The following is a 51,649-nucleotide window of genomic DNA, read 5'->3' as shown; positions in this document are numbered from 1 at the left end:
ATTGCGTTCTTTTCCTTAGGCAAAGGCACTAACTCCAATGTTGCATTTGCATCCAATGTTACCATCTCCTCATCCATGGCATCTTCCCATTTCTTATTTCCAATTGCTTGCTCAAAGCAAGTGGGATCAACCTCTTGTATTGCTTTTACCGTGTAAGCATAATGATAGGCTGTATATCCATCATATCTTAACCTATCACAACAGGGTATCTAACCCTTGTAGATCTGTGTACACCTGGATCACTGCCAGCTGTCTCCTCAAAACAGCCCTGGTTTTCCTTACACCAGGAGCAACCATAGACAAAATGCCAAGCTCCTCATCAAGGCTCTACTCAGAGCCACTAGAGTCACTATCCACATATGAGTGACCTGCTGATAGATCAGCCACAAAAGGTTGATCTACCTTTTTCTTCCCTTTTCGTGATACATGTGTACCTGCATCATTCCTCAACTTGCCTGACCATGGGCTAACATTGGATCCACTGCTCGAGGACTCCCTAGGTCCACTTAGCACTTGTAATTACTGCTCTACATGTGGTGCAACATCGGTACTTCTTATATTTGCATCTTCTGTTGCCTTCACTACTGGTGCATACCAGCTACTCATCTCATCGAAGACAACATCTCTGCTTACTCACATCTCACGAGTGGTAGGGTTATAGCATCTATAACATTTTTGCTCCATAGCATAACCAATGAAGATGCATTTCTCTGCCTTTGGATCCAACTTTGTTCTCACTTCATCAGGAACATGTACATATGCAATACACCCAAACACTTTCAAGTGAGACACATTCGGTCTTATGCTTGTAAACTTCTGTTCATGAGTCATAACATGAACACCTGTAGTGGGTGTCCTGTTCATAATGTACACAGCAGTTGCTACTGCTTCTGCCCAAAAGTAATGTGGCATATTCTTTTCAACTATCAAGGCACGTGCCACTTCTGCAATGTGCATGTTTTTCCTTTTCGCAACACCATTTTGTTACGGAGTGTCCCTGCACGTAAATTGCCTCTTGATTCCCTGCTTTCTCAGGAAATCGCTGAACTCATTGGAGAAATATTCTCCCCACCATCTGATCTTAGACATTTTATTTGCTTTCCTTTTTCCTTCTCGACCAAGGCTTTAAATCTCTGAAAGTGAGCAAACACCTCACTTTTCTCCTTCATGAAATAAACCCACACTTTCCTAGTGTGGTCATCAATGAATGTAACGTAGTACTACCTGCAACCTGGAATTGTTACAGTCTTGGTCAGTCCCCATACATCTGAATGTATGACATCCAATGGCGTTGCACTGACATGCTTTTCATGTGGGAAAGCATGTTTGGCATGCTTACCAAGTTGGCATGCTTCACATACCTTATGCATACTGTCAACCTTAAACTTTGGCAAACCTGCAACAATATTTTGGGCCTGCATAGACTTCAGTCATTGTACATTCACATGACCAATGTGCTTGTGCCATATGTCAATATCTGCAATGACACCTGTTCCATGCGCAAACATGGCTGCCTTTATCTCAGGCATGTTCACTCCCATAAAATATCCTTGAGGATTAAACCTCACTTGCAGACCCTGCTCAACCATCTGTCCAAGAGAAACCAGGTTCTTTGTAATATTCAGAACATCAGCCAAGTACATCAGCCAAGTACTTCATTTTGCCATCCTGCATAGATAATGGCACTTTACCAACATGCGCGATGGGATGCATAGTATCATCACCTGTTTCTACATAACCTGGTTTTTCCATTTTTTGTATATCTCTAAACCACTCAGCATGACTAGTCATGTGGTTAGAGGTGCCAGAATCCACATACCATATATCTTGAGATCTTGACACATCTCCTGTTATGGAACTAAGCATGTACTATATCACAAACAGCTGCTCACTTCTGTCCATCACCTCCATGTTTGCTAGATGATGCATAGTTGCCTTGTTTTGCAACTTCCCACTTTTAATGTCATTTTACTTTTTGTAGCAGTCCTTTGCCATGTGTCTTGGTTTGCCACAATAATAGCACTCTATTCTATTTGCATTTTGATTTCTTTGCCAACCACCTTGGCCTCTTTGGCTCCCCCTGGCTGCCTCTAGACCGACCTCTTCCACCTATGTATGATTGTTGCTGTGAATCATTGGAATGTTGTTGTCTAGAATTTTGATTTCCTTGTCGGCCACCACCACCTTGGCCCCTTGATCACAACCTCTATCTCTGCCTATACTTGAATTAGAGTAGAAGGCCTGTTCTGATGTGTTCTTGCTTTGTGAAGAAGAATCCTCACCTAAAGCCTTTTCTTCTATGATCAGCATAGATATCAAGTCCCGAAAGTTAGGAATATTCTCCCTAACTGTAATGGAGGTCTTGAATGGCTTGTACTCTTTGCCAAGCCCATTCAGATAGACACTCACCAAATCATCATCCTTCACTGATACATTGATAGACCAAAGGGATTTAACAATGCCCTTGATCTTTAAGGCATATTCATTGATGGACATGCTTTTCTTTTCTACAGTATGCAACTTTTACTTTAATTGTTGCAACTTCCTTGCCTTTGTGTTAGTCTGGAACATCTGAACCAGATTCTGCCACATGCAACTGCTAGAGTGTTTGCATCTTGTATGTGTCCTATCATAGTGTATGTGACACTAATTGAAAGCCAGTACATGACTTTACTTACACCCTGATTCCAATCCTTGAATGCCTTTATATCTACAGGAGTGGCATTCTCCTCAGATAACTCTGGAGGCTCCTCATTGTCTCCTTCTACAAAATCCTTTACCCATTAGGAAATTGGTCATTCTGAACTTTCAGGCATGGAAGTTATTCACTAATAATCTAATTAATTCCGTCAGACGTGTTTTCCTACAGCAATCAAATAACCTGCAAACAGATAACTTTTTTATGTAACCTGTAATACAGCAGTATCTCCTGTAAAAACTGCTGTAGAGTAGCAGTGGTATTTAGCACAGCTTGTGTCACCAAATGTGACCAGAGTACATGTACATACACCTAGTATCAACAATACATGTGAAAACCTTGTCTGCACTTCCAAAATGCACTGATGCGTTGCAATAACCAGATTTCGAGCAGAAACAATTCATGAAGACTGGCTCTTAAGGCATTCCCAAATTTATCTTTTTGTTCTTCTTCTTTTTCCCATTCTCAATCAACTTTTTTCTCCTATTGTCCTTCTTCTTCTTAGACTCTATTATCGAGGCCACATATTGTTGTTCGAGAACATGTTAGTTTTGAGCTTGTAGCCGGGTGATAGCATTCGAAGGTGTGGGATCTAGATTCTCCATACCATATTAAGACAACATGTCCAATGCATACTGCCTTTGTGACATCCATATGCCCTTGGCTATCCTAATAACCTCAATGCCAAGGAAGTACCTCAACTCACCCAAATCCTAACTCACCCAAATCCTTCACGTCAAACTTCTGCTTGAGGGGCATTTCACACTCTCAACTTCCTCTCCACTGTCACCTCCAACAATCAAGTCATCCACATAGATTGTGATGACCACAAGGCCCTTATCACTCTTCCGCACATAGAGTGGATGATCAGCATCTACTACATGAAAACCAATGGTGATAAGATATTGTGCTATCTCATTATGCCATGCTCTAGGTGCTTGTTTCAAGCCATATAAGGCTTTACACAACTTACATACAAAATTAGGGTGACCCACATCTTCATAACCTGGTGGCTGATCCATATACACCTCTTCTTGCAAATCACCATACAAGAACACATTCTTAACATCCTTTTGATGCAGCCACTGCAATAATAGCTCTCACGGTTTCCATCTTGGCAACAGGGTTGAACGTCTCCTCGTAATCAATACCATAATTTTGAGCATAACCTTTGGCAACCAATCTTGCTTTATACCTCCTAATACTTCCATATGAGTTGTGCTTTATTTTGTACACCCACTTGCATCCAATAGCCTTCTTGTCCTCGAGCAATGGCACCAAGTCCCAAGTCTAATTTGTATCCAATGCAGCCATTTCTTCATCCATGGCTTCCTCCCAATCTAAATGTGGGTTCAACATCTTGCACAACTTTAGACACATATCCATCATATGTCAAACTATCAAGTTTTCTGAATCTCCCTGACCTGCGGTTGCCATCTTGGCAATAGGGCTCTCATGGTTGCAACAGGGCTGAACGTCTCCTCATAATCAATACCATAAGTTTGAGCATAACCTTTGGCAACCAATCTTGCTTTATACCTCCTAACACTTCCATCTGAGTTATGCTTTATTTTGTACACCCACTTGCATCCAATAGCCTTCTTGTCCTCGAGCAATGGCACCAAGTCCCAAGTCTGATTTGCTGATTTGTATCCAATGCAGCCATTTCTTCATCCATGGCTTTCTCCCAATCTGAATTCACAACAGCTTCTTCAAAACATGTGGGTTCAACATCTTGCACAACTTTAGCCACGTATCCATCATATGTCAAACTATCAACATGTTTTCTGAATCTCCCTGACTGCGTTGTCCATGATCCATCATATGTCAAACTATCAACATGTTTTCTGAATCTCCCTGACTGCGTTGTTCATGATCATTGCCTGAAATTTTGGTATCTTCTCTTGCCTTTCTTACACCAAGTGTTCTAATAGCTGGAATCCTAAGCTCATCATATAAAGGCTCTGCTCCAAGCCACTAGACTCTCCATCAACATAAGAATGCCTTGTAGAAATGTCAGGCATACCAAGAGGCTCACCAACCTTCTCTTTGCCTTTTCATGATGTACCAACTACATTTTTAGGACTGGTATTTTGACGCAGCCTGCCACTCTATGGTCCATCAATAGATCCAACACAAGAGGACTCTCCAGGTCTACTCACAATGACTGTGATTGCTAACTTGCATTTTGTGCAATCAAATTTCCAGTTACATCAACCCCAACAATGGCATCTTTCTCAACAGCATACCGGCTACTCATTTCATCAAACACAACATCTCTACTTACCCTCAACTCACGTGCAATAGGGTTATAGCATCTACATCCCTTTTTCTCAAGGGAATATCCAATAAGCACACATTTCTTTTACCTTTGGATCCAACTTCATATGTAACTCATATGGCACATGCACATATGCAATACATCCAAAAAATTTCAAGTGAGACAAATCAGGCTTCTTTCCACTGAATTTCTCCTCTTGTGTTACATCATGTATGGCTACAATAGGGGTCCTATTCATGATATAAACTACTATGGAAATAGCTTCAGCCCAATAGCTATGGAGCATATTCTTCTTTGTCATCATCATCAATGCTTGTGCTATCTCTGTAATGTACTTGTTTTTCCACTCAATAACTTCATTTTTTGCAGAGTGTATCTATATATAAATTGTCTTTGAATTCCATTCTTTTGCAAGAAATCAGAGAACTCATTGGATAAGGACTCTCCCCCTCCATCCAACCTTAGGCACTTCACATGCTTTCCTATCTGCTTTTCAACCCATCAATCTGAAATTCAAAAAATGAGTGAAAGCTTCACTCTTCTCCTTCATGAAATACACTTGCCTCGTGTAATCATCAATGAATGTTACATAATACTTGGTGTGCAGCCACACATAGACATAGTTTTTATAGGACCCCATACATATGAATGCACCACATCTAGTACATTCTTGCTCACATTTCTATCATGTAGAAAAGCATGCTTTGAATGCTTTCCAAATTGGCATGCTTCACACATACTTTCTGTATACCATCAACCTTAAACTTAGGCAGCCCTATCACAATTTCTTTAGTCTTCATAGACTTCATTCTTTGCACATTTACATGCCCAATTCTCTTATGCCAAATGTATGTATCTGCAACAACTCCTGAATCCTACTACACAAACATTGTAGCTTTCACTTCTTCAGGCATATTTACATCTAGTGTAAACATTCTACCCACTCTATTGCCAATTGCAACCAACCTATACTTGTCTTTAAAGTCTTAACATAACAACCATTAGGGTTAAAGCACACTGCAAACCCTGCTCAATCATCTGGCCAACTAAACTAGATTCTTTGTAATATTTGGAACGTGAAGTACATCTGCAAAATACTTCACCTTACCATTCTGCATCATAGACAATGGCACATTTCCAACATGGCAATTGGATGAGTAGTATCGTCTCTTCTCTTGACAAAACCTAGCTTTTCAAGATTTTTCATATCCTTGAACCACTCGCCATGGTCATATGGTTCGAAGCACCTGAATCCACATACCATACATCATCATTGCATGCGGATATATCATTTTTTGACATAGCATCAAGCACATGTCGCATAACAAATAAACTTTCAATTGTCCTCATTACTTCGGCTAGAGAACGCATAATTATTTTGCTACACTTTTCCACTTCTCATGTCATTTTGCTTCTTTTAGCAATCTGCCTGCACATCCCCATATTTGCCACAATAAACACAACCTAACATGTTGATAGAAAAGGATTGCCAAAAAAGTGGTTTGATAACAATCTCAAGGATAAGGACATCAATGAGGGAGATCTTGTACTTATGTACGGAGTCTGTATAGCCAGCAAGAAAACGAAACTGAAGTATACCAAAAAAGGACCATTTCGAGTCTGTAACACCTCAAGATACCATGTGTGTTGAGACCCTTGATGGGGTTGAAATCATAGGAGGCTTTCTTAATGGCAGTAAATTCAAAAAGTATTATGATCCTCTTACTGCTGAGAAAGCCTTGCAAGCTTGACATAATAAGAAAGCAGGCAAGGAAAATGCAAAATTAAAGAAATCTCAAGCTCAACAAAAGCTAAAGAAAGGTAACAATAATGAGAAGCTATCCTTGGATCCGCACAATCCTTTCTTGGAGAAGTTGAAGGAGAAAAAGATGAGTACATAGCACCTCTATGAACATCCACTCAATTTCCTAGCCCTTATGGTAAAGTGCTTTGACACCGGGGCTAGTCACAATTTAATTTCCTTTAATGCATGGAGCTAGTTGGGAAAACCTTAACTTGTCATCTCTTTGAATGTGAAAGGTATCAATGGTGGTAGGAACACCAAGGTTCTTGGGCTACTACAAATTGAAACATTTGTGATAAACAAGAACCTACTATTGCTGGTGGGAGACTTCCTGGTCATACCTGCAACAACATTACTTGAACCAGTAATGCTTGGTTGCACATGGATGAAGGTTATAGGATGTATGATTGACTAGTCAACAAGTCGTGAACATTCTACTCATAACCCCTTGTCACCTTATTAGAAGTCGCAAAATGAGGAGAAAGCTTTAACATCAAACCAAATCTAAAGGAAACCCCTCCACTTAATTGTCTACTATTCAAAGAACTCTTGATTCTTTTCCCTCCAGATGGCTAACACCTCCATGTCAACAGGACCAGCCGATACAATAGGCTAAAAAAGGCAACCCAAATCTACCCTAAAATGGGTTCCCAAGATTTTGATGTCTGTACCACCTCAACCAACCAAGGGAAGGAGGCCTCAATGAAATAATTGGCACAAAAAGTCCAAACTACAGGCTACCCCAAAATGGATACCTAAATTCTTATTAGAAGGTCAAGGCTACTACAAGGGTAACTATTGTATTTGGATCCTAACACAAAAATTACCAGTAATCTTATTGCCACCATCCACTTACCAATTCCCAAGTCTCCTTACTTGATGAACAAAAGCTTCATAGGCTCAAATTCAAAAAAAGGGAAGACTTGTAGATGAACCTTCACCACCAACACCCAAACAAGTGTGGATCCCTAAGAGAAACCCTATCTCAAGAGGCAGGGTGATTGATGGGGAAGCTTCTACTTAATAAGATGTTAGAAAACCCTTGTTGGTTATGCAATCCCAAACCCCATTGGTTTCCCTAGAGCGACCCACTATGCAATTAGAAATTTCCAAGGCACAAGTGTCATCTCCAATGCTCATATGTAAGGAAGAACCCATAAGATCCATCCAATCTTTTGAAAGCCCCTTACTACCCTTGATCAATATCATACAAAAAAAGCAACAAAGGGTGCTCCTAATTAACAAACACTGATGGAATTTTTTTTAAAAATATGGTTACATAAAACATTCAATACCTTCCACAAAGTCAAGGTATGGAAGGGGGGGGGTTATGCTAATATCATACTTTTACCCCACGTTTCGCTCCTTGATAAATTTATGTCCATATCAAGAGGAAGCTTGTTAGGAAAAGCTAGTCCCATGACAATATAGCTTGCACCAACATGTACAGCAATATAGCACATATACACATGCCAAAAAAGATGATGAGAAAGAGCACATGCCAAAAAGAGAGAATGAATATATGTCTCTATTGTTAGTACATGCCTGAATGTATGTCTCTATTGTTACTATAGGCCTTAAGCATAGACTTTTTGTGGAATGATATGAGTGACCCTATCTTCGACTCAGATTGTCTAGACTGGTACTATCAAGGGGAGCTAAGTATTCCTCCTTTCCAAACCCACTCACAATATTTTTATGCATCATTATTAGGAGAGCAATATTGTGGAGCCACCTTTGTGGACCTATTTTGCTTATAGTTTCATCCCCTTACACCATGTTTTAACTATGAGTGATGAATGTTAACTATAGTGTCCTACTTATGCTAGCACTATAGAACTTATTTTAGGTGCTATGGGAAAAGACTCCTACAGTCCATGGTTGGAGGGACCCACAATGTCTGAGACAGGAAAAGTGTACTTTACCCAGTGGAAGGACACCCACAATGTGAGTGTACTTTACCCAGTGGGAGGACCCTGTCAAGTAAGGAATGCACATGAAGAGATTATAGAGCAAGGGAGGAGGGAGAGAGCTTACATACTTACACCATCAATTTATGAAATAATGTTACCAACTTCTTGTCCCTTTTAGAGCATGGTGGGTCATTTCCTCGTGCACGTGAGGGGCAAGAGTTTCAAGATCGAGGTGAAGGCAATGACAAGCTTTCAAGTCAACAAGAAGATGGAGATCAACATCTTAGCTAGTAGTAGATACTTAGCTCACTTGCATGTAGTACCCATGTCATATCATATTAAGGATGCACTCAGACCGTTGTCCTCATACACTAGAGGAGGCATATATTTTAGAATTAAACCGGATGATGATGAGCTTAGTGACACTGGAGTCCGACCCATCATATGAGTTATGGCTATCTGATGACAAATTGTTGCGATGTTTTTGAAGATTTTTTTTAAAAGGTTCAACAGGAATCAACAAAAATGGAAAGGAATTAACATTGCAAGTACAAATCTATAAGACCAACTTCCCAACCATATAACTAATCAGGTGTATTCTAAACACATCCTCAAATTTTGCTATTGTTTTCAATCTTTTTAATAAATTTTCAATTCAATGTTTTCTTGAGTGCTTGCTTGTGTTTCTTTTAAGACTGGTGTAACTTACTTGGATGACCATTAAGGCTAAATCCTTCCTTTGTAATTGGTCCTAATTCAATCTTTACTTAGATCGAGCTTTAAAGTATGCTACAAGAGTATGCCAAGTACTCCAAATTCCTTAGTGTGCCCTCTTTAGTTAGAGTAGAGCCTTCTAAGTGAATTGTGAAAGTGAAGTAGCAAAAAAAAAATAAAACCAAAAAAAGAGACCAAGAAGATAACCATTGCCATATAAGATCTAAGTATGACTTTTGGCTCTTGGTGATAGAGCCTTAGAACCGTAGCCTTGATCTTCATGGGATGGGACCTTATGGCTAAAAATATATCAATAAAGGGCTAAAAAACCGTTAGCGGTTCTTAGATACTCTTGAAGGAGGTCTCTGGGCCATTACTTGGGTCTCTGTAGGGTGGTGCCCTACTCTTACTTTTTTATCTTTGAATTTAAAACTATAATTTTGTATATATTTAAAAAAAAGAAAAATAGCTTGTAAATACATCACTTAGTAGTTTCATTTATGAGCCTAGATGATAGCTAAGATGGTTTCACAAAAGTGAGTGTGTGTGTGTGTAGAGACTCGGTTTTGGTTTAGATAGAATTTTGACCAACCTTAATATTACCCTTGTAATAACTTAGAAAATTTGACCAATCATAATAATAAAAAATCACTACTTGATTAGGTGTTTGCATTATGCTTAAAGTTCAATTCTTTTCGACTGGAACAACTTACTGGTTATACCACGTTACCTTGCAAATCTTATAGACCAACATTTCCACAAGCTTCTTCAACACTAACACGCAAAAAAAAATACCCATCCAGAATACAACCTCGACGCATCTACATCAACATAGCTATGGCTCTCCGAAGCTTGAGAGTGGAGTCCTAGCATTTTGTGGCTGTGAAGCCCTCCAGTCTCCTTTGTTTTCAAAGAAGGCAAATTATTCTTGTTACATGTGATGACTTGTATTGCTGTCTTTTTTTTTCAATTTAAAGAAAATTCTTCTGCTCTCTGTAGAACCATTAAAAAACTTCAAGTAAATTGTTTGATCTATTCCTTCCTCCTCCATGGCTTATATATCTAAAAAATGCAGTACATGCTTGGTAATGAGACTTCTTCATGCCTTGTGTGGACCAAATGAATAGAATTCCATACTTATTGATAAAGTAAGGAAGATGGTTGTATATGATATGCTACAAAAACACAAAAAGAAGAGTTAGAAAAATGTGATTTACAAGGAAGAAAGAAAATAGAATAGAAATGATATTACTATGTAATATGTTAAATGTTGATCTATCCACACATCCTTTTTTGAATTGTTAAAAGTCTTGCTTATTCCACTTCTTTTTGTTGCAATATCCAAATATGTATGGTTCTTTCCAAACATTTGCTTTATCATTTCTAGCCTTTTCATCATCTGTGTCATCCTTAACTACATTATGAAGATTCTTCCATAATTCATATCTAATTCGATGGCCTCTTTGGTCTTGGTCTATTCAATGGCCTCTTTTCTTTTCTCTTTCGTTCCTCACGATGATGAAATAATAGAAACCTTCTAGATTTTACTTCACCACCAACATGCACATTGCCACCATGAAGTCCCATATCAGATAGTACTTTACCATTTTGATAGCTTTCACCCCTTCTTTCTTTGGTCTCAAGTGAACCATGCAAATCCTATATAGAGATACACAATCTTTTCTATGATTCTACATAGAGCATGTAGGATGTAAATGTGGACCCTTTTAAGAGAAATGTTAAGATCCTTAAGGTGTCTAACAAGAGCCTTATTCCAAGACTTCTTATCCATGACTCTAGAAGCTTCTATACAAAAATATAAGCATGGAGATTTTGCATTACCTCCTTTAGACACATTGTACATGCATTTGAGTGTTTTCAGATCTCCTTCCATGTGCTCCACATTGAATTCTCCTATCCCATCTATATAAAGTTTTTTACCATTTGTTTGGTTTGATATTATAGTGGGGATATAAATATGATGAAAAATCCAGTATTAGATATCAAAGTCTTCATTGTCCACTATCAAAGAAAATACTTTTAGGATAAGACTTCAATATTCATTATGTTAGATAATCTTAATGATAAACACAAAACTTAAATTTAAAGAAATGTTTTACATACCTCAAATGTTGCTAACTAAATGCTCTTCTCTCATTGCACACTAAAATAATTGTTAGTATAGAGGGATCAAGAGTCCTATTCATAAGTGTCACTGAAACATGCTCTTCTTTCTTTTCTTTGATGATTTCACATTCTTCAAGCTTGATCACAAATTTAAGCACACCTTTGACTTCTTCATGAGTAATATCAAAATATTCAACCATTGAAATCCGAATTACCATAAGAGTGAAGACAATATTATTGGATTTATTGAAAATTAGATCTTTCTTCTTTCCATGAAAAGATATCCTTTGTAAAGGCTGTCCAAGATATTGCATCAGTTCACTATTCATTGTATGACGTTCTTATCTTACAAATGTAGATTTTGGTAGAATATTTGCTCTTTGATATTGTTGTCTCTTAGTTTGCCTTGTAATGTTCTGTAAACTTGAGAATATTCATGACGGCTTATACCCACTTTATTAAGTGTTGCTTGAATTACATTCATGTCTATAGTATTTCTTTGTCAAAACTCTTCAAATGAATCAATAAGCTTATTATATCCATCAAAATATAGCTTTGCATGGATCAATGTTTACTTTATCTGGATGAATTATTTTCTTGTAATACAAATTATAGCTTATTTAAAGAGAATATAAATAAATCTGGATGAATTATTTTCTTGTAATACAAATTATAGCTTATTTAAAGAGAATATAAATAAATCTAAAGACAAAATAACAAATAGTTAGTATCGAAGAATACCTGGCTGCTTAAACTCTTTTGTAAAGGCTTCCACCACTTGATAGTTTCTCTTGAACAAATGCTAATTGCAATATTCTTTCTCCTTGCTTCAATAAGATTCTTTTCTAATGTGGCCATTGTTTTTGTATTTCAGTTTAGCTTTTGTATAATCTTCTCATTCTCTTCCAATAATCTCTGGCATTCTGATATACTGAGATGTTTCTCGAACTTTAGGACTTCATTTTCAGTAGAAAGATGCATTGTATACCCATAGAGGCCATTTATTCCATCACCTCTAAATCGAAGAAGACTTGTGACACTTGAGAATGGAGGTGTAAAATTTATAATAGAATCCTGTGGATAAATCCTTCCATCTATCCACCATTGATCCATGTTCTTCTTTCCTTGTATTCTCATATTGGTTTGTTGGCTTTTAAGCTATGGTGGATCAAAGGTAATTAGGACCATTGGATTAGCATGAGAATTAAGATAATAAACAAGATTAACACTTAATCACATGGGCTAGATCATAAGCATAATTAAAAGAGAAATGATGGTTGTATTCATTGATATGAGAGCCTTGATATATAGGCTTGAAGTACATTGTTTGTGACATAATTGATGATGTCACAACATCCCTAGATTCTCTTAATCATCCCATGTGACCAAAGTTAACATTATAGGTTGCATTCAATACTTGGCATCTTCTTCTCGATAACTCCTAGGCTTTTACACTTTGACCTTTGCTAAAGGCCTTTACCCCAAGGCTATTGGACATACAAACATGGGTACACACACATATGGCGGGACACATACAAACACGAGGTGGACACACACACATGAGACTCCGAAATACCTAACAAACCCCTTCTTGGAGCGAAGGTGGAGATGCTCAAAGGGCACACATAACAATCTCTCCCTCAATTTGATGACCCTCATCCCTAGTAATAGTACCATGGGAAGCTACATAGCTTGGTCACACATGTACTAACTCCCATGTACCCACCGCCCCCAGTTACATTGGTAGTAGCATATCCTATAGGCATTGTAGCCCTAGCAAGACCTCACTCCAAATTTGGACTATCTAGTTTATAAATGAGACATAAGTGATAACCTACATTGATTTACCAAGATAAATTCCCTCTCAACCTAAACAGAGATCAGCAAATAATGAGTCGTGGGAGCCCATGATGAAAAAATCGATGTAGAAGCTCGTCCTCTCGATGTAGATGCCTCTCCCTACCAAATGCATCACAAAAGCATTTGGTGAAGCACAATAAATTAAAAATCATAAGGTTTATCTTAGGCTTTTAAAAATATATATCTTCTTCTTCACGTTTGTGACGGCGGGGAGGAAAAAAAAATTTTAAAGGTGCGAAACCCTAATACTCAACTAAACCCTAAAATGAACTCATTAAAACTTAGCTATGATACCAATGTTCACTTTTAAGCTATGGTGTAGAACCCTCATACTCAGCTAAACCTTGAAATGGGTTCATTAAAACTTAGCTCTAATACCATCGTTGGCTTTTAAGCTATGGTGTCTCTGAATAGGGTGAAGGTTGCTGATGGTGAGGTTGCCTACAGAGGAATCCACGATAGAGCGGACATTGATGATGGTGAAAAGAAACGCACAACAATAGTGAAAAAAAACTTTAAAGGTGCAAAACCTTAATACTCAACTAAAGCCTACAATGAACTCATTATTAAAACTTAGCTCTATTACCACTATTGGGCTTTTTAAGCTATGGTGGATCGAAGGTAATTAAGACCATTTGATTAGCATGAGGATTAAGATAATGAATAAGATTAATACTTAATCACATGGGCTAGATCATAAGCATAATGACAAGAGAAATGATGGTTGTATTCATTGATATGAGAGCCTCAATATATAGGCTTGAAGTACATTTCTTGTGACATAATCAATGACATCACAACATTCCTAGATTCTCTCAATCATCCCATCTAATCAAAGTTAGCATTATGGGCTTCATTTAATACCTGGCATCTTTTTATCCCACTTGCGTTTTGTGGAGATTCTCAGTAACTCCTAGGTTTTAACACTTTGACCTTTTCTAATGGTACACACACATATGGTGGGACACATACAAACACGAGGTAGAAATGCACACACGAGACTCTGAAGTACCTAACATGGTTGCCTCTAATGGAGTCAAAGTACTCACCTTGTTCTGTTTCTTAAGTGGCTCATATTCTTTATCAATCTCTATATGATAATCATATAAATCTTGTCTACTACTCACCATAGTTTCTATGTTTCTACTTTTCAAATGAAACTTAGTTATTATGTATAAAATACAAAGAAGATTGGCACAAAAGTTTATACTTTGCTCCACCATAGTTTTTATGTTTCACATGGAGAATGAATGAGGTAGCTACAGCCTTAGTATTCCCTAAGGACTCAGAGAGTAGCCCAAGCAAGAGATAGGATGCTCCATTTAGAGACAAAACACATGGAAAAGCCCAAGCAAGAGATAAGATGCTCCATTGGGTGATAACAGAGAATGAGGAAGAGGGTAATGGATAAGCCATGACAAGGAAAACTAGAGTTGTATTGCAAAGAAAGCATTCAAAAACAAAAAATACATACAAAATAGACACTATAAGCTTGATTGGAGAAATAAAGTTTTGTCAATTTATCTAATAAATCTAGGGGATCAAAGAGGTCAAAATCAAGCCATTGAGCTTTAACCCAAGCCAACCATTGAGAAAAATAGGTATCTCAAGATGTGAGAATATATCTTCAAGGATTTAAACCTAGATACGCATGGATGTGGGAGGTTTCAAGAAAGGGGTGGGTGGTGCAACCATCCCAAGTGTATTTGATCAAGAGTAATTGGCAATTCCCACAAACAAACATACTCACCTTGAGAAATAGAATAAGAGCATCACCCCTTTCTCTTACTCGACCTTTTGTCCATGAATATTTCCTTGGAAATTTTGTTAAGGCTATGGAGGTTATTGAAGCAATGGATAGAGATACATTCTCCTAGGAGGAGTCTCATGAGTGATGACATTCTCTAGAGATCTAGAAGCCAGTGCTCTTCATCATGACCAAAAGGCATAGGAGAATGCATGCAACTTTTTTAGTGAGGTGCAAGAAATTTCTAAGGATATTATGATGACCAAAGTCTTGTAAATGAAAAAGGGGCAACGAGCTCTTCAAAGAACAAGCTTTATCTTTAAGCTTGCCAACCAAGAAAGAACAAAACTTATGAGTTTGATGATGGATGTCTATGTGAGACATAGATTCACAATCCACATATTTATTCTTCTTAAGTCCAAGTTGTCATGAAACTTTGATGTAATCTTGGATGGGCCTTTGCTTAGAACAATAGCAGCTTAGAATAATAATGGTATTGAAAAGGGTACAAGGTTCAAAATATAAAGTTTCTTAGATGGGCTCCCTGCATATATTCAACTCCTCAAATACCCTAGCGGCTTATATAGTGATGCCTTTTGGACTTTGGAATGCCCTTATAACCTTTCAAAGATTGATATGCACAACATTCAAGAAGTGATTGTAATTTACCTCAATCTCCTAAAGTGCTTATTCATTGTCATACATAAAGTGGCATTGGGACACATGGTTTCAATGCATGGCATCACAATAGATGAGGCAATTAGGCCACATGGATTATCTTGGAATATGAAACCATAGCGAGGCCAGTTCACAAGTTGCTTGTGAAATCCATGTGGACCAAGGAGTGTGAAAAGATTTTTAACAAATTAAAGAAGGCCTTGGCCAATGAGTTTCTCAGATAAGGTAGTTGGGATGTGATATTCCATATGCACATTGATGCATCTAGTTTGCCATTGGGTGCCTACTTACTTAGATCATTCAATTTACTTAGCATAGGGAGCATAACCTAATCATTAGCATAGGAGCATAACCCACTTCAATTCAATTTACTTCTTCTTAAGCCAATTATGCAACCATCACAACAGATAGAGTTTGGCATTGTGATATTATTCCTTTTTTATTTGCCAATAACCATGTTTTTTGTTGATCATTGAGTACCTTTATACTTTAGGTATGATTACATGATAGTGGTTTAGGAAGTAGGAAGGGAGAGCAATACTACATGGCTAGCCACCTTTTAAGGATCACAATAGGAAAACTAGAAACATGAGTCAATGATTAGCTTGCAAGTGCTCCATTATTCATAACAATGAGAAAGAAACGACACAAGGACCTTATTTGTAGAAAGCATATTGTGTATCAAGCATATTGTGTATCAAGCATATTGTGAATCACAATGTGTGTATGTATATATATACATATACATATACATATATGTATATGTATATGCATATGCATATGCATATGTATATGTATATGTATATGTATGTGTATGCATATATATATATATATATATATGTATATATATATGTATGTATGTATATATATATGCATGTATGTATGTATGTATGTATGTATGTATACATACATACATACATATATGTATGTATGTATGTATACATATATGTATATACACACATACATGCATACATACGTACATACATACATACATATATATGTGTGTGTGTATGTATGTATGTATATGTACACACACATATATATACAACTATGTCCAGGGAATCTGCACACCTATATCTTCCGCCTCCTTTGACTGGACTGCAAACAAGTGTGCATCAGGAAATTCATCTTCCACTCCTATTGACAATTCTCCATTATCCAGTCTGGATAAATAATCGACTATAACATGCTGACTACCTGGTCGATGCACCATAGTATACTTAAATTCCTGCAACACTAGTACCCATCATGCTAATCTGCCCGTCAGATTCTGCTACTTCACCAAGTACAGCAATGCAGAATGATCCACATGAAAAATGAACGGACGTCCCAGCAAATAATGCTTGAATTTCTTCACAGAATAAATCAACCCAAGACACTCTCGTTTCTCACTGAATAATTCTTTTCAGCATTGCATAGCCCGTGATAGAACACAGGCCGAAACCACCCATCCACATTCTTTTGCATCAGAACACTGCCTATTTGTGGTATCCGAGGCATCCACAAAAACATGAAAATACATAAACACACACACACACACACATATATATATATGCATGTATGTATACATATATATACACATATGTATACATCTCTATATACATATATATATATATATGTGTATACATACATATATATGGACATATATATATGTATATATGTGTGTACATATACATACATACATACTGTATATATATATATATATATATATATGTATGTATGTATGTATGTATGTATGTAATATATATATATATATATATATATATATATATATATATGTACACACACACACACACACACACACACACACACACACACACACACATATATGTATATATATACATATATATATATATATGCACGTATGTAATAGTATATATATATATATATGTATGTGTATATATATATGTATATATGTATGCATGTAATATATATATGTATATATGTATATATGTATGTATGTATGTATGTATATATATATATATGTATATATGTATATATATGTATGTATGTATGTATATATATATATGTATATATGTATGTATGTATGTATATGTATATATATATATGTATGTATGTATATACATATACATACATATACATACATATATACATATATATGTATATATGTATGTATATGTAGATATGTATGTATATGTATGTATATGTATATACATACATATATATATATATATACATATACATACATACATACATATATACATATATATATATACATACATACATATACATACATATATATATATGTATATATATATGTACATATGTATATATATATATATATTACATGCATACATATATACATATATACATATATGTACATATATGTATATATGTACATATATATATATGTACATATATATACATATGTGTATATATGTATATATGTATATATATATACATGTACATATGTACATATGTACATATATGTACATATATGTACATATATACATATATACATATATGTACATATGTACATATATACATATATTATATACATACATATATATATATATGTACATATGTACATATGTACATATATACATATGTATATGTACATACATACATATACATATGTATATGTACATACATACATACATACATACATACATATATATATATATACATACATACATACATACATACATACATATATGTATATATATATATATGTATGCATGTATGTATGTATGTATACACATGTATGTATGTATGTATGTATGTATGTATGTATGTATATATATATATGTATGTATGTATGTATGTATGTATGTATGTATACATACATACATACATACATACGTATATATATGTATGTATGTATGTATGTATGTATATACATACATACATACATATATGTATGTATGTATACATACATACATACATACATATATATACGTATGTATACACATACATACATACATACATATATGTGTGTACATACATACATACATACACACACATATATATATATATTACACATGTATGGGACCACCAAATGGAGCTAAATTGATCAAGAGGACAAGTCCATTCAAATGTTTGAAGGATGGAATCCATAGGTGGTGTCAAAGATGAAAAGAAAGTGCTATTGTTAGTGACCACTCATGAGAGTAGTGCTAAACAACACTTTAAAACAAATATTACAATCAAGAAAGTGATGCAAGTATACACCTTATTCATAGATATGATAAAAGCATTGCAAAAATTTTGGATGCTAACAAGAAAATCATTCAGTGGACACAAATTGAGAGCATAAAATACATTTGGCACACGACAACCAAGAATAAGCATCATTTAGATTGACTTCTCGATTGGAGGCAATTTTGCCAATAGAGTTCATGGTGCCTAACATAAGGGTATGAACGGAGGAAATACATGAATGCATGAATTGTGAAAAGATTGGAGGACCTAAAAAGGATAGACAAAGTTTGCATCATGGCAACCCACGCTATGATGAAGGAAAAAGAAGACACAAGGCTTGGTCTAATACAAATACTCCTTGTATGAATTTATGAAAAGGAGACATGGACTACTTTATAGGTCTTACAAATCCAAGGGCATATTAAAATACACAAGCTTAGGTCCATACAGATTGAAGCATATTACCCCAAATTGCACAATCAAATTAATAATTCTAAATGGTGATTAGTTGTCAACCTACGTCAAAGAACATTGGACTTGGATGGCTCTAGATGGAATCTAATCATGGTGGGGCTAGAACACCCCACACAAAACACATATGCATGCACGTTATTTGTTTTAGTGCATGCATTTGTTTTTGCGCAAACCTACTACATGCATACACATCTTGAATACATACAATATTCATAAAAATACACAAGCTTAAGTCCATACAAAAAAGTGACACACATTGGCCCAGTTAGCACAATCAAATTCAAACTCTAGATTGCCAACTTTTATCAAAGGACTTAGATGACCCTAGATTGGATTTAATCATAGTGGGGATAGATCACCGCACTACGAATGCATGCATGTGTGAGAAAGTGTGCATGTGTATACAAAGCCTACTACTACTACTACTACACACACACACACACAAACACAACACCCCCACCCCCTTTTCCTCTTCTTGCATGCACATATCAAGCTATCCCTTGAGATTTTTTTAAATATAATTTATGAACAATTATAAGAATACAGTAAAACTATTAGCATAAGTGATGTGATTAAAACTATGCAATTATTATTATAAGCAATGGAATATGAAGAAGAAAAAATGTATTATAATTACTTTTCAAAGAATGTGCCCGTGCACGGTATTTGCATTTGGTAAAACATAATCATATTTTTTAAGTTTTAATTGTGATAAATTAAGTGTGTAAGCGTTTATATTCAAAGACATTTATACACCTATTATATGAATTATAGGATTAGTGCTAAGAGTCACTCCTAATAAATTATGAAGGCAATTGTTTAAAGTGAATAAAGAAGTCGCTGCTACATAGTAATCTTCTTTAAAGCAATAGAAAGAAATGTAGCTACCAACAAAAACAAAGCAAGTATGCTCACCATTTTAATTGTATTCCACGCTATTCCAATAAATTCATTATTAAGCAGGTGTGGACATGACTGATGTCCTTTACTTTGAAGTTTTTTATGAACTTGGATTACAATAACAGTCTTACACAGCATGTTCTTGGGCAGGTAAATGAAAAGATGGACAGGGCAGACTCCCACAGATATCACCTGCCAACCCCCGCTCATCAAAGGACGTGTCACCTTTTGGGAGATGGCATCTAGGGATCCTAAGGGTTTATATTTATAAGCTTTTGCAACTGGCATCTAACAAAGAACACCATTTAAAAAAAAATCACATGAGAGATTCAGATGCCCATTTGGTCACATTTTAGACAGAGAAAGTAGGGCATTCTGTTTTAGGACGGGGCGAATAAACTCGCCATAACCCTCTGTGATAGGAGACTCATTCAATGGATCCTTCCAAGCATCCTTATATAGGTTGGTATAGACATCACCATCATAACGGCCTAATGTCGAGCCCAAATAATGATCGGTATAATCAAAGGCATCCACCAATGAAACTGCATTTGGACGCACCTGAAACATACATGTAAGGAATAACCAGCTTTAGACCAACACCCTCACCCAAAGCCCTACCTGCCTTCCCCAGTGTTGTGTTTGAGCTAATCCTGGTGAGCATGTCTTAACTTCAAGGTTGCTTTACACTAGCACATTAATTAGTGATTTACTAACAGTCAATTAGTACTAAGTGTGATATAATTGAGCCCATAATTAGTATTATGAAGACAAACTTACAAACCTGGCGAAAGAGATCTCGCAGCTGGCCTCCAGCAAGATTGATCTGTTCACTAGATAGATACCCTGTCGACAGAAAGTCCCCTGTACGGGTTGTGATCAAAGATAAAGCATATATGTTGCACAAGATTTGGAGCTGCTTTTTCACCCCTCTTCCTGGTATATCTTTCTTCAAGGCCTCTATAAACCTGCAATCAGAAAAGGCTTGTTACAATCCAGGATAGCTTAATGAACTGCCTTCAACATTCGCAAAAATTTTGCAAAATACCTTGTGACGACGATGAGCTCACAATGAGCCCGAGCTGCATCAACTAACTCAGACGACAATTCAGCAAATCCTGTCGATTCCAAAACAGTCAATGTTACAGTCAAGACAAATGATTAGCAAGCATACACATGGCATTCTGCATTACTAAAACTGCACACCGAACCTGTTTCCTGACTTACTGCCTCTGCAATCTGAGTAGCGCAACTGACTGCAAGCCTTGCTGACCTTGCTTCAAAAGCATGCTGCAGTGCTGCTGGATTCATCCAATCACCTCCTGCAATATACGCGCAATATAGTTATATAGAACTTGCAAGCCCTTCAGTCTTGATAGGTTATAGGCATGGCATACCTTCTGTCACTTTGCAGTTCTGTGTTGCTAGACTTCTCAAGTTACTCAGATACGAAGCAGTACCAGATGGCTCTTTTCCTGATCCTAATTGAGAAATAGTCTTCATCAAAAACCTTGCAACCTGTCCACCAACACCCACTGTTATGTCCCCAAAAGACAACTGATTTGCTTTAATGATGAGGCTACACTATAGCTAGCCAGTGGCACTAAAATAAGATTATGTATTAGTACGGTTAAAGTTAGCGACCCCAAGTTTGAGGGCACCTTGAGATATATAAGTGGCACTTCCTTTAGTGGAGAGAAACCTCTTAGGGATATGGGATACCGATCTGGGTGAGGAGTTGTGGCAAAGTGTTGTTCTAGCCTCAGGCTCAGAGGTGCTCCTGTGAGGAGCTAAGGCTGGGTAGTTGGATTTGCCTAACAGCAAATGATTAGTGGAATACAGGCTAAAGCTGTTTGCTTTGATCTTGCTCATGCATTGCAGCATATGATGTACTTTGATGCTAAGCTTATCTCAATCATAAGAGGCGAAGACTCACTTGTAGCAATAGGATGATGTTATCACCCTCATAGGTGCAAGCAGGTACATAAGCAGCATACAGTTCCGGAAGCCCGCTTGCACATAGATAGCCATGACCTCCACAAAGCTTCCTGCATTCCTCTATCCCATCCTGGTATATACCAGCTCCAAAAGTTTTTTTTTAAAAAGATATCTTCACAAACAAAGCAAAGTATGTCAAAGATGGAAGTGTATTCACACAGACTTACAGCTGTTGTGGATGTTGTAATAGACTTCAAGCCTGCAGTGCAGGCATGTACTTCTGGCAGCGTAGAGAAGTCTTTGCTTTCTAGACGAGCCATAACATCTGAGTATAGCCATGCCATCCATTCTCCCAAAAATCGATATGCATAAGCGGTTGCAAGCAGTGGAAACAGCCTACTTTGTTGTGTTGCATAATCCATCACCTATAAAGCACACCATTACTGACCTCATAATCATTGCCAAACCACATAAACCAATAAATCTCCATATGAATTCTGTGACATGCATCCAACTTTTGTTTCCATGGCTCTCAAAAACCGGTTCAATAAACCACCTGTGTTTCGGGTTGTCCTCCTTGAGCCCCAAATTGGCGCCTCACCGCACTATATCTCACAGCTATTGTGACAGCCCTAGAGAGATAAGTTGAAGCATCTGAAATGATGGACTTTCTCACGTAAACCATTGCTCCATAAGCCAGTTGCCTTGGTACATCAGACTGCATATACTTTCCCTCTTTTGTAACAGTTGCCAACCTGCAATTTCAGCCTTATTAAACTTAAGAATTAACTCAAAATACATATTTATTCTTAATGATATCTACACTTATAGAGGTGCTTCCCAAAAAAGAAAAACAAGACTTAAGTATCAACACTGCCCCGCATGGCAGGCATTTCATTTTTTGACTTCTGTTTAAATTTTTATTGCACTAGAGTCGAATAGATTTCACATGTTTGAAAAGGTTTGGGAAAAAGTCTCATTAAATGCACATGTCTTCGCTCAACATTCACATGAGTATGATGGTAGCTGTGCACTCTGGACTATATATCTGCATGCATACAAGATATGACCAGGCTTCAACATCCTTGAATGCGCGCCGTTTCGTGATTGTGGCGTGGCTGTGCATCTTGGCATTGCTGAGGCTGTTTGAGGCTGTTAATTGCACCCCCGTTTCGTTGTTGATGGCGCGGCTGTATGCACCCTCTTCGCTCTATTGTTGCTGTCCACACTACGTGGCGACTGTTGCAGCCCTCTTATGACACCTGCGGACACAGCGCTTGATTCCCCATTCTTCCCATCGTTGTACGTGCTCACACCCACCTTTTTTCCTTGCCTGATTCTGCTGTAGACGACAAGAGAGAGAGAGCTCTTCTGTTGTATGCGCCAAGCATCTTTCCTCGCCGGCTGAAGTAGACAAGGAGATGGAGTGAGAGAGAGAACTTTTCTGTTGTATGCACACCCCAGTTCCAACAACCCGAGAGAGAGCGAGAGAGGGATTCCCTCAAGCTTCCATAGTCCAGGCTGCTTTCTTCTCCCCCACCACACAGTTGCTGTCCAGGATAAGATAAGATTCCGCTCTGATACCAAATGTTATGCTGTCGTACTACACGGAAATACGGAGAGGCTCTAGTTCACCTCCCAGCCGTAGAGCAGAATGAGGAGTCCCCCAGTCCGCCAGGCTATATGTAGTGGCCTGCCTGCCTGCCCAAACTAGCCCGGACGCCCGCGGTGCTACGACCCGGACGTCTCACGCCTGAACCGCGGACTCGCTCGCTGCCCGCTATCCGGCGTGCGTACTCGGAGCCCCGTCAAGCCCTCATGCAGTCACTACAGACTACGTGACACAAGTACTCCCGCTCTTGAAAGCGGGCAGAATTCTTTCAGCCCTCTTGACCAAGTAGATTCACACTTTTGATGTGGAGAACCAATGAGGAAGCCCCCTCTTTTATACCTAATGTTCAAAGGCTCTCTTGCTTTCGTTTTTTCTAAAAATTAATGTGCTTTTTTAGTCTTATTATTATTGTTTTTTAAAAACTCATGTGCTTTTACTTGAGTTGGAGCTTTCCTCCTTTTTAAAGAAAAAACTCATCGAATATTTACAGTGAAAAAAACAACTGCTTTCCCACTTTTAAAAAAATGATGATGTTTTTTTCCCAAAATCTGGTGGCCTGTTTTTTCGTGTGCATGCTGTTTTTTTCCTTGTGCATGCTGCCCTGGGATTTTTCTGCACAGCAGCTTGCTGCTGTTCTCTGCACATAGAGCTGCTGCCCGCCTCTCATGGGCCTTTTCTGGGGGTGGTGTACTGTGTAGGCAGCGCCCAAGGCCTGCCGGCTGGCTGTCCTGGCTGCCGGGCTGGCCAGGCTATGCCCCACAGCCAACCTGCCTAGGGTAGCCAAGCTTGGCTGCTCTCAGGCAGCTACGCCTGGTTGCCATGGGCCTCAACCTGCCCAGCCCTTTGTGCCCTCTCCACCTTCAGCCCTACCTGCTCATAGGGTTTCCCCCCTTCTCAGATCATCTGCCAGTACTGCTCCAAACCCTAGCACATACAAACAGTGCTTCTTTCCCATCTCTTTTACACACAGCAAACATGCAACCTTGACATCAACAAATCGTTGTACAACTTCAACATAGCAATTCGTTTTTTAGAGAAAGAAAGATAATGAGAGGAATAGATGGAAATCTCGACATCTACGACACCTAGACACGCATACCTCGTCAAACTCTGCGTTAGGGTTTCTCTGATACCAACTATAAAGTCCTTCCCAAAATCTGCCCTAAACACAGCTGAAAACATGGTCAGCACTAACCCAAATCATGAGGTAGCAGGCTAGCTCACCTCCCAACCGCAATCGGAATCCACCAATCTCCTGATCCAAAAAGGTAAGGCTCCTGACAATCCCATCGGCCCATGTCTAACTCCACCGTCCCATGCCACCGAAGCCTGCCCAAAGACCTTCAAAACGACAACCTACTTACTTGCCATGTGCACGGCATGCGCATGTTTCCTCTCCTAGTCCAAGACAGACCTTGAGTGGTGCATCCGCACAAAACTGTCTCATAACCTCACTTATATGGTGATAACTACGCCATAAAGGATGATTCTCGTAAGGACCCAAGGGGGATATGCGCCAGGTCACATGCTAGGTCAAGCTTAATCCCTTTGATAACTTAGTATGAAGAACCAGCGTGATTCTCGTTAGGTTGAGGGGCAGCATGATTCTCATTAGGACCCATGGAGGATATGCGCCAGGTCACACGCTGGGTCAAGCTTAATCCCTTTGATAACTTCGCATGAAGAACCAGGAGATCAGAATCAAACCTCATAAGCATATTCTCTCGAGGAATTCGGACATGATCAAAGCGAAGAAGTCCATTATCCATGGTGTTGTACCCTCCGTTCCCAAACTTAACACCAATGTCAGCCACTGTGACTCCAGGTAAAGGCTGATGATCTTCAAGGCTACGAATTTGCACAATAAAAGCTGAATTCCACATAAAAAACAAGGACACTTGCAATAGTTTATTATACTGCCCATATGCTTGTCACATTGATAGAAAAGAGTGTAAAAATGGGTTCTAATGCTGTTACCATGCACACCATAATCCCGCCCATCTGTCATCAAGCGTGCGTACACAATTGCATGCGTTGAAACCTTTCCTAAACCTCCAGGCCACCACTGTCCATTTTCACATTGCGCCAGATTGCAAGTTTAAGTTTCAAGAATCCTGAGACCAATTGAAAATAAACCCCAGAAATCTACACACGACAAAACCTACCTTTGTAGCTGTCAATGTTGGAGTATGCATGATAAACTCATCAGTTGAAGGCTCGAAAGTAGCTGAGGTTTCCAACCCTTGCACATTTGAACCATGGCCAAGCTCTGTCTGAGCGTAGCATCCAATAATTGCTTGCCTATATGCAAGAGGTAACCACTTGCTCTGCTGGGCATCTGTAGCCTGGCCCTTTATTGCAGGTATGAACATACCCTACAACCATTAGAGGAAGCTGTTGAGTTGACAGTCGGATTTGAGAATATAGGCTTATTAACATTACTATGTGCAAGTTATTAATAAACAATACGTACCCAGTGTAAGTCCGTATATGCCGGTTCATCAATAAAATTTCTTAGCTTCATTGCCTCTTCCTCTGCAAGCACATGTAAAAAGCCTTATTATTCAATTTCGACAAATTTTAGAACTCACAAAAATGTCATTAGAGGGTAAAGCACGTGCCTGTTAGATGCAAAGTTTGTATGAGCTTCCATGCATGTGCTGCTTTCCGTAAGGTATTCTTGAAGAGCTCGGGCCGGCTTTGGCTTACCCTATTGTCTTTGCGGAATACCTAACCAGCAAACAGATGATCAGTTGCAAAATTTTATCAGAGTACAGCAGACTCCATCTGAAGAGCTGATCAAAGCATGCATCTCAAGACATGCATGCACACTAGGCTAAAATACCAATTTTATAACTTATTGGATCCTTAGTCAAGAAACAGGTTAGGCTATACTGTGCCTCAGGATTTGCAACTTTATCTTGATGCCTTTGAGTTGGAGTCGACTCTTGTTACGGCTCATTCAGGTTCAGCAGAGCATAGGTCTGGAGCATTGCCTGATGCTCAAGAGGGGGGTAGCACCTCCGCTCCCTTGTTACAGATAGGCTCAGTTGTCATCTAGGGAGTCGCTTGGTGACATCTTTGTATTCACCCGAAGGTTCTGAAGGAACAAGCAAGAGTTGTTTGTCACTTTGACGTGACAGTGTGGCCTATTGTGCAGGATGATTGTTTTATCACCCAGATGCATTGGAGGGCCATTGCTTTTGCCATATGGGGCGTCTTTGCTCATAAGATGCCTTATTGTGCCATTGAGTGCAATCGAGGACGCTTGCTATTTTTCAAGAGGGGGGTATGTCACGACCCTGTGTTTTTCTCTGGACAGTATGCAAGTGTGCAAGGGGATATGGTGGACAGTGTGAATGACACTAGTTTGGGGCCAAATAGTCAAAGCCCTTTCACATAACCCAAGGGGACAAAGGGTTAGAGGGGACAAAGCTCTAAAAGCATTAAAAATAGAAGAACACCTTTTATGGAGAGATCGTGGCCCATATGCTATTATGGGGGGCCCATGCACTTTTTTTTGGAGGCGCCGGCTGCATCTACACGGGTGTGCTTTTTGGCGACAGGGGGCTTCAAGCGCAAGGTGGGACTTCTCTCTCTCGCTCCCGCGCAGGGAAGGCTGGCGCGTGTGCTGGAGCAGTCAGGCTACAGCACGCAGGCTTTCTCTCTTTTTGCAACTGACTGCTGGACGGGCTGGACTGCAGGCGCACAGGGCTGAACAGCACGTGGACACTTTCTCTCTCATACTAGAGCCAGCTGCTGCTACAGTGCACAGGAGCTTTTCTCTTGGGAAGGCAGGCGACTGGCTGCAGAAAACAAGAGGGCTGAGCAGGGAGCGTCGGGTCCAGTTGGACAGCATAGGGCAGGTCTGCAGAGGGGGCTGGTTGGGCAGGTGCAGCTTGGAGGATACAGAGAAGCCCTTCGTGAGAGGAGGGGATTGGCATCGTGGAGACTGGATTTTAGGGGCTGTTTCTAGAGAGAGAGAGAGAGTGTGTGTGTGTCTGTTGGTGCAGGGCTGAGGCATCTCTCTCTTTCTCTCTAGCACGTGGAAATGGAAGAACTTGGAGATTTGCTGCTCTGGACATTCGCACACATACGTCACGTCTTGGGCGACCTGACAGCGGAGAGGCTCCTTTCTCTCTCTCTCTCTCTTTGTTATGGAAAAAGCACAGAGTTTTTCTGTGGTAAACAGCCCTGGTTTTGGCACCGTGTTTGGATGGTGTCTCTGTGGGTTTCTCATGGAAACAGGCCTATGGTTTATGGGATACAGGTCTTTGGTTTCAGGTGGAAACACGTCCATGGTTTCTCGAGGAAACATGTATTTGGGTTTCTCCAGGAGATAGGTCACATGCAGGCAGAAGGTACAAGAATGGACACATGTTTGGTACAACCTTGCTACTCATTGGGCAGGGGACAGGGAATCCATGACAGAGATGGATAGTACCCTCCTTGGAAGGTAGAGAAGGTTGGTACTACAGGTGTGTCGACTGTTGGTATGCTGTGCTGTGATGCGAGTTCTCTTTTGAGAGACAGTTTGGGAGTCCTGTGTTGTGATGCAGAAGCACTGGATGTGTGTCAGGGTGTGATGCTGTTCATAGGGTGAGAGGCTATGGATGGTTGTGGCAGCCCTGATTATGGGAGAAAGCTTCTGTATGCAGGACTCAATGTGTGAGTCTTTTGATGTGAACAATGGCTGGACTTGTTTGTGGATGCCGAGTGGATATGAAGCCATGATGCAGGGTGTTTGCAGGCTTCAGGAGTTCTACTGTGACGGCTGAGTTTCCAGCCTTTTTGTAATCAAAGCTCTTATAATTAATTAAAGAAATACCGCAAGGGACGCCACTGTGTTTTGGGGCCAACCGGTGTCCGTGTGCTGTTTGCAGGAGCGCTCTAGCTCCCCTTGTTTGTTTTATCTAAAGGTCGGTTTCAAGGTTCCATTGCCGGGACATCGTCGACTTTCTCAAGGAGGCGAGTCTGTGGTTGCTTTGGTCGGGACAATTGCCAACTTTCTTAAGGAGGCGAGCCCATGGTTGTCTCATGAGCCTCACATCAAAAGCTTCAACGTGTGGAAAGTGAAAAGGAAGTGCAGGAGGCAGTGCAGGATTCTGTGTCTTTGCCTATATGAGGTGAAGAGCAAGAGCTGAAGATGAAGCTCAGGAGAAAAGACACCAAGGACAAGAAGTAGTCGGCCAGGAACAAGAAGCAGTTGAAGTGTTATGGTGCAAAACATGGGTTGAAGGCTATGGCTTTCGATAGTTTGTCACCGGCCGTATCTTCATAGAGGTTCATGGGTTCGGAAGACAGTTTCTTTCTATGTTTAGCACTGGTGATCTACTATGCTTCATCGGGGACTTGTGCTTACCACTTGGGTGGAGTGCAAGCAGATTTTGGGTGCCTGAGGATGTATCAGATGACGCTCAGACGGAAGCGGAGGAACTTTATGAGGTTCTTATTCCAGAGCAGGCACATAAGAAAAGAAAGGTACGAGGTAAAGTTTCCCGTCGCTATCCTGTGGAGTTCAAGAGCTGTTCACTGATGGATGCGAAGTGGATGGAGGAGGGTGACTTAGCAGATTCGCCTCAGGATTTGCAGCTTTATCTTGATGCCTTTGAGTTGGAGTCGACTCTTGTTACGGCTCATTCAGGTTCAGCAGAACATAGGTCTGGAGCATTGCCTAATGCTCAAGAGGGGGGTAGCACCTCCGCTCCCTTGTTACAGACAGGCTCAATTGACATCTAGGGAGTCGCTTGGTGACATCTTTGTATTCACTCGAAGGTTCTGAAGGAACAAGCAAGAGTTGTTTGTCACTTTGACATGACAGTGTGGCCTATTGTGCAGGATGATTGTTTTATCACCCAGATGCATTGGAGGGCCATTGCTTTTGCCATATGGGGTGTCTTTGCTCATAAGATGCCTTATTGTGCCATTGAGTGCAATCGAGGACGCTTGCTATTTTTCAAGAGGGGGGTATGTCACGACCCTGTGTTTTTCTCTGGACAGTATGCAGGTGTGCACGGGGATTTGGTGGACAATGTGAACGACACTAGTTTGGGGCCAAATAGTCAAAGTCGTTTCACACAACCCAAGGGGACAAAGCTCTAAAAGCATTAAAAATAGAAGAACACCTTTTATGGAGCAATCGTGGCCCATATGCTATTATGGGGGGCCCATGCACTTTTTTTTGGAGGTGCCGGCTGCATCTACACGGGTGTGCTTTTTGGCGACAGGGGGCTGCAAGCGCAAGGTGGGACTTCTCTCTCTTGCTCCCACGCAGGGAAGGCCGGCGCGTGTGCTGGACTGCAGCAGTCAGGCTGCAGCACGCAGGCTTTCTCTCTCTTTGCAACTGACTGCTGGACGGGCTGGACTGCAGACACACAGGGCTGAACAGCACGTGGACACTTTCTCTCTCATACTAGAGCCAGCTGTTGCTACAGTGCACAGGAGCTTTTCTCTTGGGTAGGCAGGCGACTGGCTGCAGAAAACAAGAGGGCTGAGCAGGGAGTCTTGGGTCCAGCTGGACAGCAGAGGGCAGGTCTGCAGAGGGGGCTGGTCGGGCAGGTGCAGCTTGGAGGATACAGAGAAGCCCTTCGTGAGAGGAGGGGATTGGCATCGTGGAGACTAGATTTTAGGGGATTTGCTGCTCTGGACATTCGCACACATACATCACGTCTTGGGCGACTTAACAGCCGAGAGGCTCCTTTCTCTTTCTCTCTCTCTGTTATGGAAAAAGCACAGAGTTTTTCTGTGGTAAACAGCCCTAGTTTTGGCACCGTGTTTGGATGGTGTCTCTGTGGGTTTCTCATGGAAACAGGCCTATGGTTTATGGGATACAGGTCTTTGGTTTCAGGTGGAAACAAGTCCATGGTTTCTCAAGGAAACATGTATTTGGGTTTCTCCAGGAGATAGGTCACATGCAGGCAGAAGGTACAAGAATGGACACATGTTTGGTACAGCCTTGCTACTGATTGGGCAAGGGACAGGGAATCCATGACACAGATGGATAGTACCCTCCTTGGAAGGTAGAGAAGGTTGGTACTACAGGTGTGTCGACTGTATGGTATGCTGTGCTGTGATGCGAGTTCTCTTTTGAGAGACAGTTTGGGAGTCCTGTGTTGTGATGCAAAGCACTGGATGTGTCAGGGTGTGATGCTGTTCATAGCGTGAGAGGCTATGGATGGTTGTGGCAGCCTTGATCATGGGAGAAAGCTTCTGTATGCAGGACTCAAATGTGTGAGAGTCTTTTGATGTGAACAATGGCTGGACTTGTTTGTGGATGCCGAGTGGATATGAAGCCATGATGCAGGGTATTTGCAGGCTTCAGGAGTTCTACTGTGACGGCTGAGTTTCCAGCCTTTTTGTAATCAAAGCTCTTATAATTAATTAAAGAAATACCGCAAGGGGCGCCACTGCGTTTTGGGGCCAACCGGTGTCCGTGTGCTGTTTGCAGGAGCACTCTAGCTCCCCTTGTTTGTTTTCCTTTTCTAGGTCCCCAATGGTGTTGAAGTGTTTTATGTGCGAGTGTTTGTTTCACCGCCCGTCAGATATCTGAAGGCCGGTTTCACTTATGCTTTCTGGGACATTATGGAGTGGCTTGTATAAGCTTGACATGTATAACAGGAGTACCTATTCTCATGATGCTATGCTTGCATCCACCTCCCGTGTGTTGAGTGACACTGAGTTATGGCATGCTCGGTTTGGTCACTTGAATTTCCCATCTCTTGTACGCTTGCAGAAGGAAGGTATGGTGCATGAGCTTCCTCCTATGCAGGTTCTCTTCAAGCATGTATGTGAGGGATGCATCCTTGGAAGATGCAGAGGAATTCCTTTCCTAAAGATGGTGCTATGAGGGTTGTCCGTCCATTACAGCTCATTCATAGTGATCTTTGTGGCCCATGAGGGCTCCATCTTTTGGAGGACACTTGTACTTCATCACGTTCATTGATGACCACACTCGGTTTTGTTGGGTGTGTGGTTTAAAAATGAAGTCAAGTGCCTTTGCAGGTTTCAAAGACTTCCGTCCCATGGCTGAAAATGCTTGTGGACACAAGCTTGTCACATTGCGTACAGATCGAGGGGGGGAATATTTGTCAAATGAGTTCATAGCTTACATGTAGTTACATGGTATTTCCCGTCAGTGTACTACCCCCTATACTCCTTAGCAAAATGGAGTTGCAGAGAGACGTAATCGTACACTTATGGAGATGGCACGTTGCATGCTCAAGAGCAAGGATCTGCCCAGTAAGTTTTGGCTTGAGGCGGTTATGTGTGCCAATTATGTGCTTAATCGTTGCCCCATTAAAGCCTTGAAATCTATGATTGCCTATGAGGCATGGAATGGTAGGATTCCAGTGGTGACTCATATGAGAGTCTTTGGGTGTTTGGCCTATATGCATGTGCCCACACAACAAAGACATAAGCTTGATGCAAAGTCAATCAAATGCATTTTCATTGGTTATAGTACTGAGAGTAAGGGATACAGACTCTATGTGCCTAATACAGGCAAGATCATTGCGTCAAGAGATGTTATCTTTGATGAATATGCATCTCAACCACTTGTCTCATGTACCAAACAGCCATCTATTGGACCGGAAGATGTGTTTGATACTTTGTTGCCTTTATTCAATTCCAATGTGGATAATGTAGAGCCAATTTCAGCTCATTTACAGCCACCTATGCCTGATCGACTGCCAAAGATCAATCTGTGCCTGAGTCGCACCACCGGAAGCAAGGGTGGGAGGGGTAGCATTGGCCGGTGTAACAAGCCAATCCCAAAGATCCACACCACGCAAGGCCGATTTCACCTTCACCTTCCATAGGGTGTAGTTGGAACCATCCAACTTTGCAGACTTAAAGAACATATGAAGAGAAGTCAGTGCAGCCATCACAAAAGCTTGGGCTCAATCTCAAGAAATATGCACAAACTCAAAAGAAGAAGTGTCCTCCACAAGTACCAAGAGTGCCACCAAAGTCCGAAACACCATAGACCCCCTCTGCGATCCTGGATGTTCAGTTACTGGGCCGCGGACACTACCAGATAGAGTTCGAGTCAACCCAGAGCGTGGCCCAGGTCCAAGCCATGAGTCCCCTTGACATCAAGGGCGCTCGGGCCTTTTTCAGACCTTGGCAGCATGGCTTCGACCCAGCAGCGGCCGAGCAGGGAGAGAGCCTATTCCATGTCACAGTTTGCTTCCCTGGACTCCGCCACGAGTACCTCCCGCTCCTTTCTAGGATAGGAGCATTGGTGGGCTCGGTGCTTGAGACTGGCCCCACAGCAGCTTCAGTGGTGGCTAGAGCAGCGGGCCTACCTTCGGTCAGGGTTTTGGTTCCTGACATCTCCTCCCTTCCGAACGTCATTCAGCTACCTAGGATAAGATCAGGAGATGCCAGCACCCCCTCCTTCGCCCCCACCCCCCTCCCCCGTCCCCCCCTCCCGCCTCGCTTCCACCTTCGCCTCCTCCCGTTCCCGCCCCCGTTTTGTCAGCGGCTCCTTCCCCACCCCCTTCTCCCCCCCCTCCTCCCCCTCCGCTCGCCTCAGCTCGCCGGGAGGCCCTGGCAGTACCCTGGCGCTCACCTGCAGTCCGGCGGGCATTGAGCAACGACCTTGCTCGTGCACCGCAGAGGAGACCTGCTATGCCGATTCGAGCTTCACGGATATCCTCTATCCGCAGTCGGCTGAGTAGTCTTGACACTAGACAGCGCTCGGAGGCTTTTGACTACTCCTTCACACGGCTTTTTGGAGCGGAGAGTCCCCATGAGCCAGCACCCATCAGAGTTCATGTGATGATACCTCCGGCCCGAGGGGAGGAGGCACTTGATTCAGCGGTGGCCTTCTCGTTATCGTGGTTGCTTGAGGCAGGAGCTTCAGAGATGCCTGGTTGGGGGCAGTATTGATATTCTGAGGATGCCGGAACACCATTTGAGTGAGAGCAGGATTCGGAGGTATGGTTCGGTGATGCCTGGTAGATGGGATAGCATGCCCCCAAACATGTTTCCTTGCATTCCGGACTGCATACCACCATACATATTCCCTTGCATACCAGGCTGAAAACTAGCTGCAAATGAAACCGGCCATGACGGGCGGTGAACCAAACACTCGCACATAAAAACACTTCAACGCCATTGAGGACCTAGAAAAGGAAAACAAACAGGGGGAGCTAGAGTGCTCCTGCAAACAGTACACGGACACCAATTGGCCCCAAAACGCAGTGGCGCCCCTTGCGGTATTTCTTTAATTGATTATAAGAGCTTTGATTACAATATAAGGCTCGGAACTCAGCCGTCAAAATGGAACCCCTGAAGCCTGCAAAGAACCTGCATCTGGCTTCTTGTCCACTCGGCATCCACAAACAAATCCAACCATTGTACACATCGAAAGACTCTCTCATATTGAGTCTGCATACAGAAGCTTTCTCCCATGATCAAGACTGCCACACCATCCATAGCCTCTCACACTATGAACAACATCACACCCTGACACATCCAGTGCTCCTGCATCACAACACAGACTCCCAAACTGTCTCTCAAAAGAGAACTCGTATCACAGCACAGCATACCATACAGTTGACACATCTGTACCAACCCTCTCTACCTTCCAAGGGTACTATCCATCTTTGTCATAGATTCCCTGTCCCCTGTCCAACCAGTAGCAAGGCTGTACCAAACATGTGTCCATTCCTGTACCTTCGGCTTGCATGTGACCTATCTCCTGGAGAAACCCAAAAACATGTTTTCTCGAGAAACCTACGACCTGTTTCCACATGAAACCCTTAGGCATGTTTCCCTTTGAAACTTCTGTCCTGTTTCCATACAGAACCATTCATGGCACCATTCAACAACAGTGCCAACAACGGCATACATCAAGTTACCTGTTCCCTCATGAAACATCTGGCAACATAGAGATGCCCATAACTGTAGGTCCCACTGTTCCTTTCTAGCAGGAAGAAAACAATCTGCTCCATGAGCACGCAGCCATGCGAGCTTGCTTCACTCCCATGCCAAGAAACATAACTAAGTGACCTGTACTTGCAGCCAAAAACCCAAGCACATAGCTGAATTTGCAGCCAAACAAAAACAGCCCATAAACTGTCCCAAAACAGTCCCGAACCCAAAGCAAAGAGAAGCTGAAAGTTCCATCAGATGAACGCCATCGACATGATGTCTATGTTCATGAAAAACCAGCCCCTCCTTTCTGTATCAGCTGTCGTACAGCAGCCGCCTATATCAGCTGTACTTGTCCGTACAAATATGCCTGCAGCCGTACAATCGTACATCTGAACCTGTCGTACAACTGCCACGTGGACTGTACCTGCAGCTGTACCTGACTGCGCCGCCTGTACCTGCAGACAGCAGCCTGACCTGCGCCGCCTGTACCTGCGCCGCCTGAATCTGCACCTGCAGTAGCCTGACCTGCGCAGCCTGTACCTGCACAGTAGCCGTACACTGTACCTGCAGCAGTCGTACAGTTCTGCACAGGCTCTTCTATGCGCAGCCAACATGCCGTCCACCTCTCCCAAAAAGCACATGCTTCCTCAAGAGATAGACGCCTCTATTCTGCCCGCCTGCCCCTCTTCTTCAGAAAAGCACACACGTGGCCCCAAAATAGCATAAGGGCCACGTTTTCCCCTAAAAAAGGGTTCTTATAATTTTAAAGGTTTTTAAACCTTTGTCCCCTCCAAAACCCTTTGTCCCCATGGGTTATGAGAGACTTTAATCACTTGGCCCCCTTCACACTTGGGGTTGTCCACACATGGGTTTACTTTTTGACTCCAACCTGATGCCATTCACACTGTCCACCATGTCCCCGTGCACACCTGCATCTTGTCCAGAGAAAAACACAGGGTCGTGACACCAAAATTCCTTGGAAAACCCATGCCTCCCTGAGGATAACCCCCAGTCATGGATTGGAACACAGAGCCACCACCAAAATAGCCTGGATGCATAGACTGTTGTGGAATAGATGGCTGTCCGAAAAAGGAACTCTGTGAGTTGGCACCAAAAGTATGTTGCATGTTTGGAAACTTTCCAAAAGATGGATCCTGTGGGAAGGCACCACTATTGCCCTGAGGTGGGTTCTTAGAACGCACTTTCTTCTTCTTTTCAGGCTCAGAATGGGATCTCATATTGGTTCCAAAAAGCTTTTACATTCAACATTAGATGTACTCAATGGTTGCTCCCTCTGCTTTCACTTGATTAAAGTGGGAACCTTACAAGATATTTGGTTGAAAAAAAACAAAACAAGCTGCTCCTATAATGTATCACAGTGAAGGTGCAGTCATTGGATGTCACGCTCTCTCTGTGCCAAAGAAATAAGGATATGGCTGGGATTTTCAAGTCCCACAGTGAGGGTCTGATTAGAGTGAGAAGAATCCTGCAAAGGGTGCTGTAATTTTCTCTTGGCTGGGTAGAAGATTTTTTTTGAGAGAAACATTTTGGGTGATGGATATAGTTGCCAGATTTTGAGTGGAGTTGAAGGTTAGGGTTTCAAGCACTTATTAGACCCATGCAGGTCATTTAGGAATTTGAGTCTTTGTGTGAAAGTCTTTTTCCATCCAAGGCCACTAGCAAGATAATGGATGGCCATGGAAGCTTGATGAGAGCATGGGCAAGGCTTTGGGCACCCAATGACCAAGACATAAAGGGCAGAGGGGGAAAAAGCAATTTAATGATTTATTTGTCCTCTTTTCCCCTGGTCGGCCAGTTTCCGCAGGCCAACTTGCTCATGAGGGTGGTATATCATTTCCAACTGCAATTCCCTCAAGCCCAAGGCATGTGCTTCAGTCCTAGGCATCAAGGAGAGGCATAAATGCAGGCAAGAGGACAGCAGGCAGTTGTGTTTTCCAGCCCTCTGTGAGAAGAGGAAAACGCATGTCATCTTCAAGTCTACAGGCTGCCGCCTACGTGACTTGCTATCATCGTCTAGGTTGCCAAGCCTAGACCATTCATGATCTCTCTCTCCCTCTCTCTCTACTCTTGCTCTCTATATTCTCGCTCTCACTCTGATAAGTGTTTCTCCCTCTATGTTACCAGTGCGCTTGAAAACCATGAAAAGTAAAGAAAGCATAGAGAATATACTTTGTATTAGAGTTTGTAAAGGATTACAAAAGTCTCTACCACGGCTTGCTTATATAAGATTGTACAGTCCAATAACAGTTGCTTGGATAATAATCAGATCACACTAGAACCAGAATACATAGAACATAGAACATAGAACAGAAAACTCAGAACCGTGCCTAATGATAATGAATAGTATTTATAGGCAGCTAGTGCCACGTGGCACTCACTGATTGGATCCTTCTTGGATTTTCTTTGAATTGGTCCTCCTATTGGCGCTCAAATTACTTCAGTTGTGTTTCTTTCTGTTTTCTGTGTATGTGCAGGGTGTCATCTCCTCAGCCTGGGCAGCCATCAAGTCAAGGAAGAAGCAACAGTTAGGGCAGATAAAGCCCATTCATTTGTACTCACAGTTGCAGCAATCAAAACAAATACTCTTTTTGGAAGGAGAGCCCTTGAGTGGGTAGTTGGGACTCCATCGGGTGTACTATGTATTCTCCATCTCCCTTCCTCTCTTTCTCTTCTTGCTCTTACCATAATTACCAATTAACACACCCCTAACCACGGTTAAGAAGACTTCCACCACGCCACATGTAACAAAACACTTACCCAGCCCCTGGCTTGAGCTGAAAATGGCCTGCCCATGATTCCTCAAAAGGCAGCTCAAACTTGCACTTCCCGTCTTCTATGCTGATTTCCTGTCTTTTGCTCAATCTGTTCCTCATAGACCTTTGCCAAATCTCTAATCACAATATCGAAAATCTTCAATCACAACTCCACCTGTTATAGCACTTAATGACCGTGTCTCTTAGTTTCAAAATGAGCTCACTTACCTGGTCTACCCTATACATGGCCTCAATAGACATGATGCATGCATCTGAGGCCTAATGCATGTGACATGATCTCCAAGAGACTAGCTCAACATGCCTACAGAAGTGTACGTATTATCTGTAGGGGCAAGGGATAGGGGGATTGTGAGAAAAGAATCTTTTAGAAATTCTCAGGAGTAAAACTTGAAAAGGCAGGGGAGCATTGGAAATCTGGAAGGGAGGAAGAACGTGTGACTCTCCAAGAAGAGGTTCAAGTGCCCCATATTAAAAGCATGTACACAACCTACTAAGACAACTACACACCCCGTGCATGCAGGACAGGGCATGAATTCCATCTTGGAAGCCCATACATACATATCCTATTCACTGGAAGACAACTACCCACCCTAAACATGACACAAACCCCATCTTGGGAGCCCATACATACACATCCTATTCATAAGGAAAACGACTACAAACCCCATCTTGGGAGCACATACACATCTTCTTTATCTACGCACCCTATACATGCCTGAATAGGACACAAACCCTACACACTATACATGCTGGGATAGAACACGAACCCCCATACACATCCTATTCTTATGAAGACATCTGCACACCTGGGATACCTGGATAGGACATGAACCCCAGGGCCCACGTAGGAAGCACATACGCCTACACACACTATACATGGCGGGATAGAATATAAAATTTGAACCCATCTTGGGAACCCAGACACACACATCCTAATCACATCTACAAATCTGTACATCACAAACACATCCTTTATACATGGAAAAGCATCTGTCGTACAGCGTTCAAGGTTTTAAATCTCTCTACAAATCTTTCATTCGCTTAAGCGATTGGGAGTTCGTGCATACACATCCCATGTATATAAAAGACATCTACACACTCTATAATCACAAACAAGCCCCCTTGAATGGTAAAATATTTCATTGAGGCATTCATGACTTCAAATCTTCCCTTTAGAGATTGATTTTCCAGTACTCATGACCCAAAGTATTTAATTCTCATAGCATTTTGTTATCCTAATTTCTTGATGCAACAACCCGTACGCAGTAAAAATATTTAAAACACATCTGCCTTATCGATTCTAAATTCAAGGTATTTCACCCATATATTCGAATTTTGAAGTGACTTCGGATTTAATCAGAATTGAAATATTTTAATCCTCTTGCAAAAAAAAGAACGTGTACATTTTGAAGTCTGCAAATCCTACATTCCCAAATTTTTCAAGTGACCAAAATTAGAGGTAACAAATTTCATTTTACCCATATATTTCTGTCTGTTTTTTCCCCCCCTGAACAAATGGTCCCCATTAAAATACAGAAAGAAAATGAAACACGATTAACGTAATTTAATTTATATAATCCTCAAAGGTGCCTGCTCTAATCAAGGATTTGCAGTAAAGCGATGGTGATTGACCGAAAACTCACAGGATCATTAGAGACAAGTTGGGCCATGCGCTGCGAGAGCTGAAGCTGGGGGGCGCCGCCCGCCCACACCACTTTCATGGCCTCTACATCGAACTCGGCCTTGCTGCGCTCGTGCGAAAGCTGATTAACCTCCCTCCCGGCCATGGCTTACAGAGAAACAAGCTTTCTAACAGAAACAAGAAAAATACCCAACCAATAAAATTGCTTTCTAAATAGACATAGGAAAGTACGCCCAGGAAAAAAAAGTGTGTTTGGTAGAGAAAGACTTCTTGGGTCCACGTGCAGCTAATAATGGTGCAAAAATATGTGCCATCATCGATGACGTCAATTAGCAAAGTCCTTGTACATACTTATCACAAGACCCGGGCACTCGCCCGCAGCCAGCCCGCCCGCCCACACTCTCGCCCGGCACCAATACGGCGGACACTGAGTTCTCGTACTTCACCTCTTCACTTTGCCTTAGAGCACCGGCCCCCACCCCGTCTAGAATGAAAATAGAGAAGGAAATTTGAAGAAAAAAAATATCCCACCACAAGTAGAGGAGGAAGCAACTAAAATTTAGAGGGAAGGTAAATCAAATGCAGAGGGGAAAAAAAGCATGGTTTGGATTCGCTATGCTAGGTTGTACACCTTCAACCCACTGGTTATTCCCCTTGCTACTCTCTTACCACCCTCTTTTTTAAGAAGGTCGTAAAAAACCCACTACTAGTACTACCCTTGAGGTGAAACCCCTGGGTAGTAGGGGTAGCTCGACCCTATTGCCCCCACTGTTGGGATGCCCATGTTGCCACATGGCATCAAGTGTCATGCCATCAAATTTTTTTTTGTGAAAAATGTATATAAAAAAAGTTGTATGTGCCACGTGGCAACGCAAGCCCACAGTGCCACATCATCACAAAAATATCTTGAAAAAATAATTCAAAGTTGTGCGTGCCGCATGGCAATGCAGGCCCTTTGTGCCACGTGGTGATGAGACTGCCACATCATCACCCAAACAAACATTTTTGAAAAATAGGGTTATGTGTGCTACATGGAAACATATGCCCACAATGCCACATGGCATCAAGTGCTATGTCATTTAAAAAAACCTACACACACACACACACACACACACACACACACACACACATACATATATTAGAAACTTTATTTGAGAGAGAGAGAAAGCATGAAAACCTCCCCCAAGAAGAGAACTACGGAGAAGAGCCAACAATATAATTGAAGCCTACAAAAGCCCAATAATGAACTAGGCTACACATCTCTCCCTAAGGTGCAATACATTCCTCCAACCATGCTAAATTCAAGTGAGGTGGAGATTCCCTAAAGGTCAATCGCAAAGCCACATGCCAAGGTCAACATTGTCCAGCAATCCAAAATTTCACTTCAAAGCCACGTAAGCATTTTTTTCAGTCACCCCATCGGCATGCTTCAAGCAAATGGGTCAAGTAGCCCCCAACTTTTCAAAAAGAGGCTCCATTAGGCTATGTCTTTGGCAAGCCACCCATAGCATTGTTTACCAACGTACATGCCATATTATTGGGTGTCCTAAATTCTTCCATTCTTGAGGACAACCTACTGCCTTATCTGTTAGCTTCGTTACACATTAACGCCCAAATCCCTATCTCAAACCATCTGTAAGAGTTGAAGTAGGCGGACAAATAAGTGTCAAAGAAAGCAATGTGTTAAGAGTTTTTACCAAAAGGAGCTTCTACATGGGCACTCCTTATACACACGACGCCTTTTTCTCATGCCCATGCACGACACTTGCAATATACACATGAACTCTGATCTAGTAGACACATCAATGGGCAGTGATATCTCAAGCACTTGCATTAAGCCTCATCGTTGATAGATGTCTAGGTACATTTCTACATGGGGGACCATGGGCGGCGGGCGAGCATAAGCTTGACCTATGGTATGACCCATCACCTGAACTTTCTTCAAATCACAAGGAACCTTTTATAGCCTCTTCTTTGGCCACCACCCATCGATCCACATTATCTCTATCCCTAGTGCTCGTCGCTAGTGCCAAATCCCTCAAGCCACAGAGACTTGTAACTATGGGCAAAGTCCGCTACCATCCATCAAGAATCTAACGATCTTGACTTCCCAAGAAAAGGGATACAAGTAAATGTCAAAGAAAGCAGTAAACAGAGCCAAAAAAAGCAGTAGGCTAGGGTAATCTTTGAGTTTGGAGTAGGATGCACCTTTCGCTCAGTAAAGAGAGCCAAAAAAGCAATGAGTTGGGGTAATTGAAGTAAGATGCACCTTTTGCCCGTTGCCCCTACATGTCAAAGAAAGCAATAAAGAGAACCAAAAAAAGCAATGAGTTGAAGTAATCTTTAAGTTTTGAGTAGGACACACCTTCCACCCATTGCCCTTGCATGTCACCTGCATATGTCACTATAGGCATCACAATTTTTTTCATATCCCACACCTCACGTTATATACACATACATGCACCTACAACTAACCTCATCAATGTCAATCTTCTAGGTACATCTTTGGATGGGGAGAGCATGGTGAGCGTAAGCTTGGCCCATGTTATGACCCATTGCCCAGAGTACTCTCGACCTTATAGGTACTTCAAAGAGTTTCAATGCATGCAACCTTTGCTTTGACTCTAATTCAACACCAACAAAACCTCACCCTAGTTGTGACGTATTCGCATGAAGAAGCCCAATCTCTAGGCATCACACTATGAGCTTGGGCATAATATCGTGTCATGCCAAGAAGATCTGGAATGCTACCCATGCAAATCATTCCATGGTGGTCCTCGCACTCATAAGGTGTGGACCACTTCTACCAACTACCTAATTTTAAAGGGTCCTAGCCATTTCCATCACATGAAGAAATTCTACATTGCCTATACCTTTTATGCCACCTCGACAAGTTGCCACCACTAGGGCTACCCAAAGGTTCTCACCAATATGCCTTGCCTCTGACTGGCGCAGATGAGCCCCGAACAATACCACTTAACCTCACATGCTAATCCATTGTGGCATGGTGTATCTACATAATAGATGAGGCCTCACATGAAGAAATTCTATATACCACCACTAGGGTTACCCAAAGCTTCTCACCAATATGCACTGCCTATAGAGAGATAAGCCTAGAACAAATACCACTTAACCTCACATGCCAACTTCATGGTGTATCTTCTTAGATCTTCTTAGACCATCCACACCTTTCCACCATAGTATCAGCTTCACCATCACGACTTGGGTGTCATGTAAGGACACAGTCACCACCATTAGGAAGGGGGATATGTCAATTACTCCATAGGTTAACATGGTTTCACCTGCCTAACCTACTTTAAGGTGTTTTTCCATCTTACCCAGTTGAATGAGCACCTACTTGGCCTTGAGCGTTAGAACAATAAAGCGGCCTTACCTTGAAATTAATATCAAATAGGAAAAGTCCAAGGACTTCCTTACATATACTTGCTTAAGACTAGTAATAAAGGCCAAACCATTTTTAAGTTTGGTTGGCCTAGTGTGAAAACTAGTCACTTTATATATAAGTCATTTTGACACTAAGTAATATACAATTTGTTACTCATAACCTCTACGGGGACGCCCATTATTTACGAGGATATTTTTTAACACTTCTTTTATTTATTCATTTTTCAGGATTAATGTGTTTAATTAGATGTGTGTGCTCGTATGACGTAGTCAGGATTAATGTGTTTAATTAGATATATGTGCTCGTATGATGTAGTCAGGATTAATGTGTTTTAATTAGATGTATGTGCTCGTATGATGTAGTCAGGATTAATGTGTTTTAATTAGATGTATGTGCTCGTATGATGTAGTCAGGATTAATGTGTTTTAATTAGATGTATGTGCTCGTATGATGTAGTCAGGATTAATGTGTTTAATCAACTTTATGCACTAATTAATATTAATTAATGTGTTTAATCAATTTCATGCACTAATTAATATTAATTTGGATGTAGGCGATGATTGAGTGGTGGATTATTTGTTGCGTATGGAATATTTATTGGACCACAATGAGATATTTTGGAAGACATGTAAACACCTATTATGGTTTCATGTTTTGGCATTAATATTTTTGTAAAGCTAAGGCCTCAAATCTTTGTACATACCAATTATTTATACTTTTCGTAGACGCAAGGATTTATATTTGTAGCTTGCTATATTTTTGTTAGAGCTTTTACGCTCAAAAACTCCAAAAGTACTTGTGCTTTGTTTTTGGAATTATCTTTTTGAAAAGCAAGCTTTAATACATATAAATATGGGTGAGTGGTATGACGGGCCACACTCAAGGGACATTACATCTAATCTTATGTCGACAGTGGTGATCTCTTGTTCTCTTGTTTATTTACTTTTGTGTATATAAGGTTTACATTTTTAATTTATTCTAAGTCTCTGTTTTGCTTTAATTTTTATGTTGAGAAATAGAGTTCTTCTCCAAGTGTGATAAAGATCCTAACAATGGTATCAGAGCTTTGGGGGGCACTCAAGAAGAAGAATTTTCGAAGAAAAAATCAAAAATAAATTTTTACGCAATTGTTTAGAGAAAAGGAGGCCAAGGAATTTATTTTTGGAAAATATTAAGGCTTTAATAAAGGAAGGAATAATTGCACGGGAAGAGGCAACATGTTGAGTTTGTCCAATGGGTATATCTCATTTGCTATTGTGCAATGGTCTCCCAAAACATGTAAATTAACATTTCCACTTCATAATTACTTTTTGACAGTGCCTCAACCCTTTTGCCTCTTCTCATGCAACTATTCCTTTCTTTGTTGAAGCCTTAATATTTGCCAAAAAGAAATTCATTGGCCTCCTTTGCTCTAAACAATTGTGTAAAAATTTATTTTTAAATTTTTCTTTAAAAATTATTCTTCTTGAGTGGTCCCCAAAGCTTTAATACCACCGTCAGGGTCTTTATCACACTTACATGAAAATTAGAGCAAAACAAAGACTTGGAATAAATTAAAAGAAAAACCCTTACATTAACAAAATTAAATAAACAAGAGAACTTGAAAATGAAAATATATCACCGTCGATATAACATTAGATTGAATCTCCCCTGGATGAGTGTGGCCCATCGTACCACTCTTTATAACTCCAAAAATAAAGCACAAGTACTTTTTGAGCTTTTGAGAGTAAAAGCTCTTACAAAAATATAGCAACCTACAAATATAAAGTCTTGGGCCTACCAAAAGTATAAATACTAATTGGTATGTACAAAGGTTTGAGGCCTTACAAAAATATTAATGCCAAAATATGAAACCATAATAGGTATTCATATCTTCCAAAATATCTCATTGTGATCCAAAAATGTTCCACATGATTAATAAATAATCTACCACTCAATCATCTCCTACATCCAAAATAATATTAGTCAGTGCAAAAAGTTGATTAAACATATTAATCCTAACTATATCGTACCAACGCAAACAGCTGATTAAACACATTAATCTTAGAAATTGATATAAGTAAAATGCTTATCTAAAAATAAAATATCCCCATAATGGGCGTCCCCACCATAGAAGTTATGACTAACACTCTCTCTTACTGGGATTACAATTGACCTCAATTGCGTAGATGGTATAAGTGGATAGGATTTTGGTAAGAATAGAAGAATTTTTTTAGCATCTTCAATAGGATGATTCTTGAAAGTGGCAAGATTCTTAACATATGTGTTACATGTGCGTATAGTGGTTGTCTCATTGGTCAATGATAGACTTAGGCATAAGATGTTCTTCTTCATTTACTAAGTCAGAAGGTTCTTCTAATATGGGATGAGAAAGTAAAGGTCCTCTACTAGGTCATGTGAAAAGAGTTATGAATATACTAATCGGAGGGGTTGCTCCAACTTAAATGCATTATTATTCATCTTAGCAATAATCTTGGAAAGTCCATAAAATCTAGGAGCTAGATTTACTACTTGATTGGTCTCTACGAACTTAAGCCTTCTTTCTTTATAATAGGTTTAGGAATATTTGGATGATCAAAAATATTCTCATGTTTGAAATTATCCTTTTGTTCAAAAGAGAATTTTGCCATCCTCATGATTGTGTCATCACCCTTCTTATTAAGATGTCGAAGAAGTCTAAAAGGTGGAGAACTTTAATGCTTAAATTGCCCTTGAACCCTTGATTTAATCTCCAAAAAGCAACATTTCATAATTCCTTTGATAATCCTTGATATGGTATAGACCCTTTAAAAAAATTTTGACTTATGGCTTGGGTTTTAGCTCTTAAGCCTTAAACTATTTGTGTGCAAAGATTTTTAAGCTTTTGAGTAAAAAGTGCTAAGCATTTACATCTTTATAAGGTAAAACTTTAAAGTTTTAACAAGGAAATTTTGTAAATAACAAGATTTTAAAATTTTTTTACTAGGCAAAGCTTTGTATTAAGCAAAAAGCTTAGTCAACAGCCAGCTTAGTCAACAGCCAGCTTTAAAGCTTTGTATTAAGCAAAAATCTTAGAATCGAGAACAGCCAGCTTAGCAAAGAAAGAAAAAGAAAAGAAGTTGGTGACGGCGAAGGTAATGCATAGAGGAGAGAAATAAAAGTGACGATTTTTTTTAAATATGGGTAAAGGCCTTCCAACCATATATGAAATACGCAATTTCTAAATTCTGAAGCTTCTAAAATTTTGATGATAAGAGAGTGATCTTCAATATCTACTAAACATATCCATAAGCTTTGATCTTAGAGAGAATGAGGGAATTGAAAAGTGGTTTTAGGCTAAGAAGTGGTTTTGGAAAATGGTTTTGAAAAAGGTGGTGAAGATAAAGTTTTGTCCAATGGGTAAAACTCTTTTTCTATTGCCTAATGGTCCCCAAAAACATGTAAATCAACCTTTCCACTTCACAATTACTTTTTGACAGTGTCCAGCTCTTTTGCCTCTTCTCGTGCAATTATTCCTTCCTTTGTTGAAGCCTTAATATTTGACAAAAGTAAATTCCTTGGCCTCCTTTACCCTAAACAATTGCGAAAAAATTATTTTTGAATTTTTATTTAAAGATTCTTCTTTTAGGTGGCCCCCTAAAGCTCTAATACCACTTTATCACACTTGGAGAAGAACTCTATTACTCAACACAAAAATTAGAGCAAAAAAAGACTTGGAACAATTAACAGTATAAGCCTTACATAAACAAAATTAAATAAACAAGAGAACTTGAAATCACCGTCAACATAAGACTAGGTTGAATCTGGATGAGCATGGCCCACCGTACCACTCACCCATATTTATATGTATTAAAGCTTGCTTTTTAAAAAGATAACTTTAAAAATAAAGCACAAGTACTTTTTGAGCTTTTGAGCGTAAAATCTCCTACAAAAATATAGCAAGCTACAAATATAAAGTCTTGGGCCTACCAAAAGTATAAATACTAATTGGTATGTACAAAGGTCATGATGGTATGATATAGTCAGGATTAACGTGTTTAAACCTTTGTACATACCAATTAGTATAAATACTAATTGGTATGTACAAAGGTCATGCCGGTATGATATAGTCAGGACTAATGTGTTTAATTAGCTTTATGCACTGACTAATATTATTTTGGATGTAGGCAATGATTAAGTGGCACAATATTTGTTAATCATGTGTGGAACACTGTGTTGGACCACAATGGCATATTTTCGAAGACATGTGAATACCTATTATGGCATATTTTGACATTAATATTTTTGTAAGGCTAAAGCCTCAACACACAGTTGATTAAATATGATACCTATTATGGTATCATATTTTGGCATTAATATTTTTGTAAGGCTAAGGCCTCTAACACACAGTTGATTAAACACATTAATCTTAGAAAATGATATAAATAAAAGGTGCATCTAAAAATAAAATATCTTCTTAATGGGCATCCTCATACAAGTTATAACGAACATTTCCTCTTCCTCGAGTTACAATCGACCTTACTTGCCTGGATGGTATGAGTGAATGAGAGTTTGCTAAGAACGAAAGAAATTTTCTAGCATCCATTTAGCATCTTCAATAGGATGATTCTTGAAAGTCATAAGATTCTTAACATAAGTGTTGTCTGTTCGTGTAGTGGTGTTCTCATGATCAATGATAGACTCAGGCGCAAGATATTCTTCTTCGGCTACTAAGGAGGTTCTTCTAATATAAGATGAGAAAGTAGATGTCCTCTAAAAAGTCTCAAAAGACTAATGTGAAAAGAATAATGAATATGCCAAGTGGAGGGTAGCTCTAACTTAAAAGCATTATCCTTTATCTTAGCAATAATCTTGAAAGGTCCATAAAATATAGGGGCTAACTTTACTACTCGATTGGTCTCTATGGACTTAAGTCTCCTTTCTTTATAGGCATAATTGAATGATCCGAAATATTCTCATCTTTGGAATTATCCTTTTGTTCGAGACAGAAGTCGTCATCCTCATGATTACGTTGTGAGACTAAGAAATCAAACCAAAAAGATATGTATATATGTGTTGTATTCTGGTGTTTTGGTTCCAAGAAATTACAATTAGCTTGTATTTAGAGTAGGTGTCATTGCATGTTTCCTTTGTTAGTGTGTTGGGTGTATTTTGGTTTTGCATCATTACATTTTGTGTCCTTATAGCATTGTCTGCTTACATGAGTGGTATGTGTGTTTGAACTCAAGAAATGATGATAGTTTTTGAGGAGCTTCTTTATATTCAATTCCCTTCTTTATATTCAATTCCCTTCAATGTAATGACTTTTGAGTTGAGGAGCTTCTTTATATTCAATTGCCTTCAATGTAATGACTTTTGAGTTGAGGAGCTTCTTTATATTCAATTGCCTTCAATGTAATGACTTTTGAGTTGAGGAGCTTCTTTATATTCAATTGCCTTCAATGTAATGACTTTTGAGTTAACAAATACACAAGCCACATTCTAGAGTAATAGGTCCAGCCAAATGAAAACTTTCAAAGACTTCAAAGAGAATGTGTTATTTTCAAAGAACAGGCTTTTTTAAACTTGACTCTACTAATTAAAAAACCAGCGGATATGTGAAAATTAAAAAACTCAAGAGTTTCTTATGATTTTTTTGAGTAATTTTTACTCAATTAGTCTTCCATGATCCCTTTTCTAACCTACTTGTCTACTGAATTATTTAAAAAAAATCTCTAGGCTTATCCAAAAAAGTAAAAAATTAAGAATAATCTTTTAGATTTTTCACGAATGTCAAATTACAAGTCAACTTACATAGTTGACGTGCATAGAGTAGATCTTTTGATTATTTTTAAAGTTTCTCTTATGTCTAGATTGAACCCTCTTGATAAGATGAATGTAATTATGCTATCAATTAGACCCAATTGTTCACCTATTTTTGTAATTCTTAAGATTTTTAGAAAAAAAAAGAAAATCTTGCAAACTCATGAGTGATGCTTATGCTTGCAATATTGAAATTGAACAAATTAAGTAAAAAACAACGTGCTGGCTTTCATTTAGGAATCCTAAGTACTCAAAAAATTAAAATTTTCACAAATAAACATATATATTTTAAAATCTTACATCCATTTAGTGGAGGCACCATTCAACATCCAATGCATTGATGCCTTGGGGGGTTCGCTATATGTAAACTCTCTATATCATGCGCGTTCAAGGCCTAATTTGAAAACCCCTTATCTGTAAATTTTTCATGAATAAAACACACCCTTTTCCTATTCAATTTGTAAATAGCCCCTTTAAATGGTACCCTTCTATATGTAAAAATTGTCTAAAAAAGGGATTAAAAAAATCCCTTCTATTGAACCCACATGCTACGCTTAAATATTTATGAGTGACCCACCAGCCCCCCCCCCCACTATATTTTTAATTGTTATATGTTGGGTAAAAATGAATTAATATTAACATTTTAACATAATAAGATTGTGAGAATGTGATTAGGGTAAATGGCAAATCTATGTCAGAATGATAAGAGGTTTAGCAAAAATCTCGCATATAATTCCATTAGATAAGGGCTTTTATATAGGCTTGAGTACATCTCCATTAGCCATTAATTGTGACTCATAAACTTAATCAAGCTATCCCCTAATGCTGCATAGATTTGAGGACTATCTCCCTTGAAGTAAGCACCCACTTGGGACCTCTTCTCGCCTAATTCCTGGACATTCCACGTTCTCCTTCACTTGGCCACTTTTTTGGACCTTTGAACCTTAGTCCTAATTCTAGTCAGACATTCCACATTCTCCTTCACTTTTCCACATTTTTGGACCTTTGAACCTTAGTCCTATGACTTGTTGCAAAGAAATAAGATTGATCACACAAAGCATGGAGTGATAACATGGGTGTAGGAGCACCATCCATGAGTAAGGAGAAGGGCAAGATGGCCATGAAAGCTTGTTAGCTTGTAATTTGGATTAGTATGAGTTAATTATGATTAACAATTCACATTGGCCTATATACCATGGCCCCCTTTTCACACATACTTATTAATGTCCACCCTACTTGGCCTTTGGCCCATAAGCCTATGTCCCTCACTTAAACTAAGCCCCTTGGCCTAATACAACTTATTCTTGGCCCTTGGCCTCCTATGTACAATTTGTGTCCACACTCATGTGTCCACTACTTCATCACAAACCATCCCCACCCAAATATTTTTCGTTCTCATCAAAACACGCACAAAGTAAAACCATAGTGTGGATAGTTTGCATAAGCATCAAAATGAACCACTTCAAACTTATTTGCCAAAGCTATCCAAAAGAGCATGATTTGAGCCTTTGAGACCTCTAAAAATTCATGTAATGCTCCCCAACTCATTGTCAATCAGGATTCAGAAATGTTTAGGTCAATTGCATCCTTTGAGCCTCTCTTATGCCTCATAATTACAGCAAGCTATTTTTCACTATTTTGACTCAAAAATCCACCTCGAATGCATAAAAATGGTGTTGCATCCCCTCCAACATAGAGGCGGTCTGCCATGTTGCTTCATCTTGAGGTAAACCTTTCCACTTAACAATGTATTCACCCAAAGTGTGGTTGCGTAAAACCTTCTCTCTTTCCACTATCAAACAATGTATGCCAAAATTTGCCCATCAACTTCACATCTCGGTCACTCACTATTTGCTGCGGCATACCATGCAACTTAAACACATTTTCCATGATTTGGTGTGCCACTAGATGTCGAGTGTCTCACTTTTGTTGGTGCAAAATGGGCAGCTTTTCTCAATCGGTCAACCACCACATAGATGCTATCCCATCCCCTCTTTGTAGAAGGCAAGCCAGTAGTGAAATCCATAGCAATATGTGTCCATTTATCCTCCGGAATAGGTAAGGGCTTAATCAAACCACTGGGCTTGTGTGTGGGATCCTTGTTGAGTTGAAAAGGCATACAGTTAGCAACATACTCTTTGACTTCCCTCCATTGGGGTGGTGTGTTTTGAGGGCTATGATTTGCTGCTTACATGAGAGTGGGGAGTGGGGTACAAGATACACCCTTTCCTTGTGATAGAGGAGACCATTTTATAACCAAAAATGAGATTAATCATCACAAATAACATGCTGTAATTTTTGCACTATTTGTGAAGCCTCATCATCAGGCATGTATTCCTCTTGAACTCCTTAATACAATCGTTATGCACTTCCGTGATGTGGGGCCGATAATGAACATGCCCACATTCTAGAAAGTGGATCCACCACCGCATTTTCCTTTCCCTTCATATATGTGATCTCAAAATCATATTGTTGAAGGATAGCCAACTACCTTCTTTGCTTAAGTGAAAGATTTGATTGTGAGATACGAAGAATTGAAGAACCCTATGGTCACTTCGCACATAAAACTTTCTTCCATAAAGAGATTGATGCCATTTCTTGATTTCATGCAAAACAACAATCATCTCTTGTTCATATGCATGCATTTCCATCTCCTTGTCATTAATTTTACGGCTTTCATAAGAAATGATGCCATGGTATTGATACAACATGGCACCAATGCCTCTTCCACATGCATCCGCTCTAATAGTGAAAGGCTTGGTGAAATCCAAGCATACCAAGATGGGTTCTGAAGTAAGCATTCCTTTTAACTCATTAAAACTCTTTTGTGTTGTTACATCCTAAAAGAATGCCTCCTTCTTCAACTTATCCATCAAAGGAGCTGCTATATGTGCATACTTCTCAATGAGCCAGTGATAGAATGATGAGAGACCTAATAATCCCCTCACTTGAGTGAGATTGGTGGGAGAAGGCCAATTCTTCACACACTCCACCTTCTTGGGGTCCACCTTTATTCCATCAATGCTCACAATATGACCAAAGTATTCCACCTCTTTTGCCATGAATGTACACTTGGTTTCCTTGGCATACAATTGGTTGGATCTCAATGCATCAAATAATTCCTTCATGTGAACCAAGTGCTCCTCTTCACTCTTGTTATACAATTGGTTGGATCTCAATGCATCAAATAATTCCTTCATGTGAACCAAGTGCTTCTCTTCACTCTTGTTATACAC

General features: G+C 40.1%; 1 protein-coding gene across 1 annotated transcript; it reads right to left on the bottom strand.

Moving 5' to 3' along the window:
• Positions 1 to 20,442: 20,442 nt before the first annotated feature.
• LOC147627037 (putative peroxisomal acyl-coenzyme A oxidase 1.2) lies at positions 20,443 to 39,488 on the bottom strand. Its single transcript, XM_086815616.1, has 14 exons — positions 39,228 to 39,488; positions 26,530 to 26,638; positions 26,382 to 26,443; positions 26,074 to 26,283; positions 25,886 to 25,973; positions 25,616 to 25,778; positions 22,853 to 23,051; positions 22,524 to 22,721; positions 22,295 to 22,426; positions 21,756 to 21,876; positions 21,570 to 21,680; positions 21,407 to 21,476; positions 21,143 to 21,326; positions 20,443 to 20,919 (listed from the first exon to the last, which is right to left on the bottom strand). The coding sequence occupies exons 1-14, from the start codon at positions 39,369 to 39,371 to the stop codon at positions 20,704 to 20,706; spliced, it is 2,007 nt and encodes a 668-aa protein (XP_086671742.1). The 5' UTR covers positions 39,372 to 39,488; the 3' UTR covers positions 20,443 to 20,703.
• Positions 39,489 to 51,649: the final 12,161 nt, after the last annotated feature.

Source organism: Cibotium barometz, chromosome 21, assembly GCF_041138505.1.
Source record: "Cibotium barometz isolate CiBa-2024 chromosome 21, ASM4113850v1, whole genome shotgun sequence".
Classification (NCBI taxonomy): Eukaryota; Viridiplantae; Streptophyta; class Polypodiopsida; order Cyatheales; family Cibotiaceae; genus Cibotium; species Cibotium barometz.
This window is presented reverse-complemented; position numbering and strand designations above follow the sequence as displayed.

What these genes read in the sequence shown, in the direction of transcription:
- LOC147627037 (XM_086815616.1), bottom strand. Translation starts at nt 39,371, where the DNA reads ATGGCCGGGAGGGAGGTTAATCAGCTTTCGCACGAGCGCAGCAAGGCC. An exon ending in ACAAACTTTGCATCTAACAG is followed by an intron (nt 26,444 to 26,529) that starts GCACGTGCTTTA and finishes ATGTGCTTGCAG; the next exon opens with AGGAAGAGGCAATGAAGCTA. An exon ending in ACATCATCCTATTGCTACAA is followed by an intron (nt 21,877 to 22,294) that starts GTGAGTCTTCGC and finishes GTTGGTGGACAG; the next exon opens with GTTGCAAGGTTTTTGATGAA.